Raw genomic sequence first — 72,089 nt, 5'->3', positions numbered from 1 at the left:
GACTTTAATGTTCTCCAGTGAGATTCTAGCAATACCACTTCAAACTTCTATGATATACTGAAGAGATTTAATTGTGAATGTCTTCTCTTTGGGACTTTCCGAGGACTGTTTTGATAAATTTCCCTACAGTCTGTTGAAGGCACTGTTGATGTTAGGTTGAACGCTCATTGAGTTTAGATGTTGAGGCCAAAGTCCGTTGTTTGATTATCTGGGATTGAGGAGACCTAGTCTAAGAAATGCTAAAAAGACACATAAAACTATACTCTTCCTACTTTAATGGGCAAACACATCACCCTGGGTTCTTGCTGAAATGCACGATCTCTTCTATTCTTATGCTGAGATTCTGCGTTTCCAACAAATTCACAGATGATGTTGTTCTTCCACGTCCGAGGACGGATCATAGTTTGAGTAGCAAGTATTTGAAATAGTGTTCCTTCAAACCTGTCTGCACATCAACATTAACTGGTAATTATTATTTTTAAATAACTACCGAAAATATAATTCATTCATTAAATTATACAACTTAATGGCTTCAGTGTATTTACAGAGATGTGCAAACATCACCATAATCAATTTTAGAATTTTTAATCATCCTCCCCCAAACCTGGGCACTCCTAAGTAGTACTACATTCTTCCATTTCCTCCAAACTCTTTTTCCCTTCTTTCCTCAAGTGTAGGCATCCACTAACCTACTTTTTGTCATAACAGATTTGTTTAATCTGGCCACTTCATTTCAATGAAATCATATACTAATGTGTGAGATTCTTTTGACTAGTATTTTTGATTCATTCATCTTGTAACATTTATCAGTACTCTATCACTTTTAAGGGCAAATACTATCCCATTATACATATAGAAGACATTGTTTTGAACTTTTCTTGGAATGATGGGAATTTGAGTCCACATTTTGACTATCACATATAATGCCATTATGTATATAATATATGACACTTGGGATATGTGTTTTTAATTTCCTTATACATATTCATAGGAATGGAATTACTAGGTTAGATGGTACTTCTTTTTTTTTTTTTTTTTTTTTTTTTTTTTTTGTTTTTTTGGTTTTTCTCCGGTACCGGGAACCGAACTCACGACCTTGCGCTTGCCAGGCAGGCGCTTTGCCACTGAGCTAAATCCCCAGCCCCAAGATGGTACTTCTTGTTTATCATATCAAGGAACTTACAGATTGTTTTCCAAAGATGCTGCTCTATTTCACATGAGAATTCCATTTTCTTTGCATCCTCACCAACACTGTTCTTTTGATCATAACTCTCTTAATAAGTATGATGTTGTACAACACTGTGACTTCAATTCACATTTTCCTCATTGGTAATAGAGAGTTTTTTTAAAAATGATTTATTCCTAGGCCCCCACCTTAGACCTACTAGATAAGAATTTCTGAGAAATTGCACATGAGGAAATTGTTAACTTTTATTAAACTTTTCAGATGACTTTGATATCCAGTCAGCCATCAAAATCCCCAACCCCTTTTTATTTTTTTATTTTGAGACAAATTTTCAGTAAGTTGCTGAATTGCCCAGGCTGGACTTGAGCTTGTGATTTCTGTGCTCAGCCTCCCAGAGTACTGTGATTATAGGCATGTGCCACCATGATACCCAAGAAACTTGGGTGATTTAGTGAATGTATCCAGAGAAATGGGAAATGAGAATTTTTGCCCTGACTGTAATTAATCTTGGCCATTAGGCAAGTCACTCCCTTGTCTGAGTTGCTTTATCTCATGAGATAAAAAAATTAAAGAAATAAAAAATACTAACTTAGATAATTGTCTGTGTCTGAATATCTACTCCTGGATGCTACTAAAATAGATATCACTTATTTATTGAGAGTTTTCTACTCACTAGATATTGTGTAAAATGATTCTTACATCTCTTATTTAATCGTTGCACCACCCTCAAGGATAAACATTATTACATTCACCTTGCAGGTCTAGAAATGAACACTCCCAGCTAAGAAACTTGGGAAAGGCTGGAACACTATTAAGGTTAGAATTTGAACACAGGTGTCTCCAGGCCTAACTTTAGATTGCTCAATTCTCCTTATACAAAAGGAAGCAAAGCAAAACAAAACAAAAGGCCATGGTAACCTAACAAACAAAAATATTTTGCAGAACTGTGGAAAGAAACATAATTTATGTAATCCTACCATCCATCCATACTTCTGCCCAATGTCTATTTTATGCCTACACCATTGATGGTAGAACTTCAGTGCTGATGTGCATCCAGCCAGCTAAAGATAAGTGAAAGGAGTTGTAATTGAATGGAGACAATATAGATTTAGAGTCCTGCTGGCTATGGTTTGAAACCAGGCTTAGCTGTGTGATTTTGGACAAATTAACTTACTGAAGCTCATTTTCCTCATCTGCTAAGTGCTGATCACAATACTTACCTCACAGGCTGAGGTAACCATTATAGATAATGGCGCAAGTACACACAACACGTAATGAGTATTTAGTGCGTGGAACATACTAACAACATCTATTGACCATGATATAACAGAAACATTGGCCCAACCAGCCATGGAACATCCAGTTGCTTAGGCCAAAAATCTTCAGTTATTCTTTTTTTTTGTTTTTGTTTTTGTTTTTGGTTTTTCTCCGGTACCGGGAACCGAACTCACGACCTTGCGCTTGCGAGGCAGGCGCTTTTGCCGCTGAGCTAAATCCCCAGCCCCTAGTTATTCTTGATTTTTCATTTTCCCTTATAACCCATATCCAATCCATCATCAAAAATTGCCAGTCCTTTCTTCAGATATACCTAATCTACCACTGTTTGTCTCCACTGTTACCACCTTAGGACAAACCTCTTAGCTTCAGGCTCTCCCTAGTTTTGTCTTCTCAGTGCCATGAGAGGGCTCTTTTAGGAACATAAACTAATGTCTACCACTGCCTTGATCAAAGTCTCCCAGTGGTTTTCCACTGCAGTTCTAATGAAACCCAGCATGGAGTCCATCATTTCCCAAGGGTTTCCCTTCTAAATTCATCTTTACATCTTTCTTCATTCCATGCTGGTTTTGTTTCTGTTCCTGAAATACCAGCTCGTTTTCTTTAGGGCTTTTTTCACTTGGAGGCTGGAGTTCTCCTCATCTTTTTTCCTTGGATGGCTGGCTGTTTTTGTTTATTTCAAATTTGTCCTTAACGATGTCTTCCCTAATCCTAAACCTTCCCTCCAATCCCAGTCTCCCTTTGTCCATTAACATGTTTTATTTTTTTCAGAACATCTATTCTGTTTTAAATTCTGCTTACATAATTGTTTACATATATTTGGGAACATAATTGCTTGCTTAGTGTCAATAATTAGGGAACAGAACAGCTGAAGGGTCAATTTACTGTGCACAAGAGAGAGTACAACAGAATTCAGAGAAAAGAGAATCTAGTGGTCCAAATTCTAAACATCACAAAGAGACAAGTTCTTTGATTTGGTAAGAATCTCAGGGGTAGGGAGCCAGATCACAAACAGCCAAGGGCATAACAAATTCTTGCTGAATAAAGAGTCAGAGAGCAACCTGACCAGACTGGGGAAGATAATTGATTTAAAGAAACAAATGTGATGCCTGGAAAGGCAGATACGGGCAGAGTGCTGATCTCAAATGCTACTCAGAGGCATTTCTGACCATCCTAGTAACCCAGTAGTAAAGGACTTTCCTGTTTTCTATCTTCAGAGCTGGCTTCAGTGAAGTCATGTTGAGTTGCTAATATACAGTGCCACGGGAGAACCTGTTGGTTTAGAACTGCTGAAATGCCAGTGGTTTTGCATTAGCGATTTTTATCTTTTGTTAAATGTATGTCTAATGGTCAGACAGTAGCCCAACCAGTAAGAATGAAGGCAGACCGGGTTTCTCTGAGATAAATAATAATAAAGATATCTGGAAGAAAAACTATGGTGTGATTATCGTGTTTACTTTAGGATAGGCAATGCTGTTCTGCAATTTTTTAAATGAGCAGAATTTCCATTCATGTAAGGAGACTTACGGGTCACAAATACACTTTCATTAGTAATGCTATTATCAAAAAGAAAGCAAAGAGCTTTCTCTTTTTGGTAGGCGGCCTACAGCATGGACGTCTCTGATGAATAGGGGATTATTTATGGTGACAGGAAAATACACGTTTGTAAATTCTTCCTCGGCTCTCCGTTTTCCTTTATTTTTTTCCTATCTCTCAACCTCTTTTTTTTTTTTTTTTTTTTTTTGGTTTTTCTCCGGTACCGGGAACCGAACTCATGACCTTGCGCTTGCCAGGCAGGCGCTTTTGCCGCTGAGCTAAATCCCCAGCCCTCTCTCAACCTCTTGAAGAACCACAGTATATGGAATCAAAGTATGCCATGGATGAAGTTTGCAAACTGCAAAGGCGGATGCCCTTGGGTATGGAAGGAAATGCTCATCACTCAAGCGGTCCGAACAATGTTCCTCCCCACCTGGACCTCCTCACCAGCAGGCAGGTTCTAGGCTACTCAGTGTTCCGAGGGTATTTGGGAGCTAAAGCAGATGTCTTAGCAGAAATGTTTCTTCCCCTTTGGAGGAAGGATGAGGGAACAGTGTGGGTTGTTGAGCTTGTGTATTTGGAGACAGGAGGATGTTGGAAGCTCTTGCCAAACTGTTTTTTTCCTCAGGCACCCATCACCCACCACGGGCTAGATCAGCTTTTACGCTTGGCTTTGAAAATCAAATTTCAACAACAACCACCCATCTTGCTGGAAATCTGCTTTCTGTCTTTAATTTTAATTCTTTTGAGAGTCTTTTGGCTGTGATCTGAGGGACTGTGAAATCAGAGACAGTGTATGTTGGAAGAAAGGGCAATATTTTCTGTATTTATGTATCTCAGTATACATAATAATATACACATACATAAGTAAATATTTATAACATATTATATACCATATATACATATTCAAATGTATTATACATATATGTATTTATTTATAAGAATTAAACTAGTTATTTTTCATATATCCGAAGTGCATGCATCATTGTGTACTTTGTGTGTGTGAATTCCACAACCCTTTATACCTTCTTGTAATTTCTTCTTTTTCATCCTGTTTTTCCAGCCGCTATATTAAAGTTATTTAAATGGGAATTCCCTGACTCGTCTTTCTCACAGGATGAGGAGGACAAATGACTGAGCTCCGGCTATTCTCAAAGTTTCAGGGCAGGAGACAGGAGACCTACAGGAAGTTTTCTTCTGGAGACGCACAGCAGACTGCTGTCTGAGGCACTTCCGAGAGGGTGGGCTTACTGTCCACCAGGCTGGGAAAGGCAGCTTGGGCTTGGCCTGAATTCATGGACATATTCTCCTGAATATCTAAGGACATTTTCTGCCTGCAGTCAGTTTAATAAATGACCTCTGCCCTCTTCCCTCAAACTCAAGAAGAGGTGGAGGTGGGGATGCCACATTCGGCACTAGTTTTGGTGGTGTGTGTGTCAGGGAGGTATCCCCTTTACTTAGTTCATTTTACAGGGAGAAAGTGTCTCCTTTACTTCTCCTAACATCAGATTGTTGGTCAGGGATATAGTTCAGCAGCACAGCACCTGCCTGTCAAGTGCAAGGTCCTGAGTTTGATTCGTGGTACCCAAAAACAAAATACATTGGATTGTTGACCATTATAGTTCATGGTAGCAGGCTGAAGGGAGACAAGCGTAAACTGGAGGAAGGCATCTTTCTCCAGTAAAAGATACCCAGAGAGTAGAAATGGTTAGCTAATCTTGCACTTGGGTTACGCATGGCTGATAAATTTCTAAGTACATAACAGTTGAGAGTTGCCTGGATTTCAAATCTGACTCCAGTTGTAATTTCAAACACAGGAATGACTGAAATGGGCAATCAGGATGACCCATGGAAAATTCCATTTTTGATATTTCCATGAAGTAGATTTTTTTCTGCATAACTGAATACTTAGGAGACGGGCAATTCTCCCTGATAAATGTTTTCTCTACAGCTGGTTACATCTTTACAGAACGCTAGCCTGTAGTCCCTGGTGATGCTGGGGAAAGGCCATTAGCTGTGTAAGTTGAAGACCACAGATGTTCCCCATTGTGCACACGTAAATCTCTGCATTCTGGGAGGCCTGGTAAGAAGTTCCAGGAAATATTTCTGGGATAAAAGACATTTTAAACAATACCATTGCAAATACAAGGACACTGTAAACAAACTACGTCCCCCATGCACTTCCCTTCCAGCTGTAAATACATCTTTTCCTCTTCTGGCTCTTAAGGGTCCCCTCCAATAGGGTTTCTACCCTGCAATACCTTGGACATCTTGGTTTATCTCCACACTTGATCCAGTCTTTTTGCAATCACCTGGTCTTCCTGTTGCTCTTTGAGGAAATACATTCCTTCCTGTAATTGCTTGGGAAACCGAACTAAAGTCTTCTTGAGCCACTCTTGAGGTAAAAGTGAACAAATAACTCAGTAACCCACCAGAGCGGTTGTTTTCAAAGCCAGAGATGGGTTCTTTTCTCTCCTTTCATAGTTGGTGAGAGTCTTGCAGGTAGGATCCACATTTACCTCATAATATATGTGGATGCCATATTTCACTGAACAAATAGATACCATTACAAAGAAACTTCCCCCATCTCATGTTAAACATGCTGACCTGCTTTTATCTGCATCATGCTCCTTTTTTTTTTTAGTTATTACAAAGAAGCAATATTTCTCAATGTTTCGTCCCTAGAGCACCCATCAGAATTATCTGGATTGCACCCTGAAAAAGCTTAGACCTTCTGATCCAAAAACCTAGAGTGCAAGACCCAGGAATCTGAATTGTAATGAGCATACTTGTGGATTCTCATCTATGCTGGTATTTAAGGGCTATCTCTTTAACCTGCCTACAGATTACATTTTCTTGAATATATTCATCCCTTTCTTTATAAGTGATAAGGGTAGGATTCTATACTGGTTTAGATCAAGGACTCTAGAGCTATGATATTTATTACTTGGGAAAGTTACTCTGGTTGCTTAAGTCTCTGCTTCTATCTATTTATCTGTAAAATAAGGATAATACGATTACCTAGATTTTAAAGGTTTTTGAGGAAGATTGTATGAGTCTTTAAGTAGAGCATATACTTAATATTTATATAAGGAATGTATGAACAGGAAGATAGGTGTTGGCTATTATCATTACTAAATCCTTCCTATCAACACTTAAATATATCCAAGACTGTCCCATTTCTTTTTAAGATTCTCCTATTTTTAAAAAGTATCCTTTACATGCTCTTTATTTTTCTCTCTCTGTAGCTACAGTAATATCCTCTTCTTTTTTTTATTATTTCCTGCAGAAAGTACTGTTCTCTTTCTCCCACCCACAGGCTTTAGTACAAGGTAAAATGCTATTCTCCACATCATCCTTTGTGTAGTTTATCTTTTTAAACTCATTTTTGTACTGTCAACTCACTGGTTTCTTTTGTAGGGAAGCCTCAAATTTAGCAATTGGTGTCGTTTTCTTCTTTCAAATACTAGGTGGCATTTATGAGCATGTCAATTCACAGTGTGTTTATGCAGTCATTTGATTAATGTCTGCCACCTCAACTATACTACAGAGGACAGATAGCTACTAATTTTTGTTCATAAATATCTTCAGCATTGAGCACTGACACATAGTAAGTTTCATAAAACTTCTTTCTGTGAGTGGTTTATAGACGAATGTAACTGTACATGAAAACCCTAGGGAAAGAAGCAAAGCTGGCACTATATCAGCATTGTTTAGAATACAGCTTGGAATAAGATAGACCCAAGAACCAGTCCTTACTTTGCCACATGCCAATGGTGTCATCTTGGACAAGATTCTTAACCTTCCAAAGAGTTTCCGTTGTGTAACTGGAAAAAGACGTGTCTCTCTAAGGAAGGACACTGCCTAACACCTTATGGGTGATGGGTTTGAAAGAGAGAATGCATGCAAAGGCTTAGCATAATATGTGGACCAAATCAAGGAAGTCTGAATGAGGCTTCCGTGACCTTCATCCTCTCCCCCTACTTTCTCAGGTTTCTCAGCGGCTAATTTCAATAGTACAATACTGTCTTGGTTACTTTTCTCTCGTTGCTGGGACAAAATATCTGACACCCAAAATTAAGGAAGGAAAGGTTTATTTTGCTTACAGTTTGTGGAGGTTTCAGTCCGTATTTGGCAGATTATAAGGCAGAGTGGCACATGGCAGAGAGCTATGGCTCATGGCGGCAGAACACAGCAAAAGCAGCAAGCACACACCAGGGCGGAATGAGGGAGGAGTGGCTTCAAGCACCCTTTTCCTCTCCCTTACATATGCAAACTATCCACCCCAGGGCAGGTGTAGCTCTCACACCCATAATAATCAAACTCTAACAACCTGCCCCATGACTGCATGAGGCTTTGGGGGGACACACAGACATAAACCATAACAAATACCTAAGGGACTTGATATGCACATAACACCCTAGTTTTATGCACGTCAAAGACAGAGGTGTCTCGTATGTCTTTTCTGCAGTCTTGTCAGAGCGCCTGACTCCTCTACTCTTGCTGTCTGTCTCTCCACTGCTCAGCTTGCCGGCTCTCCCTTCTGCTAGCTCCTAAGCCCCGACCTAGATTCACATGCATCACTTGCCACAGCCTTCGCCAGAGTCTTCTGTTAACCTCAGGGCTGCATCTATCACTTTCTTTCACCAGCAGAGTTGGGATCTTCTCTTTACTGCCTTTGGGAGAGTGAGGAAATAAATTAATCCTGAATCTCCTTAGTTCTTCTCTGCACTCAGAGTCAGAATGAGTGGGCTGTGAGACACAGCTTTGTTAATTCTTCTTTTGAGCTTGAGACACCTTCTCTCCAGGACATACATGGGGGGGTCCTGCTAACAATGCCATGGTCTTCTCAGAGTTTCTCGATTGTGTCTTTCTTGCCCCACTTCCGTGAGGTTAGGGAGCAGTGAGTATGACAGGAAGGAGTAGGTGACCAGGGGATCTGGAGCCATTGTTGTTTCAACTCTAGGACCTGAGATTGCTTTTTTCACTCCATAGCATCCTTTCCTTCCAGTTCTGTTATTATTATCATTATTTTGGTACTGGGAATCAAACTCAGGACCTTGTGCTTGCCAGGCAGGTGCTGTGCTGCTGGCTATATCCCTGGTTCTCATCCAAGTTCTAGGGCAAATTTTTCTCATGAGGAAGTCCCCTTTTCTCTCATAAAGTAGCCTTGCCCTGGCTCAAGGGTATTTGCTGATCCCTCAAGGTCATCCAGAGATGCTCCAAGTAGTTTCAGATTGCAGAGATGCTTCCACTTTATGTACTAATTTCTAAGCTGTATTTTTGTTTTCAACATGAAGGCACACATACTCACTTCTTCCCTTGGTGATTTATCAGTGGTATCAGTATTCCCATTCATTTCACGTGCTTTTGTCTTTTTTTTTTGAACAACAGAAGTAGATATGGTAGGTACATTTGATTTTATGATCTTCTGCTTCACTGAAGTGGCTGTGAAAAATTTTGTGCATCATAATTTGAGGAATACATCACGGAGGAAATATCATTCTTGCCAGAGCCCGGTAAAGAATAGACACATAAGCAGTCAAATGATCAGTGTTTTAACTAAGCTTTGTTAATATTTTTCCGAAGGTAAAGTGCATACACTTATTTACTTTTTTCATGAAGCTTTCCTGATTTTTCTTCCAAGGACAAAAGATTTGCTGTCTGAGCAGCTGGATTGCTTCCTCCCACTTTTCTGTCCTTGGAGACACTTGGCCCATTAAAGGGAGCCCACGGATTCCATTTCAACAGATGCATCTCACATTTATTCAGGACATAAGTGATATGGTGACTCATTGTGCTGGTAATACAATTACAGTCTTTGTTGTTTAAGAATCACATCTCGATCCCATATAGGCAGAGATTTATCGCTATACTCTGTTATAAGGGCAGAGTGAAAGGACAATGTATGTGTGATGGTTATGTCAAGGGACCTGGATTTTTCCTACTTGAAAACAAAGTGCACAGTTTGTTATTTGACTCATAACCTTAAGTGAATGAACACAGAATGTGGGACTTTCTGAATTCAGTAAAAAGTCATCGATTCCTAGGTCTGTAATATTGGGAAATCCCATTATCTCGGGTGCTCTGAGTAGCTGGCAGTGAGAAAGTAACAAGGAGGGAAAGAACTCTTATTCACCAGTTTTTAATATTTTTTGCAAATCCAACCTCTGCATCAGTAAAAGATTCTGGCAGGTATATTATTTGAAATTTAGTTGCAATTGCTTTTCAAACAAGGCAGTATATAAATTTAAAATGCCCTAATCAAAATTTGAAGAGTTTATTAAACTGTTCATCTTTCTTCTTTAAAAGTGGCATCTCGAGTGTTTTGTTTTCACTTATTTTGGCTCCTAGTTTCCATAGAAGCTTAAAATAGTTGGAAGAGTACGTGGGCGAGAAGGAGAGAGGGAGGGAGGTAGAGAGTGAGAGAGAAAGAGAAAGACAGAGGGAGAGAGAGAGAGAGAGAGAGACAGAGAGAGAGGAGAATGATGTTTACTCTTCCTTAGATTTCTTTCCTAGTACTCAAATGACTTTTACTTAGTTATAGGAAAGCAAGTACTTACCTCCTTGGTACTTAGCGACAAAGCTATATTATCATTGGCAAGTAGGAAAAAAAATTCTTTGTGATTGATAAATAACTTCAGCTGATGTGAATTTGAATCTAATTCAACTACTTACAAGCTGGGTGACCCGGAATAAATTCTTCTTACTTTTAGCGAAAGAGTTTCCATAAAATGGAGATTTAATGGCACCCTCCTATATTAGTCACTTTCCTGTTGCTAGAGCAAAGTATCCAACACCAAAAATTCAAAGGAGGAAAAGTTGACTTTGTCTCACAGTTGCAGCAAATTTATTCCGTTGTGCGCTGGCTCCAAGGCTTAAGCAGCATGGCAAGAACATATTGCGTTGGAGAAATGGGGGAGAAAATCTTCTCTCTGCATGGTGGCTAAGAAGCAAAGAGAGAATGGAGGATCTGGAGACAAGAATACACTCTTCCAAGTCATGCTCCCAGGAACCCACCTCCAACTAGACACTACCTCCTAACAGCACAAGCACCTTCCAAATACGTGGGACTTTTGGAAGATATTTTAGAACTAAACGATAACATCTCATAGGATTATCAGAGCATTACTAAATGATGCCAGTGATTGACACATATTTAGTACCCAGTAAAGTTATGTCTTCTCCTTCCTCTTCTGGTTCTTGCCCACCTCTTTCCTCTTCTTCCTTGTCTTCCTTTTCTTTTCCCCTTTTTCCTCGCCCTGCCACCCTGCTGCTTTTTCTCATTCCTGATTTATAGCTAAATTCAAAGGAGTTATGGAATGCTTAAAAGTGATCCCTAGTTAAATAAGTGACAAAGGACAAGGGATGTACATTATAATTTGATTCAGTAATAATCAGTTTAAGGGAAAGCCCTAGGTAAAAGGAATTAAGACAAGAATTCTTGAGTTGAGATGCACAAAATCTTGATATGTGTTGCTCAAGAGTCGTTGTTTAACAGAAAGCCATGCTTGTTGAAAATAGAGAGCTACATTCAAATCCCAGCTCCTGAAGTTTCTAATGGTACAAATCAGGAGTCTTTTCAGTTTTCATTTTCTGTAGTATATGACTAAAGATACCTATCATGGAGGATTGAAAAAACTAAATGGGATAAGACCTTAAACCATGAAACTTCTAGGAGAGAACATCGGGAAGAAGTTCTTTGACGTTGACCTTGGCAATAACTTCTTGGGTATACCATCCAAAGCTCAGGCTACAAAAACAAATAAATATAGGACCACATCAAAGTAAACTGATTCTGCACAGCAAAGGAAATAATGAAATGAAAAGGCCACATGTATATGGGGAAATATTTGCATACCACATAACTGATAAGCATTTTGCTATGGTTTGGAAGTGTGTTCCAAATTTCATGTGTTAGAAATTTAAACTTCCAATTCATATGTTACTGGTATTTGGAAGTGGGACCTATAACAGGTAATTGAGACACGAAAGCTCAACACTCTTCAGTAGATGAGTGGATTAATGGCTTACCCAGAAAGTAGCTTTTTATAAAGTGATCTTTATTTCATATGCTTGATCTACCTTTCCATATGAAGCCTTCTTCCATTTTGTGATACAGGAAGAAGGCCCCTAGCAGTATGACAGTTAACATCCATTGTGTCAACTTCATTGGCTTAGCATCTACTTAAGGGATAAAGGACGCTTCTGGGTGTGTCTAGGTGGACCCTGGGGGGATGCTGTATATGACCCTGGTCCTTCCTGTTCTGGCACTGTTCCTCTGTTCTGTTATCTGGCTACTATGAACTATTTTGGGTCTTCCATGTCCTCCTGCTACGATGTCTGTGCCTTGGAGCCAGCCAACAGTGGACTGAATCCCGTGAAAGTGTGAGCCAGTTTAAACCTTTCCTTCTCAATTTTGGGTGTTGGATATTGTGGCTCAGTGATAAGAAAGCTGAATAATACAATGTGCTATGCTCTTGGGCTTCCTACACTCTAGAACAGTGAGTTCAATAAACCTCTATTTTTTAACCAATTCCCCAACTCAGGTAGTTGGGGATAGTAACAGACAATTGACTAAGACATAGTTAGTGTGTTTTTTCCTTTTCTCTTCACTGGAACAAAATACCTGATACCTGCAGCTTAGAGAAGGAAAGATTTATTTGGGCACATGTTTATAGTCTGTAGTCAGCTGGCTCTAAGGCAGAATGGCATGACAGAGGGGCATGGCAGAGAAGATTTGCTCATATCATGGTGCCTGGGAGTCAGAGAGAGTGAAGGGAGAAGCTGGGAAGGAAAACAGAGCCTTCCAGGCCCATGTTAACCTGTCTCTTCCAAACTGACCTCAATTCCCAACACCATATGTAGCTATAAACTCATCAGTCAAAGTATCCACTGATGAGCATGATGCCCTCATGATGCAATCATCTTCCAAAAGCCTATGATCACATGAGTCCTTTAGGGGACATCTAGATGCAAGCCACACATTCCATCCCTGACCTCCAACGGAACCGTGCCCATCCTTTTCGGCAGAATGCAATTAGTTTGTTTCTAAGTGTTCACAGAGTCTTAAGAGTTTCAGCATTGCTGAAAAGTCCAGATCCCAAATTTCCTCCTTGAAACTTAAGGCAAACTCTTAGCTGTGACCCACTGTAAAAATCAAAAGGAGAGTCAAAGAGTTTCAACACACAATGGCACTACATAAACACTTCTGTTCCAAAAGAGAGGAAAAAAGTTGGACCAAAGAAATACTGAAACCCAGTAGAGCTTGAATCCTATAGCTCCATGTCTAGCATCTCAAGCAAGTTGTGGTGAGATACAAACTCCAGATAGCTTAAGTGGCCCTTCCTTATGACATTGCAGGTAGTTATAGCTCTCATGCCTTTTTTCTTAAGTTGGCTATGTTCACTCCTTGAGGTTTCCTCAGATGCTCCACGTTCCTGGATTCTTCAGCTTTTTGGGGTCTCCACTGCATTTTTGGCTTCACTCTCACACACAACCCTCTTAGGAGGACACTGGCCTGGCCTTCGAGGCTTTCTTCTGAAGTCTGGGCAGAAGCCTCTCTGACTCTATAACTTTTACACCCTGAATGCTTGTAAAAACAGCACCACATGGATGACACCAAGGTCTTCCACCAGTTTGAGCAGTAGCTGGGTTCCCTTGAGTCAGATTGCAGAGACTGCCAAGTGCCTGGATGACTTAGCCCTGTGAACGTCAGGGAACAAATTTCCTTGGTGGGTATTTTTGAGTAGGGTGCCCTGGAGCTCTTCTCAAAGCAAAATCTTTGGCAACTTTGAACCTGCCAAGGATAGTGTCTTGCTGGTTCCTGTGATGTCCTCAAGTCATCTTTTCTACTGTGCTGTTGTAAAGTACTTGGCTTATTTTTAATGTCAATGTTTTCAGTAACCAAACTCTCCTCTGCTCCAATTTTACAGGCCCTGACTTTAAGGTAATTTCCTTTCTGTTGAAACTAAAATCTTTTAAAAATCATTCACTTATGCTGTTTGCTCTTGATTTTTAACAAAGCTGTGGTTAGAAGATGCCAACTATACCCATACCAAGGTAAGACTATCTTGAAATTTTCTCCACCCTATTAATTTAGTCTACCACTTTTAATCTTAGTCTCCCAGAGTCTCAGCCCATGAGCAAAATGTAGACTAATTTTCTACCAGAGTACAACATACATGACCTGGAGTCCAACTGCCAATGGAGTCGTTGATACTGACTGAAACTTCTTGAGCCTGCATTTTACCGGCTGCACACTGCCAGCATTCTGGTTTTCTGAGCTCCAACCAGAATTCTCCATCAAGCTTGGCTCACAGTGTTCTAAGGGTGCATCTCCATTCAACACCTCCATATATTTCCAAACTCCTGGAAGCAGAGAGAGTAAAGGGAGGAGAAAGAAAGGCAGGAAATAAACCCTTCCAGGCCATGCCCAGAGTAACTTGCCTCTTTTGTCCAAACTGAACCACTCCACAATCACCTTCTAAAAAACTTCACCTATGGGTGCATGAGGCCTTTGAGGGGGATCTAGTTGTAAACCATAACAGTTCATATTCAAAATTTGTAAAGAAGTTTTACACCTCGATAGCACAAAAAGAACACAATTGCATAAATAAGCATACATTTCTCTAAAGATGTGTCAGTCTTTTATTAAAGAAACAGATATAACACAAAATACACAAATGTATAAGAAATTACAAGATTGGCTTGTGATGGTCAGCCAGAGTTGGATGAGGACTTGTTCAGAAGGTGTGTGAACATCATGGGCCAAAGGTTTCAGTCCAAGTTCTGCAGTTCACTGCAGTGTCCCATGCACATCTGTATCAGGAGGCTGATGGATCTGCGACAGAAGTCTGAAGAATCTATGCTGGAAGGCTGAAGGATCTGAGGCAGAAGCAAATCCGTCCTTGCTCATTTCCCCTTTATATCATCCAGGCAATAAGCCACCCTAGGGTGGGTCCTACCCACTCTAGGATGTAGAATTGCTGAGCCAATTTAGTTAAGCTTCTAAACTCTCAAGTTGACACAATCAATCAACCACTACAGAAGACATAAAAATGGCCAATAGATATATGAAAAGATACTCAATATAACTATCAGAGAAGTGCAAATTAGAACCATTATGAGAAATCACAACCACTGAGATGGTTATTGTAAAAAAGACAAGAGATAGCAAATGTAGGAGAGGACACGGAGAAAAGGGAACCCAAGTGTACTGCTGTTGGGAGTATAGATGGGTATAGCCATCATGGTATACAGTATGAAGGTTCCCAAAAATTTAACAGTAGAAGTAGCATACAACACAGCAATCCTTGTAGATATATGCCTGAAGAAAATGAACTCACCATGTCATAAAGATATGTGCACTCCTACGCTCATTACAGGGTTATTCACATATCCAAGATATAGAAACAGTCTAAGTATCCATCAAAGAACAAATGAATAAAGAGATTATGGTGTGTACATACAATCGAGTATTATTCACCTTTAAAAAATGAGATCATATCATTTTCTACAATGTGGATGAGCATTACTTTTATTAAATAAGTCAGGCATAGAAAGGAAAATAGTGTATCATTCTCCTTGTAAGTGGAATCAGAGGGAGAGGGAGAGAGAGAGATAGAAAGAGAGAGAGAGAGAGAGAGAGAGAGAGAGAGAGAGAGAGAGAGAGAGAGAGAGAATAAAAGTAAGAGAAGAGGGAAAAGGAGGAGGAGAAAAAGAATGACAAAAAGGAGGAGTAGAACAAGAAGAAAGGAAGGGGGGGAGAAAAGAAGAAAGGAAGAGGAGGACGAGGTGTAGAAGGAAGAGTTCCAATATACTGAGATAGAGCATGAAACAGTGGTTCCATGGACCTGTTGGGGCAGGTAGGGAGATATAGGTCAAATAAAACAAAGTAATAGATATGTACAATGAACACGTCTAGAGATCTGCATAGCATGATAACTAAGGTTAATGAAATTTTATTGTATAAGAATTTTTGTTAAATAAGTAGATATTAACTGCTCTTGTTGCAAAAAATAACGTAACTATGTGAGGTGATAGATACATTACTCTGTTTCATTATGGTAACCATTTTACTGTATCTATGTATCCAGTAACACCATGTTGTAAACCTCAGGTATACACAGTAAAATTTATTGAAAAGAAGAACAAAATGCATGCATTGGAAAAAAGTAAAAGGCTAAATATATACCCCATTTTATAGGACTAAGTACCTTGTATGGCAATAGTAATTTTTCAAAAAAATGTTAGGGCTGGTTTTCTTTTCTTCTGTTCTTTCCCTTTAATGATGGATGACGTTGGGGGCTGGGGATTTAGCTCAGCGGCAAAAGCGCCTGCCTGGCAAGCGCAAGGTCGTGAGTTCGGTTCCCGGTACCGGAGAAAAACCAAAAAAAAAAAAAAAAAAAAAAAAATGATGGATGACGTTTTGACTTGACACTAAGTCTAAATTTAGCTCATATTCCATCTTAAGAGTGTTTTCTTTACTGGATTGTGGTCTCCTTTGGACTCTTTCCTTGTAAGTTTTGTCTGCTCAAGCTTGGAACAGCCCATCTTAACTAAGTGTTAGAGGAAGGCAAATTGTCATCTCAAATGAATTTCTAGTTGATGACATACAGTTCCACCCAGAATTGTGCTGGCTGGGAAAGTCTCTTCAATCATACTAGGCAGGCAAGCCTTTATGTGTGTATTCCCAGTGACAGCTACTTCAGGGGTTTCTTTTTGCAAGTAGATGAAGATGAAGCATAAATCATGAATTAATAAAATACTCTGACAGAGAAGCTGCTTCTGTATCTAAGAGGATTAATTCTTGCCTCCGCAGCCCTGAGTAGGAGAAATTAGATCATAGTTTCAAAAAACAGTCAGTACCCTTTGACTTTTCCTTCCATTTCTCTGTTTGGTTTTCAGGTTACTGTGTATGTTCTAGCGCAAGAGTCAGGAAATTACAGTCTGCTCTCTGCATTGAGAAGGACATTGTATTGCAACACAATCGTAGTCATTCACTCATGTACTGTCTGTGGCTCTTGTTCTGCTGCAGTGCCAGGACTGAGTAGTTGTGACAGAGACTAGCAGGTGACACATGAAACCAACTGTTCCATGTGGGCCTTTTGTAAGGAAAATTTGCTGAGTCCTACTTCAAGATTTTGAAATATGTCTCCATGTTGACCTATGGCTGGGTTCTCTTTAGATGAAGTCTGGAGTACAGGGTGAGTCCATGCTGTTACAGAATAGCACATTGTAAGCCAGTGACAAGAATCTATTGAATTAAATCTCCACAAAGCATCAGTGCTAAGATATCTTATTAGCAAATATGACCTAACTTTTTGCTCTTCACAACTTGTTCAGTTTGTTTTCCCTGAATACAAAAGAGTGGTCTACACTGTGAAAGAAAGGGTTGGTAAAACTGAAAATAGACCCTGTGATGAATTCAGTGAGGATGTATGAAGGATGAAAAGTTCTTAATGAGAGATAGGCGAGTTGTACCCAATGAATGGGTGAGTTCCCATGACGTCAGGCCAATGCGAAGCATGTCTATGAATGGGAGGCTATTTCCTATTTTTTTTTGCTAGTCCAGCTTCCACAGGAAGCCTTCTCCCTTACCCTCTCCTATCCAAACATTTTGTGTAACCTGGAACGGCATGACTTTGCTCAGTCTCTTTCACAATGTGTTGGCAAAGAAAAGGAAAAACTATTCAAGTTGAAACTTTACAAACTGGTATAACTTAGAGCAGTGCTCCTGAAATGTCTTTTCTTTGCAGCTCCACAGAATGACTTTATTTGTCTAGAAGGAGCTCCAGCCTCTGGCTTAAAGCAACTTTCATGACAGACCCTGGGCAGCAAGAGGTGTATGTAGAGCTCCTTGTGTGGGGTTGAACTCTAGACCGTCTCCTGAGCCTGGGGGTGTGGGAAGCAGTACCTGGCCAGCACTGAGCCTAGACCACCCACTCATTTCACACAGGCCGTGAAATGGTTATCGTATTATTCTTGTGTGACTCCTTGTGTTGACCTTGCCCTGAACAGTTGTGTGTCAAATTACTAATTATCCCTACAGCTCTGCTATGTAAATCCATTTCACTTCCACCTCCACTTTTGGAAGCCACTGCTATAACGTCAGGAGCTAGCTGGTTCCTCCAGTGCAGTGGAGTGATATTCCACTACCACAGTAATCACTACCACCAAGCAATGTTTATTTAACTAACCAATAACACCTAGTGGCCAAAATAAACTAAAACAAGAAGAAAAGGAAGAAGAAAAAGAAAGAAAGAAAAGGAAAAATCACCCTGACTGATGGTAGAAGTTGCCCTGTGTTAGACCAGTCTCATACTTCCGTTTCACTGATTGACATTGTACATGTTTCTGGGCCATATGGAAATAACAAGCCACCATCTGGGGGTTTCATCATCTTACTCTGAGGCAGGGGTGTCTCTGAAGATTATGAAATAAGGATCCAGTGTTTTTGATTCTTTTATGAACCAACTGCAAATCAGAACAAGGGTTTAAACCTAACTAATGTTTATTGCTTTTTAAATAAAATTGTTATTTGTGCATTTCCTGCTTGGCTTTTAGAAAGCTGCCATATTTTTACTTAAACCAATAAATAAGCAAAAAGACACTCATTTTTATGGATACAAAGGACAATACTATTTTGCTCATTTACTGTGCATCTATCCTATGGCAGGTGTGGTGCCAGGGATACAGTTATGAGAAAGTACAATTCAGTTCCTACCTCATGAGGTTATAGTACCTTCTTAGGCATGATTAGTTAAGTTAGAATGGATGCAAGACCGCTCATTGAAAGTGTGACAGATGCAATCATACAAATAATTACATAGTCCCATAATTTTCTCCACTTTATGACTACAAGTTTTCTATTATAATTCACTATCATAGGTTTCCTGTCAGCTTCTTTTTGGATTAGGAAAATACTTCTATATTTTGGAGAAAATGAAGAACTGTGAGATTTTTTTTTTTTTTTGTAAGTACATGTGATTCGAGTCCCTTTTTTTCTCTCAGTGTGCTTTGCCAGGCTTGCTTCTCTTGTTCCCCCTGTTTTGCTCGCCACACTCATCAGATGAAGGGGCTTTTAGTCTGTGCAAACAATCCGCATTTTCCCATGTCTCCCTTCATCCAGTCTCTCTTCCAGAGATGTGCTTCCTCCAGCGTTTCCACTTACCTAAACCTACTCATGTGCTGAGAGCCAGCTTTGACACCATGTCAATTAAACTCTGTGCTTCTGAACAAATGCTGCATTTTAAAATTCTGTTTTGATTCTAAGTGGAGAGTACAGTGTTTGTGTATTTATTTCTCTCTTCTTCTGCTAGAGTGGCCACTCACAGAAAGTAAAACTCTGCAGGAATATAGCACAACTCCCTGCTTTTATAGGTATTAAATACATGCACACTATAATATGACCTTGTGAGAAACCAAATCATTCCCAATGACCTTTCAAATTAGGCACAGTTCTTGACCTATTTTGTGGATTGGAAGCTCCATGAGCCATAGGGAGGCAATTTGTTTTAGGAATTTAAGGTGGTGCTTATTTTAGATGGCAGATGATCCCTTACATACTCTGCAGCACCCAAAGTGTGATCAGGTCAGCACGGGATCACTGGGAAGGCAGAGTTGGACAATACTTTGATCTAACATTTGCAACTTGTAAATAATTAACCCCAGGGTTGCAGCTTTTGCTATTTTCCAGGCTTCCTTCCTTGCTCTTTCCAGGCAGACAATAAAGTGGCAAAGTGGAAAAAATAGAATCTTCTTTGATACTACTCATGCCTTTTGGGTTGGATACAGATTCATCCTGTACTAGAGGAGAGGTCTGGGGTATATCAAACAACTTCATCTGTAAACTAAGAATAATAATAGTTTCCTCAGTCAAGATGAAACAATAACTCCTGTACAGTCTAGAACAGGGCTCTATATACCAAATTATATATGCTTTTTGTTTTGAAATAAAATTGTATTGGGACACAGGGACATATGGATATATTTTCTGTGTCTACCATTGGCTTTCTTCAGTGCTAAGTGGTTAAGTCATGACCAGATGGTTCAAAGACCTTAAAATATTTGAAATCTTGTCTGTTACAAGTAAAGTTTTCTGACCTTGCCTACTCTTGGACTAGGATGTGGTTTTGTCTCAGGGAGATGTTCAGTACTTATTATTTATCATAATTATTTTCTTTTTTCATCATACCTACCCTGGGATAAGAGTGAAAAGGAAAGGACCAAGAAGTTTAGGCAGAAGAGGGGTTAGGGTTTCATTTCGTGGAAGCACACACTGGAATAGAACTTGAGTCGTGACTAACACTTACCAAAAACCTGAAGAATTATATCTCTTTTTCCTAATTGAAAACTTTCAGCAGCCCTCCCTACCAGTTTTCTCCTTCCTCCTAGAAAGCACAGTGAGTCACTGTTAAAATTATTACGTAGTTCATTCTTGATAACTGTTGTCATTGGCAGAGACCATGAAAATATTCCATCAGAGCATAACACTGCCACGCCAAGCAATTTTGCTTGCATTGGTATTGATTTCAATTAAAACAAGTTATCTGAACCACTGGGCTTCCTGTTGGCTGCAGTGATTCAAGTGGAAAGCCTCTTCTGAACCTAGGATATCTGGTTACCTACAACGAGGCCCAGGCCACTGAAGTATAAACAAAACCCAAGCACCAATCAATGTAGAAGGAAATGATCTTCATTTGCCCTGCATGATATCATCTGTCTTGGGCCTAACAATTTTCTAACAATTATTGACTGTGAAGGTAGGCAAATCTTATGAATTCAACTTATTCTACATCAAGGTAGGTAGTAGAGAGTGTGTCAAAACACTTGATTTGGTTCAGTTCCTTACGTACATGTCCTTTGTTGTCTTTTCTTTCTTTATCCATTATGTCAGTCTCTGTGGAAGGAGTATGGCTGTTTCCACGAAGCATAGAATGATGCTGCTCTGTGTCTATGTGTTATTCTGGCTGGGTTCAGCTTTCATTTATTTATTTATTTTTTTGTTTTTCTCCAGTACCGGGAATCAAACTCATGACCTTGCGCTTGCCAGGCAGGCGCTGTGCCGCTGAGCTAAATCCCCAGCCCCAACTTTTGAACAGTTATTGAACAGTTATTTTGTTTTACCTGAGTGCCTAGTCCAGTCATCACAGAGGGATTCAGCAATTTGTGGTAGAAAGGGTGCTTTGGTTTAGTAGCAAAACTGACCTTTGCCATTCCCAAAAGAACATGATGGATGAGGTCAATTATACCGAACGTGTCATAATTTGTGATTTTGTAAGTTTGTGATTTTGAATTCTTGGATTTAAGGCTTGTATACTGCATCAAGTCACCTAGCTGGAAAGTGAGCTTTGGACATGTGGTACAGATTGGTTAGCTGTTGCTCAAACTACCTTCCTTTCGACACATGGCTGTACTATCTTCCCCAGCCTCTTGTGTCTGAGTTGTGGTTAACGGACACAATGAACATCTTATACGCCCTTCTAGACTTAGGCCATAAGACTCTCCCAAATGTGGTTCTCTGCCTTCTTTCCCTATCGTACAGGTGTACAGAGTGGACTCCAAGCACACAGAGGAGTGTGGCGTGGGAAAATGCAAGAAGCCTGGACTCCTGAAAAGCATGTGGAGCCGAACTTCTAGTTCCACCCGTTTGTCACTCCTAATCCATACTGAGATCAAAAGTAAAAGTTTGTTGTATTAAGCGCTACTGAGATTTTAGATTTTTTAATAGTGGTGTAGCTGGACTCATGTGCTGGCTTTCATTCTGCATGTCATTTTTGTTTCCATTTACCATCTTTACCAATGAAGTGACTTTCATTCTATTTGATGGAATAGATGATAGGCTCTACAGGTATTTGGAAATGTGAAGAGTTATGAAGATGTGTCAGAATATCTGATGAGAATTTGAGAGTTCTTAGGTGTTTTTTCATCTGCATCATTCTTGCGTTGTAGGCAACTTGTTGAATGCTAGGGTTCAATGAGAGGTTGATGTTTTGGTTCCATTTTATACATAGAACTTTCTTTTTTTTCTAGAGAGTTCTGCCTCCTCTGGGTGGATCCATTCCTGCATATTTACACCTTATATATAAAATATCAAAGTTACTGGAAAGAAGATGAGAAAATGATATATGGTTTTGTTGGACTCAGCATTTGTATTTGAGAAGGCAATAAAGATTTCTTCAAGGAGGAAAGCGTGGGAAGGTTACTTTGTGGACAAGGGATCTGCTGGTTATAGTTTCAGCATATTTTCTGTCCCTCATTTTTCTCAGTCCCATCTCTTCACTTTTTCAAAGGAAATATGGTTGAAAAATGGTACGTGATATTTCTAAGTAAAAGCTTTAATGGTGCTGCGTGATTTTTCTGTGCGATAGTTATGACCCAGACAGGGGCTAGCTACACTTTTAATGTTGATTACAGAATGAGGGTGTTGCAGACTCAGACCATGACAAACACAAACAGGAGCAAAGCATAAACCTTTATGGCTAAAATTATGAAGATTTTAGAGACACCTATTTCTGCCATTTAGTCTAAGTTGATGACACACCAGGACTTAGAGAGTTTTGTTAACTTCCCTAACATGATGAGACTGGTAAGCTGTGGAGTGAGGGTTTGAACCCAGGAAGTCTAATTGCAGAACCTGTACTTACAGCTACTCCTGTGTAGGAGGAGGAATTTCCTGGCCTTTGTGTGTAGGACAGACTGGAACAGGGAGAGATTACAGACAAAGAGAACATTTAGGAGCAATCTAAATATGAGGGTATGAGAATTTGGAAGGGGATGCCTACTTAGGGACTATGATTTGTGTGGAGTAGCTGCCTCATAAATAACACTTGAAAAGGTAAATGAATGAGTTTTCCCACTACAGGTGCCAGTAAGTGCTGCTGTCACCACCACGTTCTGGGGAGTCATGTTCTTTACCGTAATTTTTTGCTTTGCCCACACATCCTTGTTGGCAAGGTCTGTGAATCACAGACGTCTTCCTTGGGGGTGGCTGCCCAGCAGCTCAGTGCAGACAGAGGACGGTCAGGCACTCTGCTCTTTTGCAACCTCTTCCATGAGCTCTGTCAAGGCTCTTTGTCCCTTTTTCCCATCTGTTCCTTTGTGAGGTCCGCACTAGCAAGAGAATTTAATCTGACCTTCTTTCATGCTTCTTCCAGTGTCATGGCAGAAAGTCTTCTTGGCATTATCTTTTCTCCTCCCCTTTACCTCAGTATAGAGAGCTCTTCCCAGTCCTGGTTGCAGCCCAGGAAGTTTATACTTGTAATCCCATGGAAAAGTTATTGGAATTGTAATGAGTTAACTCAGATCTACCATTTCCAGTGCAACCCATGGCATAAATAAAGACACAATAATCTATCCAAAGTGGTGGGGAGTTAAGGGGGTCCCTAGTCTGACCACAGTGATGGCTATCTGGAACAAAGGCCTTTACCCAGGACTGAGCCCAGATTTTATTCATTCATGAAGAAGGGAGGGGCTTGAGGATGAGTGACTGTGAGAAAGGCAGGAAGTATGTGACTGCCTTGAGCTGTGCTAGGTAGGAGACCCTAAATCATCTCTGCAATATGCAGAGAGAAGGATATGCAGAAGGAGTGATCTGCATAACACAAATGAGATAGTATCTAATGCTTTGGGGTAGGTGCTTCAGCTCTGATGTGTAATCTTTCAAGCCCCAGGAAGTCATGGTGGTGGGGTGGGGAGGTGGGGGGTGGGGGGATGTTCTGGGAAACACACCTGCAGTCTTCGAAGACTACCAATAGCACCTCCACTGGATTGATATGCATTGCTTGGGCTATGCATTGCTTGGGCTGGGGATATAGCTCAGTGGTGCAGTGTCTGCCTAGCAAGTGTGAGGTCCTGAGTTTGATTCCCAGCAGCACATACACACACACACAAAAACAAAAAGCAAACAAAAAAACACACACAAAAAAACGAATTGTGAGATATGCTTAAAGCCAACGGAGGGGATAAGGAAAAGCCCTTGCCACCTCTGTACATATCAATACAAGAAAATAGGGTCAAGCTCAGCCAAAATGGAGACTATCCTCTTTCAAGGAGAGTCACCCAGGTGGTCCTCCACACCTCACTTTGGCCTTGGCCTTTGGCATTAAGAATAGTACAAAGTTTTATTAAAAGACGGAAAGTGTTAGCTTGATCTACCTGTTCCACAATGTAAAACACCTATCATTGTTCCACAATGTAAAACTTCATGTTGTAAACTACAAATCTATACCGTTTTCACTTTTCAATTAAAAAAGGACAGAAAGTGTCTTGTTGTGGACTAACTAATAGTCAACTTATAACACCCAGCTGAACTGAATCAGTAAGGTGCTAGGTGTGGAAGGCCCACCTGAGGATTGTTGACAGCAGCTAAAAGGAGAACTGGAAGGGAAGATGGTATGCTGTTGATTCTCCTGGAGAAGTTTGTCATGCTGACTTTCCTGATATGAACTCAGTTCTTATCACTGGAGGAACTCAGGTCCTTGCTGTTGCTGAGGATGGCTGCTGTTCTTTTCAGGGGAGCTCTGTTCCTTACCTTGAGCATGGCTTCCTGGCTGTAGCGCAGATCCCTCAGCCTGCTGGAACAGATCCTTCATCAGACTGGCCGACTTTCTAGCTTCCACCACTGACTTTTGGGCCTTCCCAGTGCAGATCCACCATACAGACTTGCAGGAGACATTGTCAGGGGCTCTAGGTCTCCAGCTGGACTTTTGGAGGACATTGCTATGGGTTTTATATCATCAGCTGGACTTGTGCAGGACATTGCCACGGGATCCAGGCCTGCAGCTGGATTCTTTGAGTCTCTAGTGCATGCATCAATCTCCTGTATTCTTTTGCATTTGACTTCTTGGCTGAGTATTATAAAATAATTCTATAAATTACATGCTCTGTATTAAATCTATTTCCTTGCAAACACTGAATACAACATGTCTCTTCAGTTTTATAGCTGCAATTCTTTTCCATTTTCTTGGTATATGTTCACAATGCATAATAATTATGTTCATTTTAGGGAATTTGTACATATGTAAATTGTATCTTGATCATTTTTATCTCTTCCCCTCTTTCACCCCTCTATTCACCCTCTTTCCCCTTTTCTGGTCTTTTACTTCATCTTCACAAAGTCTTCCTCCCTTTTTTCTACCACGTGTCCTTTAGTTCACTCCTTAAATTATTGTATGTATATTTTGGGTTTCTTATATAGGAGAAATTACACAAATTTATTATTTTGAGCCTGATTTATTTCACTAAACATTATGGTCTCAAGATCCATCCATTTTGCTAAAAATGACTCAAATTCATTTATGTTTATGGCTAAATAGTACTCCATTATATATATATGTTCAGCACATATTCTTCATATATTTGGCTATTGATGGGTATCTAGGCTGTTCACATAGTTTAGCTATTATAAATTTTACTTCTGTGAACATGAGTACATATGTCACTGTAGTATGATGTCATTTTAACTGTTTCTGGAAGATACCAGAAAGAGGTATAGCTGGGTCAAATGGAATTTCTACTTTTAGTTTTGAGAAGAATTTCTATACAGATTTCCCTGTGGTTGGATTAGTTTACATTCTCACCAACAATGTAGGAGGATTCCCTTTTTTCACTAATAGCTGCAATTCTTTTCTGATTCAGGGGCACATTTCAAGTCTATATATCCTGCTGCTGGAATCATCATGCTACAGAGGGAGTAAGCAACAGTAAAACCTGTGGTTTCTCTATGTAGGTCTAAGAAAGGGCTACCTATGTCAGTAGTTGTTAGAAAAGATATGGAAGGGGCTGGGGATTTAGCTCAGCGGCAAAGCGCCTGCCTGGCAAGCTCGGTTCCCGGTACCGGAAAAAAAAAAAAAAAAAAAAAAAAAAAAAAAGAAAAGATATGGAGAATAAAGGACAGAAAGTGAGAAGACACAAGGAATGAGGTACAAAAGAAAGAAAAGAACGATAAGAAATAAAATATATCAATTTTACCCTTTGCTAAAAGCATGCATTCTTAACTTCAAGATGTCTAATTAGTACTATTTTTTTAAAAATTCATATGACAGAAGAAGATCTCACTTTCTGTGGATGAAACTAGTATGCTATGCTTGAATGCAATTGTGTAAGAATGAACAATTTTATAAAATACCCAAAACAAGTTTTCATAACCCAGCTAAGTTTTAGAAATAGTAGTTTAATTTGAAAAACATATTTCTAGTAGGTAGTGTGCCCCTAGTAATATGATCATCTTATAAGCTATGTAACTGACTTGGAATGAACATTCAGGAGAAGCTGAGTAAAGTTTATGGAATAGCGAATAGCGTAATTTCATACTGAACACCAAATCTGTTCCAAGTGTCCCTTCAGTAGCTACTGAGTTTCAATTCATACATTAATTCTGGAGAACACAACGAAGAAAAAGACACAGCCCTGCTGGGAGCGGAGGACACATCCAGGAAATCAGATAGAAGAGAACTCGTAGTGGGAATACCAGAAGACTCCCTGGGTGATGGAAGAGATATGGTGAATTTTGAATGAGTAGAACTCTGCAGTTAGAAGAAAGAGAAGCCTCTGAGAAACTATGGGTTGTTCAGAACTGCTAAAGTTTAGAATGTGAAGCAATGAGTAGTGCCTAATGAGAATGTAAACTTAGCAGGAATTCCTTAGTAACTTTGCATGGTAGTTACACTTATGTTATTCTACAAAAAGGCACCTATTCAAGAATAGTTCAGATAAAACTGTGAAAAAAACCACCAGTATGTTTGATGTCATTCCCTGGGTGTAGTATTTCTTATATTCTTACATGTATTTTGTGCAATATTTGCACATGGTAAAAAGCTAAGTACCCAAGAAGTGTATATTTAAATGTTAAGTATAGGGTTTGGAAATGATGTCCTACAAATTATTCAAGGAAGAAGAAAAATCTCTGAAGTGGGAAGGTGTTCTTTCCTCTTCTGTTATTCTTAATGGTCTGTTGTTACTTGATAGTCCTTCTCTCTTCTTCCCTACCTTCCTTTCCTTCCATGACTCTGTGGTCTCCTAGTGTTAGGAAAAATGCCACGAACCGGGAGTATAGTGTTGAGCATAAATAAACAGATATAATTATCTCCCCCAACAAAGTAATGTTAGTGATAAGTGCACCCCAGAAAGCATGTCCTATATAAAAGGATGGGCAGAAGTACAGGGCTGAGTGGAATATGGGAAGGTCTTCCTGGAAAGGTCTTTGAACTGACACTTGAAGCCTAGTGAAGGGAAGGCAGAGTGGATTACTGAAAGCGAAGTAGAGGTGGACAGATAATGAGGAGCTGGAGAGGACCGGCGAGTGTGACTGAATCATGCGTCAAAAGAAAGAGACAGTGAAATTCCCAAAGGACTGCAGAGAGGACACATCTGCTGCCATAACCAGAATGCTGGGTGCTATCATTTCTTTCTTAATTTATCCATGTGAAAAACCTTTTCAGATACCATAAAAATCCATCCCCTCTTCTTACGTTATTTTTATTTTAGTAATTTCAGTGGGGTCTATTGAGCCTTTTATTTTTCTTTTCTTGCTTTTCTTTACTGATGATTAACTTGGGCCCTACATGTACAGACCTTCTTCTGACACCATTTAGTCTCACGGGCAGATTGTAGTGTACTTGCAAAGAAGTGTAACTTCATTTCCGTGTATTTAATTTATTGCATATCTTTTATCTTGGATACATCTCACACTGAGTTAGTGATGTTGAACTTCAGCCCAGAAATGACTTCAGCCCTTTTAGCGTGGCCGTTTCCATGGCAGCCACTCATCAGTGTGAATGTGGCTACAAGACCATGCTCTTTGAAGCAGTAGCTCACCTTTTCCCCGTTCCCCTGTCGCCATCCCATTTCAGGTTGACTTCCAGGGCCCTTTACAGTCCAGTCCCATCACTCCATGTTCCAGAAGCAAGAAGACACTAACTCTGTTGGGGAGACAGGTGTGGAGAAGCATGACACGTGGGAGAAAAAAGGTATTCTTCCTGAGAGAGCTGAGGAGGCAAAGCTAAAGGCCAAATACCCAAGCCTAGGACAAAAGCTGGGAAGGCAAAGAGACTCCAGAAAGGGCAAAAGTACTTCGACTCAGGAGACTACAGCATGGCCAAAGCCAAGATGAAAAATAAGCAGCTGACAAGTGCAGGACCAGACAAGAACCTGGTGGCAGGTGACCACATCCCCACCCAACAGGATCTGCACCGGAGAAAGTCCTCACTCGTCACCAGCAAGCTTGCGGGGTAGCCTGGGCCCTCTCTGCTCCCCTTCCTCACCCGCTGGACTTTTCTGTGTCATAGGCAGGGGTGGAATGGGCCCTCCTCAGGTATCTCAGCTTGTTAGTCAGGAAAGACTGATTCTGCTGGGGGCTTCCGAGAAGGTAATGTGGTTGAAGAAGGACTCTGTCTTGGTTACATTTCTCTTGTTGAGACAAAACATCTGACACCAAAAATTAGGGAAGGAAGGATTTATTTAGCTCACCATGTGTGGAAGTTTCAGTCCATAATCAGCTGGCTCCAAGGCAGGGTGGCACATGGCTGAGGGCAACAGTTCATGGTTGTGGAAAACAGCAAAAGCAGCAAGCCTCTTTCCCTCCCTTATATTGTATGCAAACTATCTGCTCCAGGGCAGGTGTAGCACTCACACACATAATCCTAACGTTGGACCATGAGTCAATCATGAACTCTAGAAGCCCCATGACTGCATGAGGATTTGAGGGGACATCCAGACACAAATCGTAACAGGTTCTGAATTTGTTTCTTTGGTTAAATTGAGACTTCTATGCTCTCATTCTAGCCCAGGTAGGGGCCTGGAAATAGGAAAGATGAGGACTGGATAATGCTGCAGACTCATGTTCTTTCATGAGACACTGGGGAGATACGCTTTCTCCTTTTGAAAGAATATGCCCCAGAAGTGCTCAGGCTGGGCCTTGGGCATGTGTGGCAGCTACATCCCCAGACTAAACTGACATGGTTGGGAAAGGCAGACTGAATGAGGCGTATTTTCTGTGCTTCTAAATGTTTTGCCCCTTAGGCTCCTATTGCTCCTATTCCATTATGGTAGGTTGAAAGAACCCTCAGAAAGGAACGCTGGCCTGCCTGCCTGAAGCTGCAGGGCCCCCTTACCCTCCTTTAGTTAGGAGACCTTACAGTTTGCCCTGCTGGCTAACGGTGTAGATTGGTGGACACTATTTGTGAAAATGGGCGCCTCCTCTGTCTCTTCCAGCATGCTGCTTTCGAACGTCTGTGGGGCAGCAGGAAAGAGCACTGGCTCAGGAGTCAGGACGCCTGGTGTCCAGCTCCACTCAGTCTTGGCAGTACCGATGATAACCTTGGGAAAGTCAGTTAGCCTCTCCGGGTTTCTGTCTCCTCATCTTTAAGATGGAGTTAAGTATGTAGAAGATAAGGAATTAAGTACATATAAGTTAAGTATCTGGATGCATTGGGCCTGTTGGGCCCCAGAATTTGGATTAAAACTTGTTACCACTGGAGGTTGTCCAGGCACAAAATATCTTGAGATTGATGTTTCCCGTGTTCTATATTTAACAGCTGGGCCTATGAAACTGTATTCGGTGCCCAGTAGCCAATGAGCAGGAAGAGGAATATGATAAGTCCGGTGTGAATCACGAAGGCTATTCTAAGTTTGCAGGACTCATTCCTTTCTTTCCTTTGTATAAAACGAAGCAGCAACTTTGCTGAAGAAAATCACAAAGCCAAAATGACTGATTCAGAAACCTCCAGTGTTTGGGAATCCTATTTTCTCCATCTCTGTGAGATGACTGTACCGTATCGTCTCCTTTTTCCTTAAACCTCCCACACGTCCTCCTCCTACTGATGACCCAGACTCATACTTCATTGAGAAAATAGAAGTCACTGGAAACTCACTCTTCTTCCCACAGTAAAGCCTGCCAGCTCAGTGCATCTGCACCAAATTCTTCTTCGACGTTTCTCCTCCTGTCCCCCAGATCTCATTACCTCTTGGTTCGTCAAAGACTGAGCTCCAGAGGTTATTTCTGCGTTCCCTCAGCAGTAATATCTCCCTGTCATCATAAAAACCAGCTCCAGTATTACCTATCATTTAAGGAAATTTTGTCACATAACTATACATGCTGTTTGTGCTTCTGCCCTATTTTTCTGTTTTCTTCTATAAGCAAATTTTAAACTACCCATACTGCCCTACTTCCTGGTCTTCTTTCTCATTTTACTGAGTCCAGTGTGTTTCGCTCCCTCTGATAACTAGAACTCCCTCTGTTAAAATTAACAATCACCTTCAGATTACCAAATCCAATGGACACATTCCCTGCTAATCTTTCCTGATTTCTCAGCAATATTTGTCAAAGTTGACTCTCTACCTGCTTGAAGCATGCACATCATTCGATTTTTAGCATCCTTTTCTTAAATTTGTTCTACTTCTCAGTGTCTTTGTTGGTTTTCCTTCTTAATTGTTAGCATTTTTCAAAGCTTGTCTTAGGTCTTTTTCTCCTCTTTCATCTAAATGTTCTATTTGGTTATATGAGTCACTTGTCCTGTTTTAAAACTTAACACTTTAAGTTCTGATATCTCCTCTAGGATCCGAAGTCATGCATCTAACTCATTGCTTGACTATTTACTTGTATCAATTATGAATATCACATACGCAAATGTCCAAAACAAGACACTGGTCAGGAATCTTTGTTTTTATCTGACTTAAACTTTTCATGCAGTTGGTCAAGACAAAGCCTATGATCTGTTATTTGAAAACATTGAGATGGAATTTATATAATATTAAATTAACCACTTTAAGTGAAGAATTCATTGTATTTACCACAATTACAATGCTGTTTCTCTACCTAGTTCTAAAACATTTTTGTTACTCCAATAAGGAACTCTATTATTAACTTAGTAAGGAGTTACTTTTCATTCTTCCCTCAGACTGTGGCAATAACAAATACATTCTTGGTCTTCATGGATTTACTAATTGTACATATGATATTTTACATAAATAGAATCAAACAATATGTGACTGGCTTCCTTCACATAGAACAATGTTTGGAATTTCATCCACGTTGTACACATATTAATATTTCATCCCTTTTAATGGCTGAATAATATTCTATTTATAGTCATTTCTTGGTACCCATGTATAACTGGTTCCAGGACCCTATAAAGACATAAAAATCTGTGATGCTCATGTTCCTTTCATAAAACAGCGTAGTATCCTATGCAATCTTCCTTTATACTTTAAATTTTCATTAGATTACTTATAATACCTAATGTAAGGTACATGTTATATAAATAGCTATTATATTGAACTGTTTAGGAAACAGTGACAAGAAAAGCTTTCCTCATATTCAGTACAGATGCAGTTTTTCCTGAATGTTTTCCATGCATGGGTGTTTCAATTTGAGGATATGGAAGTGGTGGATACGGAGGGCCAATAATTGATGCCACTGTTTATTTATCCATTAATCTAGAGATGCACGTTTGAATTATTTCCACCTTTTGGATAGTCTGAGTAGTCGAAAATGTAATGTTGTGTTCTCTTCTTCCTTTCAAATACGTTTCAGGAGTTCCAGTTCGCTTATGCCGGCAGTACGTATTGGCCCTTCTTTCTCACTGACACCGTGCATTCTTCTACCTCAAGGAATCAGTATTTCTATATCTTACACCTTAAGTACACATTCCATGAGCAATGACCTTAAAATAAGGAAAATTATTAACATGTGATAATACATAGTAGCTTATGTATTTACATATGTAAATAACTTGTATCAAGCGATTACTAAGCCTTAATCATTGTTCTGTGAGTTTCCCATGAAATAAATCATTTACATTTCAAAGCAATGGAGAAGATACTATTATTCTTGTTCTTGCAAGTGAAGGAACACAATGTTATCCACCTCCTACAATATACGGATGAGTCAAGGTTCTGGCCTCAGTAACCCGTCTGAAGAAACTGTCCTTTGATGTTATGCGAGATTGTCTAAATCAGATCGTGTCTTTGTCCTTCCAAAAGCTGCCCCGCGGTTTCCTATTCTATTATTGTGAGTCATGACCTAAAGGCCCTGTGTGAGTTGGGCCCTGACTATTTCTGCACCTCATCTAGCCGCTCTGCCCATTACGCACGATGATTTCGTGGCTTCTTTCCTCAAACCCTTTATTTCACTAAGCTCACTCCTGCCTTCAGGTTTACGTACCCCCTTTTCCCTCAGCCTGAAACACTTCTCCTTCTGTCCATCCTTTATATCATGGGTAAAATGGCAATTCATCTGGATGCCTCGTTATCTGCTAAGTACATTTCCCTTTGCGATTCTCTGCCTCTACACACTCAAAACCTTACTGTAATTTCAATGATTAGTAATATTTTGGTGGCATGTTAAACATCTAGAATATAAGCCTCAGGATCCTAGTCAAGGACTATGTTTGCATGTTTGTCCTGGTCGTAATTATATCTCTTAAAGCTTTTCTATTTCTTGGCACAGGTTGAATTAGTGTGACTGGCTATAATTCTATATTTTTGTGTAGGGGGAAAATGAATCAAACCGTTTGGGTTTTTAGTTTTGCATTTGTGTAGCTCCATATCCCTCTTCTCTGCTTTCTCACTGCCTCCTCAGTGGAGAGCATAAAAAGAGCTGCCCCCAGTTCCAGATGTTGCTGAATAATTGTTAACTTTGTCGCACTGAGCAGGCGTTGGTTGAAGTCCTCATTTGATCACTGGGAAGAGGAAGTAGAACTTGTCCAAAAAAGTAGTCTGGCTCCATCTGGTTGCTTTGTGGTTCGGTTTGAAGTGCTTACTTGTTGGTGGTTCCTTGTTTTCCCTCCACATCACTATTTGTTTTTTAAAAAAGTAATAACATTTGGAGTTGAGCGGGCACCAGGCACAATGGTCAGGCAGCGCAGCCTTACCTTATAATCAGCCCGTCTTGGAGAAGAAAATAACACCGTGCCACAGTTTGGCAATTGTGAAATTGCAGGAAGCAAGACAATACCCATCCTGTGTTGACACCCCACATTCTACTAATACTATAGAAAATGAGTCCACAAATGGCCCACTCCATGTTCTCCCACATGAGTCTATTCCCAAAGATGTATTTGTGCCTTAATTCTGAAGGAATGTCCCTGGGGAGATGAAGAGGCAGAGCTCTACGAAGTCTGGTGTGTAGCTCTGTGCTACGGATTTCTCTTAAAATTGCACAGCAGTGGACCCTTAGGATAATCAGGAGGATAGACAACTCGGACATTGCCTGCTAGGCAATATACATGCATTTATAACCATTTTGCAAAGTTGGAATTACCTCATTTTTCTTGCGGCAAATGAGGATACAAACTTCAGAAATCAGTCAACTTGTTCTCAGATCTTTAACTAAGAAGTGAGAAAGCTACAATTGTAACTCAAGTCTGAGGAGTATAAAGCCACAGTGATCCCCAGAGTGACACGCTGCTTTCAAGATTAGTGGGCCATTATTTTTTAATTGTACAAATTTATGGAGTACAGTGACAGAATTCAACACATACATACAATGTGTAATGGTCAAATCAGAGTAGTCAATGTTACCTCCTCAAACTTTAAAAAAATATGTAATTAACACTTAATAATTGTTCTTATTTATGCAGTAGTGTGATATTTTCAATTCATAGATCTATTATGTACCGATCAAATCAGAGTAATTAACTTTTCCATCTCCTCATTGTTACTTTGTGTTTGGAGCCTTTGAGCTCCTCTCTTCTAGTTATTCAAAGAATATATAATAGGTTACTGTGAACTATAATTACCCCATTCTGCTGTGCAATGCTAAAATTTATTATTCTACCTATTTATGTTTTGGTACTGATTATTCAACTTCTTTCTGTCCACTTGATTTTCAATTCTAGTAACTGCTGTTATGTATTTCCATATATATATGAGAACATATCGTATTTGTCTTTCTGTGTTTGATTTATTGCATTTAAAATAGTAATCTCCACTTTTATTTGTTTTAATGCAAATGACAGAGTATCATTCTTTTTTATGGCTGAATAATATTCTTTTGTGCATATATACTATATATTCTTTATCACCTCACTTGCTGATGGCATCTAGGTTGGTTCCATATCCTAGTTATTGTGAATAGTACAAGAATAAATGTGGGCATATAGGTGTCTCTTTGGTATGCTGATACAATTTCTTTGGATATATATATATATATATATATCCAGAAAGGGGAAAACTGGATCATATGGTAGCTTTATTTTTAGTCTGAGAGGACTTTCCTTACTGTTCTCCATAATGACTGTACTAATTTAGAGTCTCACCAACAGTGTAAAATAATTCCCCTCCTGCATATCCTCTCCAGAACTTTTTGCTTTCTGATAATAATCATCTTAACTGGGGTGAAATGTTATCTCATGGTGGTTTTAACTTGGATTTCCTTGATGGCTAATGAAGTTGAGGATTTTTTCATAAATTTGTCAACCATTTGAATTTCTTTTTCTGAGAAATGTCTGTTCAGATCCTTTCCCCATTTTAAATTAGATTATTTCTTTTGAATTTTGAAAGTTCTTTATATTTTCTGGATAGTAATCTTGTGTCAATTAATAGTTTTCAAATATTTGTTTCCTATTCTTTAGGTTGTCTTTTCACTCTTTTGATTGTTTCCTTTCCTGGAAATAAGACTCTTAGTTTGATATAATTCTATTTATCTATTCTTGCCTCTTTCCTGTGCTTTTTGGGTCTTATTAAAAAGAAAAATCACTCTTTATACTGACGTCTTCAAGCAGTTCTCCTGTTTTCATCTAGTAGTTTCATAGTTTCAGGTCTTACACTTAGGTCTTACATCCATTTTGAGTTCATTTATCTGTCAGGTGAGAAATGGGGTCAAGTTTCAGTCTTCTAAACTTATACAGTTTTTTAAATAATTTAAGTACCCAATATGTGTCTAAAGCTCAAATATGAATGCATTGCACTTAGCACCACATAGTCTATTGCATCTTAAAATGTATTTCAGCTCTGAGTTAATTATTTAACCATAATATTAGTAGTATGTATTTATTATTGAAGGTCTCTTCTGTCCCAGAGGCTGTGCTACCTGCATTATCTTCTTTACCTTTATAAAAACTATGAGATAGATACAATTATTGTCCTTATCTTTTAGAAGATAAAACTCAGGTTAGAAAGGTTAATAGCTCACCAACTACAAAGTGGCAGAGAATAGGCTGTTAGACTCCCAGACACGCTCATCGCCACCGTGATAATTGCCCTCCCACACATTAACTATAATAGTGCAGCTTTCGCCTTGCCTCTTGAAGTTAAGTAGATGTTATCTGTAGATTTTGGCAGAGTCGGTACTGATGGTTCTGCGACTTCTTGCAGCAATATCCAAACTAATTATACGTCTTCTCATAGAGCCATCTCAATGGCCTGGAGAAGTGGAAGGCAACTTGACTGTAGATAATGAACTACACTACAGGACAGACTACTGAATGTGATACTTTACACAAAAAGCCAGTCCTTAGCAAATAGAAAAGATACGAGAATCACAGGCCCAATTTCTCAAGCACTTTCCCAAGGTGGGAAAGTTTCTAAAACTGTGAATAATTTAATAGGGAGACCTTCAACTTGGTTTCAAGTGTAAGGATTTATTGATGGATAAAACACAAAGTGCGAGGAGGAGCTGGCACAGGAACTTTTGATCAGGTGTCTGAGATTCGTAATACAGAGATTATTAGAGATGGAAGAAGAGTTGGAGAGGAAGCCAAGCATAAATAAAAGCACAGATGCAGGATGTGGTGATTTGGTTGGCAAGCGATGGGCCTGTCTGGAGCCGGAATCTGTGATAGAGTCAGCATGCAGAGGAGAAAAAAGAGAACAGGATTTTAGGAAAGCTGACATAACCTCGGAGGGGGGGGGCAGAAAGAGAGAGACTGTCTTTTAAATGACCCTTGATATTGTTTATGACCTGGCAGCTGCCCCTTGGCTTCATTCTCAAGTTTTCTATATATCTTCTGAAGCATGAAACTTTCTCTGGTCTCACATGCTGGCTTGTATTTGATCTATGCTAGCTAGCACTGCCAGGCAGCGGCTAATTATCTGCCAGGTATGCCTTCTCAGGTTCAAAAGAGTCTGTGCATAAAAATCACTGCATTTCCCATTTATGGAGATACCATCTAGTCAGAGACTTCCTCTGAAGCAATCAACAAGTCTGTACTGAGCTCCTTGATGTTCAGGGCTTAGGTCTATTCACTGTTCCTAAAAATTACATGTTTCATGAAAAGCACTCACGATGATTCAGAAATTTCTTTTTCTTTGATATAAAATAACAAAGTGAAAATTTTAGGGCTTGCTAAAATGATAGAACTTGGGACTTTTAAGACAGTGAGTGTGGGTGTTAAGTGGGTTTTCATGGGTAGTTGATTCATCAAATTTATCTTGTCATTTTTTGGGCTATTATATTTGTCCTTAAGAAGTAGAAGATTTTGAACGGGGAAACACTTCCTTTGCTTTTCAGAATTGCAGTTTTCTCACAATAGACATAATGAAGAATAAAAAAGAACTAATAATGATGGAAATAAGTCAAGGTAAGATTAATCTGTAATGCCAAGGCAGTGTAATGTATTTGTCCTCATGGTGTGTGGGTGGGGGACATGCAGCCCAAGTAGCGTGCGTAACATTTTCATATTCAAATGCAGCTATACAAAATTCCTCTGTAGCAAGTAGCTCACTCTACCCTCCCCCCATCCTCAGTCACTGGCCCATATTAGTTTCTGCTCTGAATAAGAAAGAGCAAACCTTTTTCCTAGATTTACATCTCAGCTCTGCCACTCATTAGCATACCAAAGAAATGTTATGAATATCATGTGAATAAATATGCACAGAAATTGCACAGTGTAAGTACTATGTATCATTAGCAAATAGCAGCAATCATTAAAATAAAAATAATTAAGTAAAGTAAACTTATTACTCAGCCCTATAATTTAAGTACTAACATCATTGTAAGGATGATGCTTGTGTCTTCTGAGACGAAAGTTATAATTTGTTAGGTATTGAGCGTATCTTGAATCTCATGTAACCCTCACAATGGAGCCACCTGTGAGTTGATGTCATTACTGTTACTTTGATTTTACAGTTGGGGTTCAAGTGTCATACAAGTGGGCAGTAGTAAGACAGGATTTGAAACTATGCAATGTGGTTTCAGAATCTCTACCTTTAGTCACTGTTGCTTGCTTTGCATAATTGGTTTTGATGGTGCAGACAGTTCCTAAAGCTTTAGTAGGCATCTGGCAAGCTTTCTGTCTCCTCTACATAGCCTGTGGACTCAGGACAATTAGTTCTTTCATACATTTTTTTTTTTTCAGTACTGGGAATCGAGCTCAGGACTTGCCAGGCAGGCGCTTGTGCCACTGAGCTATATCCCCCGTGCTCACATATTTCCACTGAGTGCAGGAATTGTGGTTGTTTTTTGGTGGAATTCGTGTTCCAAAAATGCCTCAAATTTCACCTTTACCTGAAGATTCAAAATAAATATGTATTGTACTCCCACAATATTCTACACTTTCACATAGCAAACTATGTGACTCCCATTTTATAGATGAACACCCAAGGCTCAGAAAAACTAAATAACCTTCTCAAACATTTGAAATTAGAATTCTTGAGAAATCTCATCATTTTTTATCTGATGTTCTTCCCATTTGTGGCCTCACTGAACTGTAAGTCAAAAATTTTTTTCTTATTGGGTGTCCTTTGTGGTATCTGGACTTACTTCATGGTACCACTTAGTTATACAGATGAGCTTTGAATCAATAATTCCCAGGGCAGGTTTAGAAAGGAAAAGACCATAGTCGGCTTCTGTTTTGCAGTGTGTCTTTGACTGAGCGTGACATAGTTTACTACAAGAGCTCTGACTACATGGCTGGGACATTCGTGTGCATGCTGTGAATGACCTTTGAGTTCACGCTCTTGGAAATGTTTCTGTGTCCTTGCAGAGTGATGAAAACGGACAGCTGCCTGCAGCGGGTATGGTGGAGAGGTAGGTAATATGCACCCTTCCCCAACCTCTGGAGGAGCCTCCTACAGCAGGACCGAAAGACCCCTTCCGTCTTCCCCTCTTCTGATGGCTCTCAGTGATGTTTGCACATTCTTCTCCTGCCTGGTAATTAGCACCAGCTGCCTCAACTTAAAAGGAAGGAATCCCTTTGAAATCCTCCCTATCCTCCATGAAATGCGCTACTGAAACATGCTAATTAGTCACTGGACTTAGGACGATACAGCCATGTGTTTCCTGTGAATCCTGCTGAAGGAAGAAGAGGAGGAGGAATACAAACATCTGTTTAGTTGCATATGTGCGTGTTTGCTTTTCAAATTTTTAAAATGATGTTTTTAATGAAAAATTACCTGTCCAAGTATGATCAGTAGCTCAGGATACGCCCCTCCCTCGGTGAACTGAATTTCAGCCTTTATTTGTACTCTCTGTGTAAGCTTGCCTGTGTGCCCTTCTCAGAAGGACGGGTCAGCATCCCCTCATCCATCACTACAGTATCAGGAATTGTAGGGCTCTGGGGAAATAAAAAATAACTCTCCTGCCTGTGGGAACCCCTGTTCCAGAGCAAGCTGATGCCCAAGTGGGTCTGTAATAATTAGTGCATCCTGGAATTTGAAGAGACAGAGCAGAAGCATAATGCAGCATTATGTTGAATGTACTCAGCTAAAAATGGAGATGCCACTGATTTCCCAGTGTAAGTTGTGATTATGTGAAAATCTGTGTTTTCATAAATAATTTTGAGCAGCAGTTTCCCGGGTTTCAAACTCACTGACAGTCATTGCCTGGGGGCAAGAACTGCTCATGACATGGAAAGGGAGCTGGTTGATTTATGGAAGCACTTCATTTATTGACAGGGTGAAAGAAGCTCATGGAAAGCTAGCGTTCATGCTTAGGGAAAGGGCGGGCAGCCTCTTGCACCTCTCAGGTCATTCTCCTGGGGCTGTCTGGCCAATGTCGACTTGCGCATTCCTGCCGCTGTCTCAGCAGTGCTTCTGGAATGCCAGAGGCTGCTGCTAAAGCAACTGCAACCCAGTTGTTCTTATATTCTTGCCTCACTGGCTCACAGCTTAAAGTCTTGCCGTGCCAGTGATAGGTTCCCATCCCTGTTCTCTGTCTATAGGTGGGATGGCGCACACACAGCAGTGAAAACATCTGTTCTGTTGGTGGGAAACGTGGTTGGAGTTTGTTGTTTTTGGTGTTGTTTTCCCCAAAGTCATACACAGTAGTGGGAGGATAATTACTTGGGAAGAAAGTAGGTTATTTTTTAGCAAGATAACTTGATAAATATCTACTGCACAGACCTACAGAAAGAGCGTTCTGCTTTTCCAGTTTCTGTCAGTTATGGGAAAGGCAACCTTATGTGGCCAATACCGTGAGAGACCTACTCTGCAGATCTGAACGTTTGCCCCACCTGGCCTTGCTCTGGGAAGTCAGGCAATAACCTGAGAGTCTTCTGCTGCACTTTAAAGGGTTAAGAGGTTTGGAGGTGCAGAGAGCCTCATTCCGAGGATGCTGGATCTCTTTTTTTTTTTTTTCCTCCGGTACCGGGAACCGAACTCACGACCTTGCGCTTGCCAGGCAGGCGCTTTGCCGTTGAGTTAAATCCCCAGCCCCGATGCTCGATCTCTTGTACATCAGTTCTTCCTTAGCTCTCTGGTTACTTACCCAGCCCTGACCCATTCTCTTGTCCTGTCCTTGATGCTATAGGCTTTGAAGCTCTAGCCTTGCTCCCTAACTTCTCCTGATCTGTGACTTCAGGCTTTCCCCAGATGAGTATCCAGGTAAGAAATGCAAGAGTTGCTATCCCCCCGTGACCCCCATCCCAGGCTGGGTGAAATTTACTGTTGCAACTCTGCCATGCTTCACTATAAGAACTCCTGCAGTTGCAACAGATCCCTCCATTCTTTCTGTTTTCTGTTCTAGATAGAAGAAGAGAGAATAAGAGCAACTGGTTTTTCCTTTGGGAGCACAACAGCTTGATACACATGGTGTGAATACACTCCAGAGTGCTGGTTTACCGTCCAGCGAAAAACCCTGCATGGAAGCTTTACCAGTCTCCTGGTTACACTCCAGAGTGCTGGTTTACCATCCAGTGAAAAACCCTGCACGGACCCTTTACCAGTCTCCTTTATTCTGAAGCTTTACCAGTCTCCTGTCAGGTTCCCATATGAGCAGTGTTTTTATTTTCATGCCTCACACACAACACATCCAGCTCTAGTATTTGCCAGGCTCAAAACTTGAGCATAAACAGAGGTCATTGGCCGTATTTCTAAATTCTTAACATTTATACGTTAGTCTAATGCATTGCTACATGAACTATGTCCTATCCCCTTGCTTGGATTTAAGAAACCTCTAAAACTACTTAGAAAGCTAAGAGCCCTGGAGCTGAGGTCCTCTTGCAGGTTGAAGGGTGATACTGGGACATATTTTCTTCTCTTCCCAGGTTGCCCGTCTTCCTACATAACCTAATTGACTCATTCATCCCTCAAGTACTTGTATATTTTTTGCATTGTATGTTCCATTCTTCTTCTAGAAATCTTCTTAAGTTTTCCAGGATGAATTGTATATTTCTCCCAACCTGGCGGTAACATTGTGCAACTATAAATGCTTTACTGCTGCACCTCAGTTTATCTTTCAGCGCTATTTCAAAGTTGGAAGAGTTAATAGGTGTAGAATTTTAGAGTAGTGACAGATATAAGAGAAATTGTTAACTGTTATAACTTATTATGTACAGGCATAGCACCCTATACATATTTCTGTAGAAATAGTTCACAGTGGTTTGTTATGTATTTTCTTACAACTCTCTTCCACTACACAATATGTTTCTTGAAGGCAAGAACTTAATTTTATTTGACTTTGCATTTTTCACACAAAACCCACAATATTTTGCATAGCAGGTGCTTAATAAATGTATTTGGAGTTGATGAACTGCCTGTTGAAGAATTAGAATTTACCACTGGAAATGTTTGTGCTGAAACCTATGACCACTCAGAAGGAAAATCTCTGGGAGACTGAACTCAACTTTTCAGGGCTTTCTGACCTAATGCTTTCCAAAGATCAAATGGTAGAGCCAAACCAGAACCAGGTCAAAAGACGACATAGGGAAGAAATATTATTCAAGTGACATTCCTACCCAGGGACGAGGTATGCTTGCACAAGACACTAATTCTGGGCTCTGACAAAGATTTCCGATCCAAAATATTCTATTATGTAATGCTTTATCTGTCTTCATATGAGGCAGGGGATTTGTCAAACATTTCGTAAGGGCTTTGAGACTGCACATTTCTCGGTGGCCAAGATCTGGAGCCGTATGTGCCTCTGTTTTCCTTAATTGGAACTGTTTATTCTGATGACTTGTAGATAAGCAGAGCTCAGGAAATATGGTCAAGAGAGACTTTAACGATGTTTGCTTGATTAAGATGATGAAACTGCTCTGCAGAGTTTTCCCCCATCATTTACTCAAGTGGTTACTAAGTAATTTCCAATCCAGTGTCACAATTAGAATGAATAGGTCTAGCTGCTGGTTGGCCAGGAAGCTTTTCTGTTTATCATCCATCCATCCATCCATCCATTACAGTTTGTCATGAACGATGATTGGATACAGCAAAATGCTTTGCACAAGGCCTAAGAAATAAAAACGCAGGAAAATTTAAAATCTTCCCAATGAATTCACTTTTCCCCTCTTTAAACATTTTGTTCTTTCATTTAGCCATGCATATAAAAAAGTATAATTATTTAGTGCTTACAGCATTACAGAGAAGTTTTTCAAAATTAATTAAAATAAGAATAAAACATCTAAAGACAATATCAAATTTCCTTCTCTTCATATTATAATAAAACAATTAGTATAAAAAACACCTATACAATTAGTGCGTATAATATGCCAAGCGCTGAATGTCTTGTGTGTATTAACTCGTTTAATTCTCATAAAATCCTAAGAGATAGGGAAAATTACTGCCCTTATTTTACAAATGAGAAAAGGGAGACAGAAAGCATTACACATATGTTTATTTTATTCAACCTTTGAGCTATACACACAGACTTAAAGATTTAGACTAACGTTATATAATAGATGCAATGTAAGTCTTCAAACCCAGTTCACCTGTTTCAGGCTCTAGTCATCTTACAACGCTGCTGTGTGAATTAAAAAAAGAGTTTATAGTCATGTTTCAACTAGACTCTGTGCATCTGCCCTGCGCATCTGATCCTGAGAATACATCCAAGGGTATCAATGTCAATACAAACTTTGTAGCACCTAGTTTTTGTTACATGTATATTTTAAAATTTTTCATGCCTAAGTAGCTCAATCTTGCTACAATAAAATTATGCATGCATGCCCTGTGAGGATGTCTGTGACATGGAGTAGAGAGTTTTCTCTAATGGCATCAAACTTCAATATTATTTAACGTATGATATACTGCCCCTTTCAGGGGAGTGCCCTAGGAAAATGAAGATTTTTCTGAATGAAATGCAATCGATTGCAGCCAAATGAAGTGCAAGGTGAGGTGCACTCTATGTCCCTGGAGTCTGTGTCACACTGACATAGGGGTCTTGTTCCCATGGCAACAGATGAAGGCATTAACTGTTGCAGGACTGATGTGAGGACAAGATATATATTCGCCCGATGTTATTCTTGTCCTTGGATTTCCCACTTCTTCTTGCCTCTTGTTTTATTAAGTTAATGATAACCATCTACGATAGCAGGAAAAAAGTGTAATATCAAGTGAAACTCTTCATAATCTGATAAAAGGGAAAGTGTTTCTTACATTGGCTTAGTTGACCTTTCCAAAGGGTGCCTTGTAAGGGTTTGAAAAGGCTTTTTTTTTTTTCTATTGTGCGGTTTGGTTATCCTCGGTTCTGGCTTGAATCTTGATGGTTAAAGAAAGGAAAGGAAAAGAAAAGAAAAAATGAAAAATTGTTTCTTCTTTCTCTATCATTTGTAGCTGTTGTTTATATGGCGGCGGCGGTGGGGAATACACACATCGCAGGGAAAGGAAAGGAAAATGAGAGAAAACGAGGGGCTGCTTCTGCTGTGACGACTGTAATGGGATGGCTCTGAAAGTGAGCCACGATTTTTCTGTTTCTCAAGTTTCATGAAGTTGAGTTTGTTTCAGCTGCTGCTTTTCTTGAGGAATATAATAATTTAGTAATAATTTAGAAAGAAAATAACATTTCCAATGGAAAGTAAAGGAGATTTAGACATTATCTCTTAAGCTGTCTTACCTATTAAAGGAAATAATAACTATCAGACAATATTTATGTAGGATAAACTGTACCCCAAATGGTTCTAAATGTTTTCCCTATTTTATTCTTGTGTATTTTGACACGGATAGCGATTCTATAGTTGAAATAGACACATAAATAATTTCTCCCAAATTTCAAAACTATTAACTTGTAGGGGCAATTCTCAAACTCAGTCTGATAGCAAGCTGGCGTAGCTAACTGCTCTTCTATGCAGTTTCCTAAAAACTGTTTTTTTTTACTGTAATACTGAACTGTTTCTGAGTCACTGATTTTTATTCTCAGTTACTAGGTCTGATAGCATCATTCGGTCTTTGGACTTCATGTCATTCGGCTCTTTTTGTTTACTTACATGTATAGATGTGCATATATTAAATAAAATTGAAATGATTCTTAAGCCAAATTTCACAATCTCTTTGGTGGTACTTAATGAAAAACTTGGAAAATCATAAGAACAAGTTTAGGAATCACTTATGTAACATTTGTTCCTCTACATTGAATTTTAGTTGAAAAAGAATATAATTAGACACTGTTCTTTAGTAATTCTTTCAGTTTTCCCTCAAAATTTCCTTTAAACACTTCCTTAATGCCTCTATTGTAAACCTGAGTGTGCAGAACTGAGGTTTGTCTAAATATTTAGTGATGATGCTGTTTTTTTTAGTCACTCAGGTACATTCTGACACAATACTGTTAGAAAACTAGCATTAACATTCTGGGGTTGCATTTGGTTTAGAATTCTCCAAATTGGAGTTCATATTCATTTTGTGTTCATCTTTTGCTTAATTCCTGGTGGGTAAGACCGTATAAACCAATTTGACATGATTTAATTCCAGCCATAATCAAATCTTCATCAAAGAAAGAGTTTTACCATTATAGTCATGATATATTATCATATATAATCATAATAATGTCATGAACGAATATTTATTAGGCCTCTATTTGAAGACATTTAATTTAATTACTGTACTATCACACTTTACAGATTTAGGGGGATGATACTTAAAGTGAAATACTTGAATCAGTCTTTTAAATTGCATACATATACAAGTACTGAATAAATCTATCCTGAGCAGTTTTGATTTCAGAGACCATGAATAGTTTAACATTTGGTTAAGGTTGATGTTGCTAAAAACTACGGGTCTGGCACTCAGATATTGAATGATTGACGGTGTTTCTCTGCCCTCTAGTGGTCTGATGGAGAACTGAAAAGACTGACACCAGGACCTTCAAGGACAACTGGCTGAGAGTCCTGAGGTCGGGACACCAGGGCCTCCAGCCGTTCGCCTTGAATCATCGACATCAGTTGTGAGAAGACAGTTAACGCCAGGCCTCTGGAGTCACGGGTTTTAACCTCTGTGCTGATTTGACAGGCCTGACAAAGTGACGAGGGACTGGTGGTGGTGTTTTATTTAAAAAAAGTTTCCTCTTCAAATTTCTTAATTTTCCTTGAGTATAGGAGTTTGCGGTGGTTGAAACAAGTATTCCCTTTCAGGTTTTCTCATCAGTGTCATTACTGATGTCTTGGGCTGGGTCATCCTTGGCTGTGGATTTGCAGTTCTGCGCATCACACAATGTTCAGCAGCTTCTCTGGCTTTGTATCTACTGATGTCAACAGCAACACACAGCTCACCTCTACTCATGCTAAAAAAAATTTCTCTACGATCCGACATCTCCTTTGGAGGGAAAAAATTCTCATTGAGAACCATCTGGTCCTAATGGTTCCTATTAGGTTAGAAATGGTTTGATTAAAGACAAATATTTTATTGAATACTTCACACCTGTCAGGTCTTTGAATTCTTTTATTCAATCTTCATAAAAATCCTCAGAAGGAAATCCTATATTATCATAATGTCCACCTTATGGATAAGGAAACTAATAGGATGTGAGTACCTTTATTAACTTCATGTAGCCAAGTTGTAGAGCTAGCATCAAAAGCTGACCCTGAAATGTACCTTGGAAAACAATCTACTGTAAGACTGTCACCCTTATAACTTCCCCCAGGAGTGAAAAGCAGAATAATTGATTTATAAATGATAACAATCCACGGATGCATGCTTATGCAATTTTTTGAACTGACAATAAAACAGAAGAGAATAATAGCATACTAATACTGTTAGAGGAAGATTAGTCTGTTTTTTTTTTTTTTTTTTTTTTTAAATTCATTGCCTGCCTGCATGGATACAGTTCTGTATTTCTGTATGGATACATATCTGATACACAGATATCAGTTTCTACCTTTTGCAGCTTACATTGTTGCAAGAAATAAGCAAAAGAACAAAGTCACATGCAATGTTTCATCTGGAAACATGCTATGGAGAAAATGAAGCACATGAAGGGGTAAAGAGGAAATAAGGTATAGCGGAATGCTGTTCTTTTATAAAAGGTAGTCAGGAAGCCTCTTGATTAGTATGTGGTCAGACAATGAAGGGATGAGAACTCCAGTGAGTAAAGCAGAGATGAGATTCAGAATTGTTCCAGGCAGTGAGAACAGCGAGTGGAAAGTCCTGAGGTAAGGGCGTCTTTGCAGTGGAAGTAAGCTTGCTAGCAAGTTAAGGAAAAATCAAGGAGTCAGTGAACCTGGAGCAGAGTGAGAGGGGAGGAGAGGAGAGGAGATGGAGGTATAAGGTAAAGGAGCAGCTGGCACTGCAGATTCTGCGAGGCGGTGCAGCCCTTAAAAGGGCTGCATGGATACAGTTCTGTATTTCTGCTGGCTTTTACTCCGAGGGCGTCTGAAGTGCACTGGAAAGAAAAGTGCCATGTTCTCACTTAGTCTTTTACAGAATTATCACGATCTCTTTCCCTGTTTGGGGAAACAGTTTTTCATAATGGTCAGGAACTAAATTTTGGAGTTTAGACTGACCTAGTTTTAAGTGATATGTCTTCAATCTCACTGGCTAAGCACTTGAGACAAGGGACTTCACATATCTGAACCTGTGTTTTCTCACCTGAACAAAAGATGTGGCAAGAGGTAGACATTTTGCACAGGGGAAGAGGATTAAGACATGAAAGAGGGTGAGGAAAGAGAGGGAAAAGGAACATAAAGGAATTAAGATGTGCTATGCACATATCCAACTTCCCATGAAGACTGCAATCATTATGTCCTACCAAGAGGTTCTAATAAAATCTGAAAGGAAAAATATGTCCTTGTTAATTAAATTTAAGTGCAATCAGGCAAAAGATCCACTATTATTTTATGTACCAGCGAGGAAAAAGCAAAACACAACACTGGTAATCAGGCACCAATCAGACCACGCTTTCTCAATTTGAAAATGCCGTTCATCTGTTCCTAGAAATTTGGTAATTTGCCCTGCATTGTCCTACATCACTTGACATGCAGCAAGTAATTATTTTGGAAAACTGTCTGTGAAAAAAAAAAAAACACAACTTCATCTATTTATTAGTAATTTCATTTCTTAGGATCTCATAAAGCATTTGGCTGTTGCTTTGTGAGGAAAGATGGGATTACTTCCCTACGGTGGATATTGGGTTCAGTAAAACCAAATTTATACTTATCTCTTTGTTCAGCTTTTATGCTTATAAAACAACCTTTAATTTATATTTGAATACCGAGTCATAGAGTGAAAGATTTTAAAACAGTAATTAATGCAACATGTGCAGTGCCCATGTTGAGCATTAAGTCAGCTGAAGTGACTCTAGTTGAGCTGACACATTCATAGACAATGACAGAATTATCATGTCTGTCCTTTGGCCCATAGTGACTGGAAGGTGATATCAACTTTGGTGAACATGTGCTGCGTTGCGTTGCATGTATAGAATTGGTGCAATCTGCAACAGTACTTTCACTGTTGAATAGAATCAACATGGAAATTTCCTTTCCATGTTTCCAGCTTTCAAGAACAGTTATAGTTTTCATCTCTGTGAAGACTATTTTACCTGGACCTCTCTCTTCCTACAAGATCCTTCAATTAATTCCAGTCATTTGACTCTAGCTCCTGTCTTTCCAGTCTAATTCCTCAGGTGGCTTTCTTGCACTTTTTACTCCCCAAAGGAAACAAAATTACTAGTCTTTGACTCCCTAAACATTTCCCTTTCCCAAGTCATTAATCAATAGTTCATATTAAGAGAAAAACTGCCCCAAGTCTCTGGAGACTCCTTCATAGATTTTCTTCTTGTTTCTTATCCCCAAGTAGCTTTTAATCCAAGGTAGACATTTGTCTGGAAAATTTTTCCAGTACTGAGGATTGAACCCAGAGGCTTCACATTGAGGAACCTCTCCAGCTTTCTGTTTTTTACTTTGAGACAGAGTCTTGCTAAGTTGCTAAAGTGCTCAGCCTGGGCTAGAACTTGCAGTCTTTTAGCGTCAGCCTCCCAAAGTTTGGGGATTGCAGATGTGGGCCACCATGCCTTGCTGTAATTTTTTAAAAAAGTTTTCTGTGGTGACTTGAAAAGCTGAAGGAACATTATCATTGTGTCTTATCTCTTCCTTGTTTGTTAGTTGTGTCTGGGTGTCCCCTCAAAGCCTCATGCAATCATGGGGCAGGCTTCTAGATTTATGATTGATTCATGGTCCAATGTTGGGTTTGTGGGTGTTAGTGCTACACCTGCCCTGGGGTGGGTAGTTTGCATACAATATAAGGGAGAGAATGAGGTTTTTTGCCACCACTTCCTCCTTTGCTCTTGTTGCTTTTGCTGTTTTCCACCGTCAGGAGCAGTTGCCCTCTGCCATGTGCCACTCTGCCTTGGAGCCAACTGAGTATGGACTGAAACCTCTGTGAACTGTAAGCTAAATAAACCTGTCCTTCCTTAATTTTGGGTGTCAGGTATTTTGTCTCAGCAATGAGAGAAAAGTAACCAAGACAGTTGGAAATGTTAGTTGGTCAAACTTTCTCAGAGGCTGTATGTCACGGTTAACTGATAAGCTGACCCCCAGGCTCAGCATCCTAGTTCATTGTTACAGTCACAGCACCGTTCGAGATCATTTACAGAAAGCCTCAGGTAGCAGCCAACACTGCTGGTTATTACATACTTGCATGTGCCTTTACATCTTCCTGGAAGGATGTGCTTCTGGATCACATACCTAATCAAACCAAAACAAGAATGACAACAGATGGTGGGGAACCCAACAGATAAAAGGAAGGACTGGGAAGAAACGCCTCTTGGGAACCAGCTTGTTGTTTGCTGTCATTATTTGCAAACTGGAAACAACCAGGTTGCTCTGCTGCCCTGGAACCTCAGGACAGTAAAGTTACTATCAGTTTCCATCAGCCCTAGGTGATAACCAACATCTTAAATCTCAAGAGGAATTGCTGCTAGGCCTTGTAAAGCAGATCATCTGGCACAACAGGCTGTGCCAACGTTGGAAAGGGAAGGAGGGGGAATCCACCTGTGAAGAACGGCAGGCTGCCCCAAAGACCTTCACGCTACATGTGATTACCCCATTGACTTAATCTGGGCACAGTGCAATGAAGCTAAGCACTGGGTCTGTGGAAAATTATTGACTGTTCAGACAATTAAAGAGAATTAAAAATAGTAAAAAAACATTAGAAGCAACACAGAGCTTCACTAAATGAGATGATAGGAATTCACCAGTGGTTATTGTATTGCATAGTGTTGTCTTCAAATTAATTGTTCAGATTGCCAGATATAAGCATGCAAAATTGGTAAAAAAAATTTGAGAATTAGCTGTTCCTTTCTTTTTTTTTTTTTTGGTACTGGGAATTGAACTCATGACCTTGTGCTTGCCAGGCAGGCACTGTGCCACTGAGCTAAATCCCCAGCCCTAACTGTTCCTTTCAATAAATCAATACTGTTTTCTTCCTTTTAAAATAAAAAATTCTTGAGTGCACTCATCTATTTATTTATGTACTTGTTTATTTTGACATGGTTTCACTATGCAGTTCAGGCTGGCCTTGAACTGACCGTAATCCTCCTACTTCATGCTCCCAAGTGCTGGGATTATAGGCATGAGCCATTATAGGTGTGAACAGTCATGCCTGGCTCTGACTGCAATTTAAAATAAGCTGTCTAAACTATATCTTCTTGATCATTAAAAGTGTTCTAAGCAGTTTTATTCACTTATTACCAGCATATAGATTGGAATTTGTAGACAGGCTGGTGGCCATATATTTGCTCCAAATGTCCTTTAAGCTCCAGTTGATTTTTTCTGATGTTTGAAATAATTGTCACATTGACTGTCTGTCTGATCCTAGCTGAAATGGCTCAGTTGAAAGCATTTTTGTTGGTATGTTAATATTTCTTTTATTTTTCAAATTCATATGAAAATGAACTTCAAGGTATTTTTAACTGGTCATTCTCATTTGGAATGTTTAAAGTTTTCTGTTTTGTCTTAAAATTTTTTTGGAGGATTAAAACTCCCAAATATTTATAGGCTTTTAGCTCTGGCATATTTCAGATAAAGAAATGGTTGTGTGGAGAAAGAAATCATTCTTTGTGATTTGTGTCTGTGCAGTGATCTTACCCAGGAAGGACCTGTCCGTAGATGGGAAATGTATGGTCTAGACTGGAAGAGGAAGGTGGTGGATAGAAAGAAAAAGCAAGCAGAGCTCTGTGGATCTAAATTTTGTGGACAGCTGCCCACTCTGGGTCTTAGTGTTAGGAAAAAATTAATAAAGCTAAGGAGGCTAAATAGGTACTCATGGTTACACACAAGCAGATGATTGAAAGTCAAATAACTTTCCTTGCCAAGGGTTGGTTATAAGCAAAAACATCCTCCCTAGAAAGAGAGGAGGCAGATATTAAACATTCACATTGGTTTTAGGGAGACTCCTCTTACACTTTGTCAAATGAAATTAGAATTATGTTTGAAAGAGTCTTTAAAATGCTTTGAAAATAAATCACCTGGCTGATACTGCAACCTATGGCTACAGGAATATCTTTAATGCTCTTTCATTTGAGGAGAACATTCTGGAAAATATTCTATTGTGGAGTATTTGAGTATTCTGCGTATAGGACCTGAGGTTTGGCCTACTTAAAAGCCAATCTACCAAAAGTAATTCTGACCTCCTACCATTTGCTTGTTTTCCTAGTTGTTGAGAAAATAACAGTATTAATACCATTGTGGATTGCACCATTGCACTGACCTGCTCACCCAATTTCTGTTTCATGCGTACACTTTGCTGGGCTTTGAAGTTTATCCATTAAAAGAGTAGAGAGATGTTGAGTGGACACCTGGTCTTAGCTTACTCAGGACTTTCCTGATTTCAGCATGGGAAGTTTTGCATCCTGGAAAGTTAGCTGGTTTTCCTCAAAGAAAAACATTTTCAATACTCTTTTGCTTTGGGTTTCCTCAGGTGACATATTTGGCCAAGAGAATGAGGTAGAAGGTGCACTGTATCGGTTCTGAGCTTTACCACTAAAAGACTTCGCAGGTTTGTACCGTGTGTACTGCAGCTATAACCCTGAGAAGGACATGTTGCGATGATCCCGCCTGACCGAGGAGGGTGTGGGTGTGTGGAGCAGAGCTGAGCTCCAAAGTGCAGCTTGGGCAAGCTCAGCGCATCTCAGCCGACTCCCAGAAAAGCTACAGTTCCATGAGCAATAACAAAATCATTGTATTTTTTTACCACTGAATTTTGGCATGACCAGTGTGAGGTGGTGAGCTAAAACCTTTACATAGATCGCGGATACCACGAAGTAGCAATTATAGTTATTTTATGACTGATACATAGAAAGACAGATGCCCAAAGTAACAATTGGTCTGGTTTTATATCTGTTTCCAAGGAAATCTAATAACTTGAAAATTTTAAATTATTAAGTGACAGTAGTTCATTGTCACAGACTCAAGCGAATAGAAACTATGAATAGGAAAGAGTAAAATGCATTCCATTCCCTTCCTCTCATACTTTTCTTCTGTCATGTAGTCCAGATGATTTTCCATCCTTTTAATAAACATAGTTCTTTAAAATCTTTACCTAACTGAAAATACACATATTGTTCTGCAGGATTTCCTGCTCGGATATCTCCAGTTTCTTTCTATGCTGATCTGTATGGAGGTAGGTTATGGTTTTTCAACAGCTCCATAATATTACATAATACAGAAGTAGCTTAATTTGAGCATTTCAATAGAGTCTAATTTCCCCTACTCCAATCACCAATTCCATGAACTTTCTTTTGTGCACATATAAGTATCTCTAAAGAAAAAGGAAATCTTAGAACTTAATTAATTCACAGCTAATTACACTTCAGTATTTAGTAACTTTTCATTTAAATAAAATGTGACACTGAAAAAAATTATAGGCTAGTACTTATGCACCACACACAAGTGTTCACCAGAGACAGTTCTTCTTTCTGCATCTTCCCTCCCCTCTTGGAGGCATTTGTGTGGCATTCATGGTGGCCTATAAAGTGCATTAGCTGTACCTGTTTGTCCTAGATGAAGTGGGCTGTCTTGTTGTCAGCTGTTGCACTTGATCTCCACGTCACATAGCAGAGATGGCTCTTTAGACATTTGCGCATCATCCTGAAAGATCCCATCAACTGCAGGTGTTTGCTATTTAAGCAACAAGTCAGCAGTGAATTTTTTCAATGACAGCATCAGTACAGTTAGCTAAATTCTGGTACACAGTCACTTCAAGGTGTGCTCGGCCACTTTAGATTGTGAATAAAAGATGTTAGCTGAAGAAACCCAAGTGCTTCTGCATAGTGTACATTCCCATAAGGTGAAAGAAAGAGATGAAGAGGGATGGGTCTGATGTGTTACATGCTGGCAATAGAAACTCTGTTTGATTCAGAATTATTGGGAATCATTTAAGTTCTAGACACTAGTTCGGTGGTTAAAGCATAGAATATAAATGAAAAAGTAACCCCTACCCTCTGCTAACCTACTATATTGAAGGAGACACCTATGGAAACAGACAATGACTATGTAAGAACACACAGAAGAGGATGCAGAAACAGTTCAGAGCCTTCCCCTGCAGAGTCTGGATAAATATCCAAATATTGTGACTTCTGTCATCACTGTTCTGTCTGTTTTTGAACTTTGCACAAATGCAATCATATGTTACGTTCTCTTTGGTATCTTCTTCGGCTCAATATTATATTGGTAAGCTTTATTCACACTGTGGTGTAAAGTGACAGCTCATTCCTTTACATTGTCAGTATTGCATTGTATAATTAGATGGCAATTTAGTTACACACTTTAATGTGGAAGAAAACCTGAGCTGTTTCTAGTTTGGGGCCATTGTGAAGAGAGATGCTACTCTGTCTAATGACGCATGCGTGGGTGTATTTATGTGTGTGTGTATTACACACATATAAACAAGTCTATTTGTTTTTATTGGTTTATGTACCTAGTGAAATCGCTGGGTCATAAGACATGTCTACTCTCTGCTTTAGGAGATTTAGGCAAACTGATGTTCACAGGGACTGTGCCAACGTTCCCCAGCTGCAGCATGAAGTCAGCCATCCCTTACCCGCTTGCCCAAAGCCAGCTGCTCTTTCCTACTTTTGGTTATGTCTTGCATTACAGTAAGTCTAATATACATATGTGGGCTCTGGTCATGTAACCATGCCTTTGGGCCCAGATTTACGCACAGTTCTGCCCTGGGGAAAGTGACCCCTTCAGGCAGGAAATTTCGCAGTCCTAGTGGTCTGCACTATGGTTCAGGGAAGAACACACATGTTCTGAGTGAGCCTGTTCCTTTGGCTGCACAAACAACTTTTTCCATGGGGCGAGGCAGGACCAGGTCAGAGTGGACCCCTCTTGCTGTGTCTGAGCACAGCACTCTACTCACGCACAGTGCAGGAGAGTTCTGGTTGTTCTACTTCTTCACCAATTCTAGGAATTGTTAGTCATCTTTACTTTCACCCTTCCTCTGGGTATAGAGTGGTACTTTATTGTGTGATGAACAGATGATCAGTGAGGTAGGGCATATTTCCTCTACTGTTCTTTTTTATGTATTGCAACTTGGATATGCTCTGTTCTCAGTTTCTTTTTTATTTGTATATGTTCGTGCTCTGTAATGACTACCTTCGTCTTGAACACTGACACATATACGTATTGCATCTTGATCATTTCACATCCCTGCCCCACCATCTCCCACCATAGATATGCTGTCACGTGAGGTGTGTGTTTCCCACAATTTTCTATTACCTTATTGGTAACTAACATTATCTCCATTTTACACAAGGTGTGTAAAGCACAAAGAAGGACAATATTCTGTGCAAGGTATTATGACTAGAATATACAAACAGAACTGGGATTTGAAACAGATTCAGGATATTTGACTACACAATCCATTGTCCTAGTTCTTTCTGATGGTCAGACAAGAAACCTAAATTGGAATCTGACATTTTTATGCCTTGGTGATATACAGCTTGGGCTTCTCCTTGCAGCAGCAAAGTATTACACTTAAAATGCTTAACTGGAGACTATTTTAGGAAAGGTAGATTCATGATCGGGGCTATGTTGCACAGGCCAAAAACACAGGAAAGACAATGTTGACTTTGTGAGTAAAAATAACCACTGACTTGATTTATAACAACAGATTTTCACTGAGCATCTATTATGTGATGAGCATTATGCTAAATTTCTATACATTGTGTTCACTGCTCATTGTCGCTAGTTTATAGGTGAGGACACTGGTCTTTGATGTGAGGGTACACACCAGCAAGAGGTGGAACCAGTATCCAAAAGTAAGTTGACTCTGGATCCAGAGCCTGCCTTTCCCGTCTTTCCTTCCCTCCCCTCTTCCTTCCTTCCCTGCCTCCTTTTCCTCCTCTTTGTCTCTGTCTCTGTCTCCTCTCTTTCTCTCCCCTGCTACATTTTCCTTATAGGAAAGTAAGGAGGCCTGCGTTACTAATTCTGGCTGGCGTTCTACAAAGCAGAACTGGATGGAGAACCCGAGCAGCTCAGTCCTGTGGGATGTGAGGCATGCGGCTATTGAAACCTTAAGGGAGTATCCCAGGGAAAGCCAGGGAAAGAAATTATCATGCTGTCTAAATGAAGTACTTACTAAAAGCCAAGCAGATAAATAAAAGGAGTTAGACAATGGGAGAAATATCAAGGTCATCAGGAAAAATTTAGAAGAGCAGGTGGCCATGAGTCCAACAAAGATTTTTATGATGCTTAATGAAGGTGGTGGAATATTTTTAGAGGACTTCCAGATATCCTGTATCCGAGAAGGCACTTTTGGGGTGTGGAACCTGTTGGCAGTCAGCCTATTACGATCCTTGTGTTTTTGCTGGATCCTGCTTGCGGATAGACCACTGTGGGCTCCGCTCTGTATAGCGTGTTCCTGTTAGTTGGGGCTCTGTAGCACAGCCCTCTATATTAGGTCCTCCTGGCTACTAACAAGTCTCCACGGACACAGAGGCTTAAAATGACACACTCTTTCCTTGGGGTTCTGGAAGATTTTCAGATGCTGAAACCATGGTGTGGGAAGGGCCACACTTCTTCTCACAGCCACAGGACTCTAGGGAGGAGCCCTGTCCTCACCTTTTCCACCTGATACGGCCAAGTCTCATGACTCAGGGTCTTCACTTTACTGTGAGGGTGAAGAATCACTGGGCCAGAGCCAGAAAATCTCTCTAAAACTCTACACATTACCTTCTCCTTGGTGGCCAAATCTCAATCAATCTGTCTCTGTCTCATCTCTGTCTCTGTCTCTGCCTGTCTGTCTGTCTCTTCCTCTCCCTCTTTCTCTCCTTCTTTAAGGACACTTGTGATTGCATTTAGGGCCCTACTGGGTAACCCAGAATACAGTCTCCACTCAAAGACCCTCAATTTAATCACACCTACACAGAAGCTTTCTCCGTAGGAGGTAATATTCACAGGTTCTAGAACTGCATCTGAAGTATCATTGAGGGTCATGATCAGCCTTCTTCACCTCCACCCACCGCCATTTGGATTCATTTCTCAGTATGTGTGCGTCATGTTTTTCTCTGTGAAGGCTTGTTCTTGGAAATAAACTGCTTCATCACCTGATTTACTTTTGTTGAAAATCAGTCAAACCATTGTGAGAACTTCTATTCCGAAATTTCTCTCTTTATATTTCCTGTAAACAACTTGCTTTCTTAGGATTTGTTAAAAGAGAGTTCTAGGCAAGAACAAAGAATGGTTAGCCTTGTTTTACCTGAGATATAAATTCGTGAGATGATTCACAGTGTTTCTTACTGTGAAATCACCTTTCTCAGAAGCTTCCTTTTCTAGGTATCTGATACGCTTTCAAATTTTCTATTTAGAAAATCCCTGGTTACACCACTTCTGCTATGTACATCAAGCAAATCTCTGTCAGCAGTGACAGGAAGCTCACTTCCGTGTGAGGGCTGGCTGGCCTGGACACCTGTTGCACCAGTACTGAACATGAGACATCAGACACATGCTGCCCTTTCCCCAGGCTGCCAGGTGGAAGGCACAGCTGCTGCTCAGGCCCAAGATCTTCATAGATTTCTCCAGAGGCATAGGGCTCCCTCTCATCCTGCTTTTCATCTTCCACACCCTTCACACTGTGTAAGGCTTTAGCTCTAAGGCCCCAAGATAGCATTTTTATTCTATAGCCATTTGTTGTTATTTCATTCAACATACATTTGCTAAGTGTCCGCCATGTACCTGGTGTTTGGCTGGGTGCTAAGCTTTTAAGGATGCATCCTGCCCCCAGGATCTCAAGTTTAGTCAAGATATGATAATTCTGCCTACCAGTCCTTCTTAATGGCAAGTGACTGAAACCAAATTTACAGTGGTTAAACTTCAGTTATGTAATGGAAAAGTCCAAGGGTAGTACTGTGAATCAGACAAGGTGCAATCAGAGGAGAGTTCATTCAGTTAAGGATGTGCACATACCCACACTCACATGCACAATAAGGGACTTATTATAAGAATTTGACCTATGCAGTTATGAAAGATGGTTTGCCAGTCTCTTTAAAGCTGTTGCCTCAGTTTTTGATGTTGGAGACGGAAGGCATCAGAGCTAGCTGTCAGGTAGGGAAGCTGGGTGAAAGTGGGAAGAGTGAGAAAAAAATGGGCATTCATGCTCATGAGCTGAAACTTACAAGGAGGACCTGTCACCACCTCCTGACCACACTGTCTCCTTCCTGTAGAGTGGAAGCTGGTCCTTTTGCCGTGAAGCTAAACATGCCCTTACTCCAGCTGCTGGTGAAACAGTAAGGAAATCCCAGTGGAAGTAATATAAATGCTAACCTGGCTGCCCCACAAAGATAGGTCAGCAGACAACCAATCATGCTGTGGGACACTTCCACATGTAAAAATAATACTTCAGTCCTCATTTCCACCTTCTGAACTCAATGCAAATTTAGCTCAAAGTTAAAAAATTCTACTTTAACCGGAAATGTGTGGTGAAGGGGATTCTGGGAGATAGAATGTGGTGTAACCAAGTCAACATATTACAAAGCCTCTTCACACTGGGTTATGGAAGAGCTGCTGGAGGTGTTCACCATGTCCTCAGAGCTCTCACTGCTGTGTGTTTCTCTCTTTTGTCTTCTCTCTTGCAGAGCCTCTTCTTCCAGGTCTGCTTCATAAGCTCTTTGAGAGGGTCTCTCCCTCAACGGTCCTCGCAAGTCCTGAGCTGACACAGGTGCAGCTTCACCCGCAGGGGCACAGCTGTCTCGCTGGCAGCCCAGGGTGGCTTGTCTTCTGAAATTGGGGGATGGTCCCGGTCCGAGTCTAACTAGGGACCATGGAGACACATGAGAGGGAGCTCTCCAAGGGAAGATCAAGGAACAAGATAGTAAAACAGCAAACCAAAACAAGAGCAAACCAAAACCTTGCTAATAAATGTAGAAAACCTGGATAAACATAGTCTCAGGACACAGTTCTGTCATAGGAAAGCAACTGGCTGCAGAGTAATCACTAGCCTGGAACCTGGAGGCCCCTTTTGTCTACTTTTATGGGCTTTTACAGTAGCCAGCCAGGTGGCCTTGGGCAAGTTGCTTAACTTCCCTGTTGCTAAATTAATTAATTTGACAAGAAAAAAAAGTGTAGATTCATCCATTCATCCAATCAGCAATTTTTGAATAGTTAACTATAGGCCGCAGGCTGGGAAGCACAAGAAGGCTTCAAGGAGCTTATCGTCTAAGCAGGAGACAGACAAGTAGATTTACAGCCTGTGTAATGGACCCTACACAGAGGGAAGGCAAAGTGCCTGCCTCTCTGGAGGGAAGCAGACTTCTTAGGGAAGCGCAGCTGAAGAGGACTTTTCAAGGAATCAGCAGGACTTTCTAGGGAGATAGTTGGGGCACTTTGTTGGCAAAGACAGCAAATATGCAGAGCTGTGAGCATGTGTAAGTAAGTTAACTATAGGCAAATGCAGGGCTTGGGTATAACCAGCAAAAGCTAAGGTCTCTTGAGGACCCACAGAAGAAAAAGATGTTACTACATGCTAAGGGGTGTGGCTTTCATCCTCTAAGGGGTGAGGTGCCACAGGGCAGTTTTGTGCAGAGGAGTCTCATGAGTGATGTTTAGGAAACTAGGTGTCATTATGGGAGAAGCGATGAAGACAGAATAAAGGATGAGCTAAGAAAACGTTTCTACCTCCCAGGTCACAGACACCGTGCTCTTGGACTTCAGTGGTACTGTTTTGTCTGAATTGAAGGGATATTTAAAGGGGGATTTGTTGTGATGGAGTGATTTGCTGATTATAAGGAGAGATAGAGGAAAAGTAAATGGCAAGGTCTAGGCTTACAGCCAGGTTAAACAGGCAGCATTACAAAAGAGAAAACCAAAGAGCCACTTGGACAGAGGCAGAGAGGGATGTTGAATTCAGCTTGGGGCATGCTGAACTAAACTAAAACAGTGTTTCAAGTTTCCAGATGGAGAAATCCAGGAAAGTCAAAGCTTCTGTCTAATGCTGAGAGTCCTTTATTTTGTGGTTAGGATCAATTCAGTCAGGCAGCTTTGGTTATAAGCTCGTCTTGTCTACTTCTCAGGTTGTAAGAATATATATCTTAAGGATACTAGGACTGAGAAGTGGTTGGTAGACAGAATCAGTGTTTATCTGCTTTAATATCTTGCTCCTAGTGTTCAGTGCAAAGGGAGAGTCCCAGCTGCACCTCATGATTCTGACACTAAAGAACTAAAATAACCCATGTTTTCTCAACATCCTTTAATTTCTATTCCCCTGGAAAGCTACAGAATAAGAAAGATGAAATCTTTTGAGTAGTTCTTTATAAAATACTTCTTCCACTTCTCATTATCTGAGATATTCTCTGTGAAGAATTATTTTTGGTAAAGAAACTTTTCTTCAAAACTGCTCTAAGTTGGGGCTGGGGATTTAGCTCAGTGGCACAGAGCCTGCCTGGCAAGTGCAGGTCGGGAGTTCAATTCCCGGTACCAGAAAAAAACCAAAAAAAAAAAAAGAAAACAAAAACAAAATTGCTCTGAGTAGACTAGTATTACCATTCTTCATTTATAAGAACGCAAAAGATGCTCCCAAGTGGCCAGAACTTTACAATAATACACAATCTACAGCCCCACTTCTGATTAAATAAAACCTTTTCTTTAAAACAAAACTGCCTTTTACTTGTATAATTTATATTTGAGTGAAGAGGATAGGTTGGTACTCGGTCAAAGAAGTTCTCTTTAGAATTATAAGCTCTATTATATTTTAAATGAATGTGGGTGGATTTGTCCAGCATTTTGGTCACTCTGTATTCAACTTGAGGGCACTCTGTTCTCATCAATTTTCATTTGATGGGATCGTATAAACAAAAGACACTTGAAGATGACTGCAATTTCTCTCAGGAAGGTTCAATTTTTGAGGTTCATGTCACCTTTTTTGTGTCTCTAATAGACAAAAGCCTGGAAGACTCAATCCAACCACCAACATTCATGTCCATTTTCTGTTTAGGTAGAAGAAGGTAAAAGAACCACCAACTTTCAATAAATTCATTCATCCATGAAAGTGAGGGAATATCTCGTTTCACTCTTAACTCTTATTAAGTTGAATTTATTAATTTGATTGGTGCCAAGATTCAGTGAGTTTTGAAGGACTAAAAATGTAGATTCTGTTTGTTTGTGAGGAAGAACAGAATGAATCTATGAAATTGATGTGATACCTTGGTATAATGAGCTGACATATTTCCACACTCCAGGGGCTACATTTAAATATTCCTATTATTGTTGGTTATTGAATAAATTCTTTCAAAAATTTGTGTCAAGTAGGTATTGTTTTTATACTTTATGAATGAGATTCAAAAATGTTAACTAATTGGTTATAAGTCACTACTGTTGTAAATTGTTTGTTTTTGTCTAAACCTTATGTTTTTCCCTCTTAAATGTGCTGAATGCTTTATATGTGGGTGTGCACACCATGGTGGCATTACATATCAGAAATTGCAGGATTACAAGTTAAAAGTTAGAAGTTCTCGTCCTTCACTACTGATGACTTAGCCTCTATGTAACAAGACTTTTTGTATCCATAAAATAAACAGCATCTGCATCTATTCTTTCCGTCTGATTGGAATGAGAGTATTAGACAATAATACTAGTGACAAGTTCAAAGTCAAGGGCAAAGAATGAAGGAGTCTGAAAATAGCATTTTGTATCTTCACCCAACCACTCCCTTCCCAGCTCTGCAGCCCTGAGCAAGGCACTTTACAATCTAACCTCATTTTCCTCATGTATTAAGTGAAAGTTTTCACTTGCAGGCTGTCTTTCATGATAAAAAGCACTGTTCAAATGAAGTGTATAATTGCTAATACAATGTAAAAAGCCATTTAAGTAAAGAATTTGTAAGACGTTATTCTCCTAGGCAGGGTTTGTAGAAGATGGCAGAGCCTAAACAAGAAAATTACTCAAGATGAACAGTAGTTTCCTACTATCGCTGTAACAAATTAACACAAATTAGTGGCTTAGACAATAGAAAATTATTTTCTTACAGTTGCCATATGTCAGAAGCCCAATATGAGTCTCACTGGACTGAAATCAAGGAACCAGTAGGGCAGTGTTCCATCTGTTTTGCCTTTTCCAATTTACTGCCTTCCATCTACATAGTAGATTTTTATTATTAGATCTAAGGTGCTGTCTGACTCTTTTCCTTCAAATCATGGTTTCAGGAAGACTCTGGTAGAGAATAGTCAAGATAGTGACATTTTGATGGATACAAAATTTGGCCCCTATTATGCCACCTCTTAGAATGAAAAGATCATCTAAAATCAGAGTATGTGAATCCATGTGTGGATTTGTGGGCAGCCCTGTTTTTACATGCCTTAGAAGTAGCACAGGATTTGTAAGCCAGAGCAGATTGTTCAATTGCCAAAAAAGGAAAATCTTGGGAAGCACAAATCACAATCTGAGGTCCAAACCATGTGCCGGAAGTCCATTGAGACTGGTGGACCCGAAAGCGATGATGATGCTAGTTCAGGAGGCAAAGACAGGGAGGATTCTTTACATTAATATGTTCTAGACCACAGAAAAGGCAGGAGTATGATCCATGTCCAGGCAGGACTCATTCTGTAGTCTGAGAAGGTGGCAAGAAATACTAGGAAATGATGGTAAAAGCTTAGTCCAGTGCTGTACTCAAACACTGCAGAATAGTGAAATCTACAAAGAAAAAAAAAAAAAAAACAAGTCCAATGTAACCTGGTTTCCTTAGCATGTTTTAAGTGGTTATTAATACAATCAAGTTTCTTACCACGTCAACAACACAAACAAGGTAATGAGGAGATGTTTAATTTGGCTCACAAATTTGGAATTCAAGGCATTAAATTCATTCATCCATGAAAGTGAGGGAGTATGTTCAATAACTCAAGGGAGTATTTTCAATAAATTCAAGGCCGCTGGCTCCATGAGAGAAATCTTATTGTGGGAGGGTGTAGTAGAATCAAATTGCTTAGCTTATGGAGGCCAGGCAGCTGAGTGTGGGAACAGTGCCATAGCGGAAAGGGTGAGGACCAGATACAGTACCTAAGGTCCTGCCTCCTTAACACACCCACACCCATGCAGATGTGGGCTTCACTAATCTTCTCAGCACATCTTAATGCAATTAAGTTAAAGCTGTTCAACTCATAGAGTCTAGAAAGCAGAGGAAAAGGGAAAAAGCCAGAGAGGGAGGTCCAGGGACCAGATGTGGTCCTCAAGGTCATGCCCAGGATCCACCCAGCACATACAAAGTGTGCTTTACTAAGCTCCTAGGTCTCTTTTAAGCCAACCAGTTGACAACTGAGATAACCATTAGAGCCCTCTCACATGTTGAATCTCTGCTATTACGGGGAGTGGCATCTCTGTGTACAGTTCAAAGTCTATGAAAATGTCTCCCGCTGGTCTCATGATGTCACATTGTCTTTTCAGTCTGATGCTTTTCTCCAGTTTCAAAGGCCCAGGCCAAGTCCAGAGAACCCAATTTCAAAGTCAGGTCATTCAAGAATGTCACACAGTCCAGCATGTCTTCCAGATGTTAACATCTGTCTGAAGTCTATGTTGGATACACAGATGGCTGTTGTATAATTTTTTATACTTCTTTATATGATGCTTTGCATAATGGCTCATATTTATAAAGTGCAAATAAAAAGAAAATTAAAGCAAAGCTCGATTTCTGAATCTAAACTTATCCTCTTTCTCTCTTCCTCTTGCTTCTCCTCTTTTTGTTCTTTGGCAAATTAAAACACAGAGTACTTTATATTTGGTCTTCTAAAATTTGAAAACAAGAAATCCTAGGTTAAAAATTTAGAATCCAGCTTTTCTATTTAAAATAAGGAGGGTAGGGGAACAGGGGAGGGGGAATTATATCGTGTACAGGTACAAATTCTCTATGATGAATGTGATCATTTTGCATATACAAAATGTACCAATAAAATCTGATTAAAAAAATAAGTAAAATATAAAAATAACTTCCTACAACTCCTGCTGGAAACTTTACAGTTTTGATGTAGATCTGTGGCTGGAATAACTGATCAGTCTCAGTTGGTAACATCTTTTTTAACCTTTAATAAGGGTTTGAAAAATTTTAGCATAGATGTATGGTCTTCTGGTCTTTCAAATGTCTTCTGAGAGACATATACCACATCACATACAAGAAGCTATCTTAATCATTCTTGCCCTCATACATTTCAGAGGTTGGCCTAGAAATGTTCACTGCTGTGCTTGTGCACCTACATGAGGAAAGCTCTGTTCCCCTGAGAAGTAACTGCCTTCTAATTTCTTGATGAGTTTCAGTAGAGACAAGTTATTTAATGGACTGCTTAAGGTATGGAGGACCGAGGTGTAAGGTCTACTATGTATAAGGTCTACTGTAACCTAGGTGTACAGTAGACCTAGGTATAAGGTCTACTGTAAAAGGACCTAGCACGAAGGGAGAGACACTGGGCTGAGCTTTGAATACAGCATTGGCAGTAGGAATTTATGCCATGGAACCAGGCAGGGGTCAGTAGATAGTAAAGTACTGAAAGGAAGCATCCATAAAGGGAAAGAAGATTCTGGTTTAAATGACATAAGATGGTTCATGCTGGAGTGAGAGGACATGGTGACCACACCTCACTTGGGAGATTATGGAGGAACAGGAGCTTGATCATACACAGAAGCTGTTGCATATCAAGGGCTTATGTAAACTGACTTGGCAAGGTTCTTTGCTAAAACTGTATTTTATAAGGAAGTATATGGATGGACCTGCAAGAGGGTTCAAAAGCCTGGCTAAAGTTTCGCTAACCAAAGAATCTTTGGTGGTTCACTCACATTGATGTGATCAGGTTCAAAGAATTTGAAACTGTTTCTCACTGGATGTTGGTAGAATGCTCCTCTGCGATAAGTCAGACATCCACTCTGTGTTCCACGGAGCTGCTTGAAGCTCTTTTCTGCTGGCATGGCCTGGTGGCTCGGGTGAGATATGGGGTGGGAATTAAAGGTCCCAGCTTCTCCACAGGGTGAAGACATTGGGTCCAATTGGAGCAATCCCTTCCTCTTCTGCAGAGCTGAACATCTACCCCCTGGACTACTCTCAAGGACTCACTTGCCTACTGGGTTTATCTTTTTCCTGATGTCCTTTTCTTTTCCCAGCTAGCTGGTGAGTACCAAATTAGGCATACAAAAAAAGTCTTTCAAAAAAAATGAACAAAGGATTTAGAAAGGTAGTTCTTTAAGCTTATACATTTTTTTCATGAAAATGGCTGGGCGGTAATTCATAGTAATGGATTTGATTTTCCAAATGAGTAATTGCATGAAATCATGAAAACAAACTTTGTAAAGAGAAGCTATGTTTCTATTTTCAGTGTCAAATGCTCATGTACTTCATTTGCTTATTCATTAAACAAATATTTTAAGTGTCCATTATGGCCAGTTACTTTTTTGGTACTTGAAATGTAGAATTGTGCAAAACAGAAGAAGATGATGATGATAAAGACAAGAAACTTGTCTATCTCTTGTCTGCATAGGCATGATAAGCATTTCCCACCACCTCTTCCTAACCTGGGGCACTCACTGTGAATCTGGACATTTTGATGGGTTTTTAATGATAGAACTGCATGCAATTAGCTCCTTGGGTACACCAAGATTAGCTATAAGAAAGGTTGATGATTAAGTGTCAGGAGCAAGAGCTGTCATTTAACCGTCCTGACAAATGGTGAGTTAGAGACTCAGACTCTTAGGAGATGGTCTTAGGTTAATGAGTACAGACAGAATTGAATGCGTGATACAGATTTGCATTCTGGAGTAGACCTCAACAAAACTGTGCCAACATCCTAAGGAGAAGTCCATTGGAGTGAAAAAGAAAAATTTAAGAACTAGGCTGTATTAGTGACTCTATCATCACTGCACTAACTACCTGACAGCTGTCACTTAAAAGAGGAGTGGTTTATTTGGCTCCCAGTTTGCAGGAAGTTTGGTCCAAAACTGGCTGGCTCCAAGGCAGAAACATATGGTAGAAGGGCCTGGTGGATGAAAGCTTCTCATCCCGTGGCAGACAGGAAACAGAGAGAGAAGGGAAACATAAGGAATAAGAGTACGCGTCCTTGGCCTCCTTCTCATTCCACCTACCACCTCTTCCTGCTCCTCCTTAACCTCTTCCTCCTCCTCCTCTTTTTTTGCTTCCTTCCAACTCCTTTTGTGCTGGGAATTGGACACAGGGCTTTTGCACTGTGCTATATCCCCAGATAGCATCCGGGGATTTTGAGACAGGGTCTCGCTAAGTCTACAGATTGCTCAGACTGGGATTACAGGTGTATACCACCAATCCTAGCTGAAACAGTTCTTCTAATGAAGAGGTTGGACTTTCAAGTTTTTTAAAGTCACGTTTTTCTTGTTCATAAGAGTAATGCATTCTTTTAGAAATATTAGAAAATTACTAAGAGATAGTTAATGAGAAGGCTGATTCAAGATAAATAAATTATGGTTGCAAATAAATAAAATTACTGTTGCAAATAAATAAATGAATGATTCATCCTAATTTCTCTTGGAAACTTTTCCTATTAGGTGAAGGCTCATATTTTATTTTTCTGTGTATAAGGTACTTAATACTTTCTTTGGTTCACTAGCCTTAAGAAAAAAAATAACATCCATTCTTTCTAAGATGTGTTAAATGGGTGATGTAAAGGGTATATTTTTCTATTTTTAAAATGTACACATATTTTTATATAAAAGATAAAAGACACAAAATGAATGAAAGTAAAAATTACTTGCAATCCCACTATTGTTAATATGATAGTAATTTGATGCATTCATTTACAGATTATGTATGTGCATGTGCTTACACACAGTGTACATGCCAACACATATATGATGGAAGATGTCTATAATATGAAACAAACAGAGAAGAGGAGACTCAAAAGCCTTTTACACAGCCTGATCTTTTAAAGTTTTTTTTCATCATTATGTTTTCAATGGGAATTTATAATCTTTTCAGAAAAACATGGAACTGCTTTAATAAATTCAGAAAATTCTCTACTCTGATATGAAGCTAGGTTCTTGATTTATTCTTTCTCCTCTCACCATCTTATTTCTTTTTTTACTACCTAATGCTTGGAGAGGTTTTAGAACTGGGTACTGATTGATATTTTTACAGACAATATTCAGAATATTAATATCACTAATCTGAAAATAAAATTTAAAAATTTCCTGCACCAGTGATATAGCTCAGGGGCACTAGAACCTGCCTGGCAAGCACAAGGTCCTGAGTTCAATTCCTGGTACCACACACAAAAAAATTTCCTATGTACATTTCAAGCTTCAAAGTAAAAGTACTCACTCCAGTGTTTCTCCTCCAGTGCCTGATCCAATGGTAGGCACATTCTGCTTGGCAGTGACAGCTTACAGTCATGATTAGATATTTCCATAGCCTGGAGCTTTGTGACTCCCCAAAGCCACTGAATGGATCAAAGTAGCTAAAGAAAGATACCTGGAGAAGCTTTTAAAAGTATTGATTGGGTCCTGGTTCAGTATGTTTAGAAGGAGACTGGAAATCTGTATTTTACAAACTTTTCCACACGGTTCCAATGAATAACCAGGTTTGAGAACCATTGCCTTGAGAGATGTAGTATAATCCAATTATTTTCTGGCAGTCTGAAGGAAAGAGGTTAAGGTGGATTTGACTTATTGTGCAAAACCCAGATTCCCCAGAGAGTGTCTCCCTGGAAGACATTTAAAAAAATCTATTCCAATATAGTTATTTCCCTGGGGTGTTTTGGTTGTCATTTTAAAGCCATGGAAAAGATTTGATGAACTTTGCAGGTCACTTCCAACCATTTAATTGTATAAAAATATGCCTAGCTCTGTAAATGTTGCAACGATCCATAGAAAAAAACCTTCCCTCCAGAAACAAGTGTGTTTACTTCACACACATTAAGCTAAGCAATCATGACACATTCACACCCCTGTGCACATTTTGTTCTTGATAGAAAATGAGACATTTAGCTCATTGAGTGCACATAAAAATATTGGAGATTTTATTATGGCTTTCATGCCTCAAAAAAATATGTATTAAGCATACAACTAATATTTATTTTCTTCATTTTGTAGATAATGTGCTTTGTAAAGAATGCATAAGCCTTTTGCTAATTTTACACAAGAAATAACTTTGAGAAGATGCTTCACTCTAATATGATCTCATGTGCCACTATTTCAATCTAATCATATTAAATTTTTACAAAAAATAACTTTAAGCAAGGATTTAATGTATTTTATAGTATACTAAGCACACTCTGAAACATTCAGCCTTCAAAATCCCATAGCTAGAGGAATTACTATTTGAACATCATTTGATCCCTTTATCTGTGTAACAGCACTCTTACCTGCTGTGGTGATCTGCACGTTTCCAAAACAAGTGATCCTGGAGAGTCTGTCAGTCACTATGTCTGCTCCTTTGTTCTCAGAGAATGAGCATGTGATTCCGTGGACCAATCCAAAAAGCCCATCTTTTCTGGAGCAGTGATTGGCATGGGAGTGAACACATGCTCCCCAAGAGACCAATCAGATGCAGGGAGAAAAAATTAGCCTCCTCCTCAACTCTCTTGCATTTGGCGAACTGGAAGAATAGGACTCTGAATTAGTTGGAAGTAGTTTAATTCCCCATGAAATGATAAGGTTTTTTTTGGTATGAGAATGTAAATATTTGAGGAGAGGTAGAAAAGATGGAGTGGAAGAGGTACTGTGACATTCTGACTTTCATTTTCCAGATAAGTACATTGAAGCCCAGAAAGCTTCAGCAGTTTGGCTTAGTTAGTAATCCAGATTTGAACTGCTGTTTAACACAAAATCGTGTTTAACTCATGCATCTATTGGTACTCAGGAAAAAACATGATACTAGATGTAGATCAGGTGTGACTGTCCGAGAATGATGTCCCAGGGCCTTGGAAAATTACAAGGGTCTAGTGTTCAGCATGAAAAAAAAATGAATCTATTCGTTATATAACATAAAGTTTGATTGTAAATGTTATAAATCCAAAGAGAAGTACATTTTGATCAATAGTCTTTCATCAGTTGAAGTGAATTGGGTGAAATTATGGGCAACAATCAGTCATAGACAAGACCTCTACCATATCTCCCATGCATGTTCTACTTTGCAAGCCGGCACAGGTATCTTGCTGCAAGTTAACACGTGTGAGTGGCCGGACCTTATACCTTGCAGTAAAAATGGTGGATAGTTTAAAGACTGAAACCTACATTCACAGTATTTTTGAAACAAAGAGAATAAATTTCCTTTTACTATCTGGCAGAACAAAGTGTGTCTCTTCAGAACCTCATTGTAGCTAGACATGTTCTTTACTTTTCCCTTCTATTCCTAATCTATTTCTCTTTTTCGTTGGCAGAATGCTTTCTCCTAAGAGAAGGAATATCAAGTACATTGTGCTGAAAATTTGTGTATTTAAGGAAGTACTAAAGGAAATAAAGTGGAATACAGGAGAAAAGCAAACGGCTTAATATACCTGAGTGCAGGTGTAGTAATTAATTTTTTGATTTTTATTCAGTAAATGTTTTTGAGTTTTTTAAAAGATGTAATAATTGGTGTGTAGAAATCAAAGTAGCATTTATATAAGGCATATCCATAGTAAGAAAAATCAGTATCTATGAACACACTACTGTGTTCAGTGGTGGAATTAAGGGCTAGAACTTGATGAATTCTTCTAGTACGATTCTTCCCAAACCTGTATAACCCTCCCTCCTCTGAGGTGACTCTCCTGAATTGTATGTGTATCCTTTTCTTACATTTATGCAAGTAGTTTAGTTTTTGTATGCATTTTCCTAATAATATATTGTAATGTTTTGCACATTACAGTATTTGTATCACTTTATATGTACTTTTCTTTGACTTGCTTATTTCATTCTAAATTGTTTCTAAAATGTGTCCGTATGCTTTCTGGGAGCTATGATTCATTCGTTTTTAGGTTGTATGATAATATTCCATTCTGTGACTATTCTACAATTTATTTAACTCACTCTCCTATCGCCGGAAATTTGAAGGGTTTTACTCAAATTTTTGCTGACATGTATAATAGTTTTGTAAATGTCCTTATTCATTTCTGCTGGTATACATGTCCAAGATTTTTTTCATGGGTGCTATGGCTTCACTTGGGGGGTATAGAATATTTAAATTGATATGAAGATGTCAAAATATTTTTGAAGTAATTAGAGCAGTTTACATTCTTAACAATAGTATAGACATATTCACTGATTGAAATCTTTACCAGTATTTGAAATGTTAGACTATTTTTGTACATGTAGTGGTGGTAAACTTATATCTCATTGTGGCTTTAGTTTTAGTTCCAAGATTAATAATGAAATTGAACATCTTTTCTTGTATTAATCAGTATTTGTGATTTCTGTTTTATGAAACATGCTATGACTTTTGCCCATTTTTCTTCTTTTTTTAAAGACTCGTAGACTGTTTTAAAATATATTTAGACTCTATTACCTTATTGATTCTATGCGTTGCAAATATCTTCTTCAAGTTTATGATGTTTCCTTTTTACTTTCTTCCTGGTGCTTTTAAGAATCAATACTTTGGATTTTAATTTAGTCAATATATTAATCTTTTCCTTTAATGATTCATGTAGTGTTGGGTCTTTTTAAAGAAAGCCTCACGGAATATAATCTTTACTGTTTTATTCTAAAGATTTCAAATTTTTATTTCTGGTATTTCAATCTTTAATTCATCTGAGATTTGCTTTTATACATATTGTGTAAGGAGACCCAACAAATTTTTGCAATTAAATTACCAATTGCCCTGCATCATTTATGCATTAGCATTCTGTTCTTCAGCCATCTGCATTTCACTTTTCTCTATGTGTGCTCTCTTTGCGATCTGTATTCTGTTCTGTTGGTCAATAAATTAACTCTTTGTCTATACTACCTAGTATTATTTGTTTTGCTTTTTTAAGAGGCCTAGATAACTGGCTAGCCAAATACTTTTTCAAATTTAGGGACAGTTTGGCTATTGGGCTTTTGACTTTCCATGTGAGTTATTTCAGCAACAAGTTTTTAATTCCCTGCAAAACATACTCTTAGTATTTTGAAAGGGGCTAATGCTGCTTCAGTCATGTAGCTTTCAAAACCCATAGCCCAAACTCAAATTCTTTCTCCCAGAGTGAGACAGAGACACATGGCCTTGTGAGAGTGCTGTGAGTCACAGAGTGTGATATGGCACAACTGGAGGTCCTATGTGCCTCAACTGCCTGTCTCCATGTAGTACCTCCAGTCAGCACTGCTGTAGCAGTTCAATTGGATGTGCTGCTTGGTCATTGGTCCTTATGTACATGACCTTGTAAACAGGCCGTAATTTACTTATTTACTTTCACAGTGAAGGACAGCCAGGTTGCCTTGTTTCTGTATACTACAAACCATACTGCCATCTCTCTCTCTCTCTCTCTCTCTCTCTCTATATATATATATATATATATGCTTGTCAACCTTTGTGAAGACTTATTTTAGCAAGAGGGCGGAGTCATAGGTTATGTATTTTATCTGCTTGAATACTATCAGAATTGGCTCTCAAACAGCTACACCAATTTAGCTTTCCACATGTTGTTCAATACATTTATCTATATTTCTCTAGCTATCTATCAAAATATATAGATATAACATCTGAGAAAGTACAGTTTTAGTTTACAGGTAGCTATTTTTTCACACAATTTCTAGATGTTTTCCATGAGCATGACTTTCATTTTTAAAAATCATAACCATAAAAGTAGTTATTTGAAACCAATCTCCCCCAACACAAGCCCAAGACTTGCACCCTCCCCCCACAACTTTACTGGAAATAATTTGCTAAGCCTGGTCCTTTTCCACCACAAAAGAGCTTCATCTCAGTGTTAATGTGCACAGTGCTTCTTTGTTCCATCCGGCCTCTATTCACTTGCTTTCTGTTTTCTTCCTATGAACAAAGGGCCTATCAAGTCCAGTGAGATCATGTCCAATTTATGAAATCCTGCCTCTTAAAAATAATGGCTAACATTGATTGAACAGTTACTCTTTGCCAAGCACTTTGCTCCCCCATATCATATGCATTATTTCAAATCTCGAGAACTAGCGATGCAGGTGCTGTTTATGTACTCTTTTTACATATGATAAATCTAAGCAGCGTAGATACTGAGCAATTCCCCCAAAGTCACTTGGTGATATAGCAAGATTGACTACAGAGCCTGTCTACATTTTCTCTTTCAAAGAAAAAAATAAGTGAAAATCAATTCTGGAAATAGCACATTAGAGAGCAACTTATGATATTGCAGATCGTTTCCTTCTTTCAATTAGAGATACTTTGAGACTTCTCTTTGAAGGGTCTGGTGGTTGTTTAGAGCTGAACTTCTTAAACTTTAACACACATGAGGGTCACTGGGTATCTGGTTAAAGTGCAGGTTCTGATGTTGAAGATTTTTCTGGGATTCTGCATCCCTGCATCTCTATGATTCTATCAGGTGATACCTTGGATGGTTGTCGCTGGGCACATCCTTATACCACACACACACACACACACACACACACACACACACACACACACACACACACAATTTCCATGGCATGAGTATTGGGAAACTGTACTTTAATATACAAATATAAATTTCTTCAAAAAAGAGGACAAAACACAAATATTTCATCCTTCAGAAAATATTTTTTCCTGTTGGAAAGCTATCCATTTATTTTTCTGGTAATGAACTATTACTTTTTTAAAAAAGATATATATGTGAACAGAAATATATAGAACATCTGCATGCACTCAAACACACATATAATCTTTTTTACACAAATAATGGAATGCTGTACACATTTTTCTTTTTTGTTTTACTAGTGTATGTTTGCAACACATTATAATTACACTCATTTGTGATACTCCTTATGTGATACTGCAATGTATAACAGAATATAAAACTACAGTAATGTACTGTGCAATACAATTAGCAAAATTTACAGTACTGTATAAATAAGGTGTACTTTACAAAAAAAGACATTGAGACTCTATAAACAAGATGTACAGCCGTATTGTCTCACCAGTGTAAGAACCTGAAAGCATGAATAAAAAGTAGGAGGTATGATAAATATTGTGAAATGAAAGGAAACTGCTCAAAAGTAAAGAACAACTGGAATGAAGGAAAAGAACAAAGAAAGAAGAGGAAAATTCTGTATAAATGTATATACAGGATAGCTAACATAGTTGTACTATTAATTTCTATTGCTTTATTGAAAGGAACAGTTAATGTTTAATTGTTTGATCAATCTTACGTGTCTATATTTGTTTACCTGAGCAACCGATTTGAAGATATGAATATTTAATACAACAACCATTGTTAATTTCCAATAACCTTGTCTGAAATTCAATATTGTTTATATTGCTTTTGTGTTATTTTGTAAATGTATGTGTGTTTGTTAATATGTTTTCATTCTTTTATCTTTAAAATAAAAAAAGATGTACAGAACTATAGAAAAAACCCACACAGGTCGAAAGTTTAAACAGCATGCTTCAATTGTAAATATTATTAAGTAGGTAGGTGATTAAATAAGGAATATCTGTGTATATCACATTTTCTTTGGCAGACTGGCAGAACAGATTAGAAAACAAAACTCAGTCATATGTTGTCTGCAGCAGAAACAGTTCATCTACAAAGGAGATTGGCAGGGTCAATCAATGGCATTTTGTTTGCCTCACAGCTGTATTAACTCCAGTGGCTTTCAGTGTTTGTGCTCTCATTGTAATCTGAGCCACTGCTGTCCTCAACTAGCTTTGCATCCTGTGCAACTGTGAGGTGCTTCACTTGCTCCAGAGACTCCTCTGTTCCTGCACCCTGGGATATGGCAAATGTCCAAGTCAAGTTGTACCCCTGATCATACTGGCACACCAGGAGAGCAAACTGATTCTGCCCTGGAAGCAGGCAGTGAGGGGATCAAAGAGTCTGCTGGACTCAAACCCACTCCTTCAAAAAACCCCATGTGACCAGTCTGAGTTCTCATCACAGCAGGTGATATCATTTTGTCTTCCACAGTCTGAGATCACTGCTACTTAAAATTCTTAGGGTTCTGCACCT

At 39.3% G+C, this 72,089-nt stretch overlaps 2 long non-coding RNA genes and 1 pseudogene across 2 annotated transcripts; 2 read left to right on the top strand and 1 right to left on the bottom strand.

The window, feature by feature from the left end:
• Positions 1–20,675: 20,675 nt before the first annotated feature.
• On the top strand, positions 20,676–22,155 carry LOC106149370. Its single transcript, XR_001235510.1, has 3 exons — positions 20,676–20,763; positions 21,546–21,681; positions 22,034–22,155. It is a non-coding gene; the product is annotated as an uncharacterized LOC106149370 (long non-coding RNA).
• Positions 22,156–27,893: 5,738 nt separating this feature from the next.
• LOC102013685 lies at positions 27,894–28,234 on the top strand (annotated as a pseudogene).
• Positions 28,235–40,531: 12,297 nt separating this feature from the next.
• Positions 40,532–66,437, bottom strand: LOC102013469. Its single transcript, XR_259396.2, has 3 exons — positions 66,369–66,437; positions 51,561–51,690; positions 40,532–41,603 (listed from the first exon to the last, which is right to left on the bottom strand). It is a non-coding gene; the product is annotated as an uncharacterized LOC102013469 (long non-coding RNA).
• Positions 66,438–72,089: the final 5,652 nt, after the last annotated feature.

The sequence above is a fragment of the Chinchilla lanigera genome, unplaced genomic scaffold (assembly GCF_000276665.1).
Source record: "Chinchilla lanigera isolate Chin_1 unplaced genomic scaffold, ChiLan1.0 scaffold00004, whole genome shotgun sequence".
Lineage (NCBI taxonomy): Eukaryota > Metazoa > Chordata > Mammalia > Rodentia > Chinchillidae > Chinchilla > Chinchilla lanigera.
The sequence above is the reverse complement of the archived record's forward strand: the minus strand, read 5'-3'. Positions and strand labels throughout refer to the sequence as shown.